The sequence below is a fragment of the Pinus tabuliformis genome, chromosome 2_2, assembly GCF_031772625.1.
Source record: "Pinus tabuliformis cultivar Carrire ecotype Pingquan chromosome 2_2, CPIR1, whole genome shotgun sequence".
In the NCBI taxonomy this organism is placed as follows: domain Eukaryota; kingdom Viridiplantae; phylum Streptophyta; class Pinopsida; order Pinales; family Pinaceae; genus Pinus; species Pinus tabuliformis.
Genome location: NC_142300.1, coordinates 1316354905 through 1316426993, shown reverse-complemented (window position 1 = coordinate 1316426993; position 72089 = coordinate 1316354905). Strand labels below are relative to the sequence as shown.

General features: G+C 36.1%; 1 protein-coding gene and 1 pseudogene across 2 annotated transcripts in view; both read right to left on the bottom strand.

The window, feature by feature from the left end:
* Nucleotides 1-28047: 28047 nt before the first annotated feature.
* LOC149198381 (UDP-glycosyltransferase 86A2-like) lies at nt 28048-30672 on the bottom strand (annotated as a pseudogene). The gene is made up of 2 exons (XR_016254266.1): nt 30123-30672; nt 28048-29138 (listed from the first exon to the last, which is right to left on the bottom strand). The product of XR_016254266.1 is annotated as a UDP-glycosyltransferase 86A2-like (transcript).
* Nucleotides 30673-70297: 39625 nt separating this feature from the next.
* Nucleotides 70298-72089, bottom strand: part of LOC149198380 (UDP-glycosyltransferase 86A2-like) — a 2653-nt gene continuing 861 nt past the window's right edge. Inside the window, exon 2 of the mRNA XM_089404137.1 lies at nt 70298-71429. Coding sequence (XP_089260263.1) covers nt 70420-71429 — 1010 coding nt within the window. The 3' untranslated portion in view covers nt 70298-70419. The remainder of the gene's footprint in view (nt 71430-72089) is intronic.

Sequence of the window (72089 nt, the reverse complement as noted above, 5' to 3'; positions counted from 1 at the left end):
TGAATCAAGTACTGAACCAATTATAGATCATTGAACCATACCCAATCACACTTTTGTAGCGTTATAAATGATTAGTATATCAATCCTCAAATAAATCGACCCAATCAACACTGCCAGATAGAAATCATCATGATCAAGACATCATTGACAGACAACAAAAAATAGAACATTCATCATCAACCGTGATCATTAAGCATCAATTCAAACCCTAGTATATATACACGACCTTCATAAAATAGATCTGCATATATACACAATTACCATGCATAACACCCTCGTATATATATATATATATATATACTAAATAAATTATCACAAAATTTATACGCAACAGTGCTGAACCAACTTTGTGTATGTACATAACTAACCAGAAGCAAACCTGCATACAGATATTGAATTACTAAATTAAACCTTCGCTACAAACACAACTCACATTCCACATGCTTCACTTTCAAAACTATATATTTATGAAAACACATTCAGATCACAACATCATTATAACCACAAATATATCATTGTTAACTACTTAAACATTTGCAACAAGCAAATCAATCAAGCATATATTTCAACATATATTCAGATCTTTCAAATCTGAATCTCCTCCTTGCTTCCTGGTGCACACATGTTCCAAATCAAATCACACATGAATAAGCCATACATTGCACACCCATCACCTTGATCTCCATATCCTTGCATACATTTTGCTTTAGCCAATATCTTAGGTAAATTCCTTGGTATTGTTGTTAGCATTTGTTGATGGGATCAAATAAACGTTGTCGCCTCAATTACTATGGGAAAATACCATGGTAATGACCCATAATATCTAGATTTCCATGGTTCATATTATGTCCGTGACTTTTTCCCCCAAGACCTGCATATGTACGTGACTCTTCTTCACAAGAACTACGTATACTTTCTCAAACCTTAGTTTTGTCATCCATCTGTAATTAAATTGTCATTTCTCTGCCCATATATTCTATAGCATCTGTGTTGAAATGTGGCAACAAGAATATTCCAATTTAATTTGTCCTTGAATTAAATTGTGAATTAAAATCGAATTGTCTTAACAACTACTTGGAAATAATTAATTAATTCATTTTGAATTAATTTGTTGGAGAAATTCAAGTTAGAAGTTTTTCTGAAGTCATGCAAGAGTTATCCCTTAAATTAAGGAGATAAGATTGAGCTATATTTTAGTTGTAATTAGTTAAGTCCAGTTAAATTAGTTCCAAACTATTTGAGGAACTAAAAGTGAGTTAACAGTTAGTTGATGCATGCATGCACTCAACTAATGCTACTCTAGTTAACTGAAGATTCCCTCATCAGGAACTCATGCATGTCTATTCTGAAAAAGACCCAACTGAGTTAAATGTCAAGGATAGTGTACTATCAGTTGCATTTGTTTTCTTATAAAGAAAACTCATGCATGCAGTCAAGGCATCATTCCTTCAGGATTGCACAGTTCTGACAGTGTGTGAGAGAGTGTTCCACTTGGTAACAAGAGAATCATCCCAGAGGAACAACACAAGGAAATAGGAGCTTGGAGGGTAGAGAGGAAGGCTTGAGAGAAGCCAAGATTGCCTGTGAGCATCTGTGAGGATTGTACTAAGAGCTAGCTAGCTGTGAGAGCTAAGGATTTGTATAATTCCTATGTATTTCCACCTTGTATGATAATATAGATAGTGTGGGGTTTTTAGCTGAGGCTTTCCCCAAAGTATTTTCATGTGTATTGTGCATCGATTCTTCTTCTTCTGGTTATATTATTCAGCTCGATCTTTAAGATTCCGCAAATTGATAGTAGAAGTAGGTTATAGTATTCTTCTTTGATTTATATTGCATTATCGGGTTAACCTACCATCAGATTTTCTACATGGTATCAGAGCTGGATTTGTAGAAATTATTCTACATGGTATCGGAGCTATGAACAATATACTGCGAAGAGAATTCGAACTTTGAAGCTCAGGGTTGCACATGTAAATCGAATTCATATCATACTTCAACGTTGGCCAATGGCGTTCTATGGCTTGAGACTCGAGTATGCCTTGGAACGTAGCTCGAATTACATAGCATGGAAAGATATAATGGAGGCTGTATTAGAAGACAATGGCTTGAAGGAATTCATTGATTAAGAAACCCCAAAGCCAACTTCAACTAATGCACAAGAGTTGGCTGAGTGGAAGAAGTGTGTGGCGAAGGCGAGACGGATCATCCTTGAGGGAGTTCCAAACCATATTGTCTTGAGTCTCCATGGGAAGGATACTCCATTTTCAATGTGGAAGACATTGAAGGACCTCTACCAGAACAGTAGAGACCAGAGGAAATTGGCGCTCAAGGATAAGCTTCAAAGAATTAAGATGGAGAAGGGCGATACTATTTCCACATATCTGAATAAGCTCACCACATGCAGAGATGAGCTTGGTGGTGTGGGAATAACTACTGCCGATGATGATATGGTGAGCCTCGCTCTCCTTGGCCTTCCAAAGAGTTGGAATAACTACCAGGACTCTATGAATGGAAGGGAGAAACTGCCGGATTGGGAATGACTGTGGTCAGATCTTATGCAGGAGGAGCACACAAGATGGTTCTTCATCCAAGGATGATGATGAAGAAAATCTGGCCTTAGCAAGTAAGGCAAGGAAAGGGAAGGGGAAGGCTTCCCATTTCAAATCGAATTATTCTCATGGAGGGAAGAAGGGTGACATGTCTAAAGTGAGATGCTTTAATTGTCACAATATGGGACATTATGCGACTAATTTCCCATCGAAGAAGTCCAAGAAGGGATCCTCAAAAGGATCAGAAGGTGAGGCATTAGCCTCTCAGTTCAAAATGGACTTTACCCTCATCGCATGCATGGTGTCATCGATGATGGGTTGTGTCTGGTATCTTGACAGTGAAGCCTCATTCCACATGATCGGTGATAAAAATTTATTCAATGCCTTAGAGGAGAAATACCTCAAGATGCGCATAGAGATGGGTGATGACGGAAGGTATAGTGTTTTAGGAGTGGGCATGGTTGCTTTTCAGAGGGAGCATGGAGCTCCTCTCACCTTGACAGATGTGAAGTATGTGCCTGGACTGAAGAAGAACTTGGTATCGGTCACGATGTTAGAGGGAAAAGGCTACGATGTTGTCTTCAGTAAAGGAAAGGCGTTCCTAAGACACATAGCCACGGATCAGACCAAGAGGATAGGGATTCGAGTGAAGAATCTCTATAAACTAGAGGTAGATGATTGTGTAGCATTGAGTACGAAAGCAAAATTGGTACAAATCCAAGACATTTGCAAGTTGTGGCACAGGCAGTTGGGCCATTTGCATCATGGGGCTTTGAAGATAATGCAACAGATATCTATAGGACTTCCCAAAGGTAAACTTGAGCAAGTTGACACATGCAAAGGTTCAACCTTGGGAAAGTACACCAAGTCTTCCTTTCATGATCGAGACAGTCGAGCAGAGGCTATCTTAGAGTGATTTCATACTGATGTGTGTGGACCATTCTCGACAGCATCCACAACGAAACAAAGGTATTATGTGATTTTCATTGATGACTATTCTCGTAAATGCTGGATTTATTTCATGTAGAAGAAGGACCAAACTTTCACAAAGTTTTGTGAGTTCAAAGCTTTGGTTGAGAAAGATTCAGGGAAGAAGATCAAGGCCTTGAGAAGCGACAACGGTGTAGAATATGTCTCTCAAGGGTTTAATGAATTCTGTGTAGCGGAAGGAATTAAATGAGAGTTAATGGCACCTCATAACCCATAGCAGAATGGGGTGGCCGAGAGGAAGAACAAAACTATTATAGGGGCAACATGGGCAATGCTGCATGACCAAGGCCTACCACTTCACTTGTGGGCTGAGGCATGCAACACAGTGGTCTATTTGCATAATAGAAGCCCACATCGCATACTTGGGATGAAGACACCAGAGGAAGCTTTCTCTGGTAAGAGACTAGATGTGGGTCACTTCAGGATCTTTGGCTCATTGGTATATTGCCATGTGACAAAGGATGCACGAAAGAAGCTTGAGCCGACAGCAGAGTTGGGGATATTTGTGGGGTACAATGATACACCTCACAACTATCAAGTGTACTTGCCTACTAGTCAGAGGACAGTGGTTCGCAGAGATCTCAAGTTTGATGAGCAGAAGATCATGCGAGTTTCCCTTGAGAGGGAGCTCCAACTACAGGCTATGGAGGAACTATTGGTTCCTAAGGAGGAGGAGCCTCAGACTGATGCGGAGCAGCCACATGTAGAGGTTTTAGGAATGGAGACATCCAGTCAAGCAGAGTCTTCTAGAGATGGACGGAAGTGCACAAGAGAAGCTGACAGATTGTTGGAGGATGCGGAAGAGAATGTGGGAGCACCATCATATCAGCACAAATAGAGGAGGTCACCTGAGAGGTACACCAGATACATGGCCCTTACGGGGGAATGTGTTGAGACCGAGCCATCTTCCTTTGAGGAAGTAGTGCAGCAGTCGATTTGGGTTGATGCTATGGTGGAGGAGTATGAATCCATAGTTCGTAACAGTGTTTGGGACGTGGTTCCGAGACCAGAGAACAAGTTAGTTGTGAGTTTCCGTTGGCTTTACAAGGTAAAGCAAGCTGCTGATGTAGCAAGGAGGATCATGTTGTTGTTGTTGTAGTATATTTCGACGAAGGCATTGTCAAAGTGCACATTCGAGTTCCATAGAAACAGGATCGGGGTGATAGATAATCCCTTTCTTGTTGAGAGGGAGTGTTGAAATGTGGCAACAAGAATATTCCAATTTAATTTGTCCTTGAATTAAATTGTGAATTAAAATTGAGTTTAGCCTTAACAACTACTTGGAAATAATTAATTAATTCATTTTGAATTAATTAGTTGGAGAAATTCAAGTTAGAAGTCTTTCTGAAATCATGCAAGAGTTATTCCTTAAATTAAGGAGATAAGATTGAGTTATATTTGAGTTGTAATTAGTTAACTCAGTTTACTGAGTTAAGTCCAGTTAAATTAGTTCCAAACCGTTTGAGGAACTAAAAGTGAGTTAACAGTCAGTTGATGCATGCATGCACTCAACTAATGCTACTCCAGTTAACTGAAGATTCCCTCGTCAGAAACTCATGCATGTCTATTCTGAGAAAGACCCAGTTGAGTTAAATGTAAAGGACAATGTACTATCAGTTGCGTGTGTTTTCTTATAAAGAAAACTCATGCATGCAGTCAAGGCATCATTCCTTGAGGATTGTGCAGTTCTGACAGTGTGAGAGAGTGTTCCACTTGGTAACAGGAGAATCATTCCAGAGGAACAACGCAAGGAAATAGGATCTTGGAGGGCAGAGAGGAAGGCTTGAGAGAAGCCAAGATTTCCTGTGTGCATCTGTGAGGATTGTACTGAGACTTGGCTAGTTGTGAGAGCTAAGGCTTTGTATAATTCCTATGTATTTCCACCTTGTATGATAATACAGATAGTGTGGGGTTTTTAGTTGAGGCTTTCCCCAAAGTATTTTCATGTGTATTGTGCATTGATTCTTCTTCTTCTGGTTATATTTTTCAGCTCGATCTTTAAGCTTCCGTAAATTGATAGTAGAAGTAGGTTATAGTATTCTTCTTTGATTTATATTGCATTATCGGGTTAACCTACCATCAGATTTTCTACAATCTGTACCAATCTGCATGAGTTATACAATCATCATATTATCACAATGTTGACATCAAATGCATCTTTATCAAGTAGGTTTCCATTAAGGACAACTTATTAGCCATAATGGCAACATGATCCCTGACGACCTTGTCAGACAATGACATACACACACACACACACACACACACACACACACATATACACACACATATAAACACTAGCATAAAACCATCATGATCCCTGATGACCTTGTCAGGTAATGACATTATCCATCAACACACTCAATGCAAACCCTGATCATATTTTATTCAGAATGTATACATGACTGTTTTGAAGAGTTCCTACGTATATACACGCTTCCTCTAATACAACCTACATACAGATCTCAAATTATTGTCCACTAAATCATTTAGCTAATTGAATCAAGCACTGAACCAATTACAGATCATTGAACCATACCCATTCACACTTACGTAGCATTATAACTGATCAATATATCAATCATCAACTAAATCAACCCAATCAACACTGCTAGATAGAAATCATCATGATCAAGACATCATTGACAGACAACAACAAATAGAACATTCATCATCAGCTATGATCATTAAGAAGCAATTCAAACCCTAGTATATATACACGACCTTCATAAAATAGATCTGCGTATATACACAATTACCATGCATAACACCCATGTGTGTGTGTATATATATTAGCATACTGAATAAATTATCACAAAATTTATACGCAACAGTGCTAAAAAAAATCTGTGTATGTACATGACTAACCTGAAGCAAACCTGCGTAAAGATCTTGAATTACTGAATTAAACCTTCACTACAAACACAAGTCACATTCCGCATGCTTCACTATCAAAACTATATATTTATGAAAACACATCTAGATCACAACATCACTATAACCACAAATATATCATTGTTAACTACTTAAACTTTCGCAATAAGAAAATCAATCAAGCATATATTTCATCATATCTTCAGATCTTTCAGATCTGAATCTCCTCCTTGCTTCCTGGCATGCACATGTTGCAGATCAAATCACACATGAATAAGCCATACATTGCACACCCATCACCTCGATCTCCATATCCTTGTATATATTTTTCCTTAGTCAATACCTTGGTAGTATTGTTAGTATTTGTTGATGGGATCAAATAAACATTGTTGCCCCAATTACTATGGGAAAATACCATGGTAATGACCCCTAGTATCTAGATTTCCATGGTTCAGATTATGTACGTGAATTTTTCTCCCAGGACCTGCATATGTACGCGACTCTTATTCACAGTAACTGCTTATACCTTATCAAACCTCACCTTTGTCATCCATCTATAATTAAATTGTCATTTCTCTGCCCATATCTTCTGTAGCATTTGTATCAATCTGCATGAGTTATACAATCATCATATTATCACAATGTTGATATCAAGTGCATCTTTATCAAGTGGGTTTCCATCAAGGACAACACATTAGCCATAATGGCAACATGATCCCCAACGACCCTATCAGGCAATGACATACATACATACATACATATATATACATATAAATAGTAGCATAAAACCATCATGATCCATGATGACCTTGTCAGGAAATGACATATATATATATATATATATATATATATATATATATATATATATATATATATATATATATATATATATAATCATTAGCATATTCATCATCACAACAAAATTACCAATGTTCATAAGGTCAGGTTAAGAGAACTCCCTTTATTCATGCACAACATTGTGAATGAAAGTTCTCAACATGGCTAGGGCATCTGATGCCTCAAATCCATTTACTTTACCTTTCATGTTACCCTTCCCATGGCTATTCTATTTCCGTCCATTTATCCCAATGAACCTAACAATTTCAACCAACTGTCATACTTGATCCCGATCTCTTCATCTTCCAAAATTATCCAAGATCTTTTACTTCTATGCTGTTAGCAGAATTTCATGTGAAAGAGCATAAAACAACCACATTTTCATACTTTAAAGTGGATGAAACATAACGAAAACCATCAAATCACAGGACACAAACAAATTGATAACAGAGTTCACCCAGTGTGGGTTACGTCTTTGGGCCTTGGTGTCAAGAGTGGGGATGCCGCTTCATTAATGCTACAAGATGATGATGATGTACATGGTATATTATTTTTTGTTATAAGTATAAATATCCTCAACCAGAGTGGCATGTCTCTCCACGATACGTTCTCAGGAACTCTCACTCATATGGGAAAATTCCTTCAATAAAAATGGCATGTCTCTCTATGAGATGTTCTCCCTATACGAACTCTCACTCAAATGGGTCCTCCTTCAACATGACAAGATAATTAAATCTCATATGATGTGGCATACAAGTATCCCTCAACATAATGGTAATCAGGGATCTCAACAATAAAAACATCAATCTTAGCAAATTAGAAGAAAAGAATGACATAACTACATCATATACCTCCACTTTCGGGGATGGCTAAAAAATGAGAAGTTCAAGTGTCGAAACGGACACCACCGCTGAATTTGTGGCGTGAAACCATGTCAAACGACTATAAAATTTCCCCCTTTTTGACACCATCAAATTATGGATCCTTGGAAATATCAAATATTCCCCCAAAGATTTTTTCGTGAAGATAGTTGAAAAATCCGCTGCTCGAATGAGAATTCTAAGCACACCACTATGCTTTTTGCAAAATTCTATGAAAAATGACTATAAAGTTGGCATCATTCTGCCTCGGTAAAAAATCAGCCTCCAAGGAATCTTTTAGATTCCTCAAGATTCTCGAAAGATTCCTTGCTATTGGAAACCTGGATTTCTACTGCTCAAATGGAGATTATGATTGCATGGGTAGACTCCTGACGAGAAAACGTGGAAAAATGACTATAAGATTGACAAATTTTGACACTGTCATCACTGCCCCCTTAAGGGAATATTTTTGGCATCTTGGCATATTCTCTGCTCATGGTTCCACACCTCTACCCGCTCATGGTTTCGCTCGAGTCCTCCGCTATGGCAGCTTCTAGTCGAATGGCAATTTTGGGTTTAAATATTAAATCTCGGCCGGAAATATCAAAGAGGTTGTTGGGCGCATTGGTTAAAGGTCTAAGTTTGGTGGGGAAATAGGTTGGGTTCAAAACCCACCCACTCCAATTTTAAACAAAGGACAAGGCCTGGCGATAAAATTGGCTGGCAGTTTAAACAAATTTTGGTGTTTGGTTAATAAAGTTCGCTAGCAAAAAATGATTGGAAAACAATATATGTGGCGGTTCCATTTAATATGGCAATGGTTATGGTGGTTCAAATAACATGCAGTAATGTTTTAAATTTTTTTGTTGGGGCAACTGGGAAGAAAGCCGGTTGGACTGGTCGGCCGAGTTCGAGCCTCGCCACCATCGAAATATGACACATGGCGCATTTTTGTGGTGAATGGGGGCGGTTATGCTGGTGGGCGACCCACCTGTCATTATATATGATATATGCATTACAATTGGCTGGTGGTGGCGTGGTTTGACTACTTTCCACCCCATATAATATATTCTATAAGACAACCAGTTGAGGTGGGCAGGTTTGGTAGGCCCGACCCACCCTTTTTTAAATATATTTTTTGGTTTTTTAATAACCAATTGTCCGTTTTCATTTTTTTCGAAAGTAAGGGTTATTGGTAAAATTAACAATTCGACAAATTCGCCCTTTTCAATGGTTGGATTCGGTGCATCGGGACCCTATGAAATTGTTGTCTCATTAAGACTACTACTTGTCCAAGTTTGACCGAAACTTTGACCGTGAATATTGTGGCATACGAACTTAGATTTGAGTGTCGTTTGCACTGTTGGAATTAGGGTGATGAGCACTATGATCTGGTCCTAGTTTCACTTAAAATCTTAGCACTTTTATTTTTGAGCTTTTCCATAGCCACTACTAAATTTTGAGCATGTATGGATCCACTTGGATCAATACTCTTGCCTCCAACTTCCATTTAATCATGCACCATGCTTCATCTGGGTCTTACATTACCTGTTGGGTTTCATTCTACTCTCCCCGAGCTCCATTAACGTCCCTCTTTCCCAAACCAATTCCCAAGACCCTTAAAAAATAAAAGGGAAGAACAAGAAACAAACAAGAAGAAAACCACGCAAACTAATAAAAATATGACACCACAAAAAAGTGGCATGGCCATGCACCAATCACAGTCAAAATCATAAATAAAGCACAAATAAATCATGATTTCCTAGTGCTTCTAAGGATTCATAAATAAAATCTCAACTTGAGCCTTCTTCAAGATTTCATTTCAGTCTATTTTTCCATGCAATCCCTTGCATCCTACTGCCATAAACAGACAACTGTCAGTGTATAAATAAATATAACAATACACTGATTTCCTTACCTTCTTGTACCCAACATGTTGACTTGTAACTGAACATGTACATATATCATCTCTCAAGGGAATCCCAATTCCTTAAATAATTCAGCATAATTGAAAACCAATGGTTATGGTCGTCACATACATGTTCATGAATCTAATACATATCCATATGATGTCAAAAAAAATCAAGGTTAAGAAGACTTCTTGCATGCAAGGAATTTATTCGTTTGGAATTGTGGTTTCCAAACATAGCCAAATGAATTCTCACACAATTATTTTCTTTTACCTTTTTCCTTGCTACAATTGAGTCTTATTAGGTGTTATCACATCACCTAGTTGTTATATATATAAAAAAATAAACTGTTACCTTTTCACACTAATACGAAGCATGTTTCCTTGCAACTGTTCACATATGTCAGTCACATGTTCCAAATATCAAGACATCATGTCTATTAATTGAAATCAACCTTTGCCAAGACTTATAGCCATGTCATAATCTGCAATCAACTCACATTCATTAGTCATAATGCTACAACTATCACCCACTTGCACTCAAGTACATATCAATTGTCTCAGCGCATATTGTGTTAGTACAATTGTCTTAAAACAAGATCATTCCTTCATGCAATCTTGTAGAGACATACTCATGTCATGTAACTAATCAAACATTCAAACAACCTATAATCATAACCATTTACTATCCATGGTCCACACTAAGGTAGAAGGAGGAAACTACTATAATAGTCCGATCTCCAAACTCTACTAAACTTAACCACACTTTCCAAAACTTCATTTTAATTCTTATACATTTTGTACTTGAAAACATGCCACATTTCCACTATGTAGACTTCATGCTAGACCTGTAAGGGGAGTTATGTGAACCGTAGTCCCCTACTCTACTCTCCATCCCTAATCTTCTGTTTCCTACAAACATACCATGTTAGCTAAACCATATAGATGACATAATCAAACTCCTACCTCAATGTATCTTAGAGGAAGCTATCACATATGCACAAGTCAGTCCATATTAGTACGACACAATATAACAAATATATTGACTCATGCATGAATATCATATCCATAACCATCTGCACAAGCCAATCCAGATTAGAACAATACATAGAATATCAATATCTTATCCGCAATGACCATAATCATCATGTGTGTGACCATAATGCATACAACAAGTTACTACCATTCATGACTAACCGACACATGTTGTTGGCTTGTTGGGGCTTGACCCATGTCTGGAGTTAATTAGCCAAAAAAATCTGTGTACTACTGGCCCTTTTGGCAATAGTCTGTGGAACGTGGACTAAGGTCTCACCCGAAGTAGTATGGGGGGGTGCTGGAACCAGGTTTCCGCACCCTTGAGATGTATGAGGGGTTGACTTGGTCCAATTGTTAGTCCCTTCGCACAGGTTACTTCACGCACTTCCCTGGCCTTCACGTAGCCCTAACCAGGGCCGTGGGGCTTCCGCGCTGCTGGAGTAGCACTCTGTACTATTTCCCTAAGTCACACCCAAGATCTTACTTATCTTCTTATACCAGTTAGTTATCTTCGCATAAATGGATGCCTTATCTTATATTTATTTATATAGCACATTCATATGAGTTCACGCAGAAAATAAACAATAAACTTGCAATTCATACCCAATAATACATAAAACAAGAAAATATACACAGGAATATGGTAAAACTTCTCTTTATTAATACTTTCAATGGTTATAGACTCGACCTGTCCTGCGCACTCAGCTGCAGGGGTTCGCGCACTCAACTGTGGACTACTATGTCTCTGTGCACTCAACTGTAGAGCCTTCTCCTACTCTACAACCCAAAGACATGACTTACACTTCGACTCAACACTTCATCAATCTCTTAGACTCATCATGCTTAGATAGATAGATTTCTTTCCTACACTTAGAGCCTCGCTCTATTTATATAATCCCATGGTCCGCGGACCATGGGTAGATCTTTCAAACTAACATTACGTTACAAAACCAAGGGTGGACAACCCTGTGACTCTATTATGACTTCACACTCTGTGCCCCCAAATCACAGAGTCTTTACAATGGACTTGGTCAAAACTTGCGCTTTAAGCCCCAAAACATGCCTTGGAGGGGATTCCACACCCAACAGCCCCCCTACACAAAAATCGTGACTCGCCCTTGAGTCACTCTGTTGGTGCGGAGACCTTTGCGCAGAGACCCTGCAACTCTGCTCGAACAACTGCAAGGTCGGTAGTGCACTGAGTGGCTGCCTGCTGAATCTCCTATACATGTTGTTCCGAGACCGCGATGTCAAAAATGCTTCCCCTGCATCTGTTCCTGCGTCCCCTGCATTTGTGCGAGCTAGCCTTCAATTGTTGTTGTAATGACGAAGGCCTTGTCGATCCAAGGCTGAACACGCACCTTCAAGATTGCTTCTTTATGCCGTGCTACGTCCACTTTCTCTTTCAGCACTTTGGCCTGTTGCATTTACGCGAGCCTCTCAGTGAGGGCCACCATCTACATGGTCCCTTTGACGCTGTCGTACTGCTGCTAGAGCTCACACGCCTTTGTCTCTAAGAGCTAGATGTTAGGGTCCTTTTGCAGATTGGTGAGGACCTCGAAGGACTCTTCCAACATGATGGTGCAGTCCCTTACTACATTGCTGATTTCTTCCATCCCTAATGTAATAGCATTGGCGTGTTATTCTCTGACTTCTAGAGGGGTTGACGGTTGCTACACGATCTCTAGTATCAACAACAAAGCAGTCAGGGTGGCGACTCAGATACTGGCAGGAAAGGTCATGTGGAAGTGCTGCGCGGACGAGGTACCCGCGCCAGTGGTGGCACTTGCTGAAGAAGGTGCAGAGGGGGGCTAGTTTAACTGGTCTGAGTTCTTATGCAAGGAGTTCCTGGAAAATTGCCACGAGGAACATGAATAAGGAAAAACGTTCCACTATGCATGGCTTCTTTTGTCCATAGTGCTGGTGGCAGGGGAATTGTCGGAGGACAGCCAGTTCCCCATCATTGATAGGGATTTGCCGGAGGCTAGAAAGTACGCTCACTGTGGGCCACGAAAGACGCAAATCGAATCCACGATAGCAAGATATTCTGGGTGTTCATGGATATGAACATCAGAATGGGGATTAACCGCAAACCACAATTATCACCCACTGTCTACAACAACTTGCAAATTTTTGCAAAATTCAAAGCGGACTTCCACATCATATATATCAGAGCAGGCAAGGACCCAGCCAAGCAATGGAGCGAGCTACCCTTCATTTATCCAAAATGGATCTTGGATAGACTTCTAAGTCTAAAGTGTTCCTCACAGAGGAAAATTAAAGTCTAAGGATGCTCTTGGAAATAGCCCCATTACATAGATATTTTCATTATGAATCTATTGCAACTTGAGTGGGCTAAAATGGACTTTAGATGAAGAAGTTATCGCAAAAAGAAGTTTGCCTTTGTCCTTTGAAAAGGAGGAAAATTCTTATATAAATGGGACTTAAGGGAAAATGTGTTTTAAACATAAAAACCCTTAGAACCCATCGCATCGCATTATTTTATCGCATCTTAATAAACCAAGGCTGAAGGACTTAAAACAAGCGCAAAGGCCTTCAATGGACCTAACGGATTTATAAATCAAACAGGCAAACCTTTTGAGTTTTGAAAGGAAAGGGTAGTGAGCGGTATTTCGGGCAGGCCTCAAGCGGTGAGCGGTATTGGATGGGCTTTGCCCAAATCATTACATTGGCCGACGCGTGGCATGGCAGAGGAGAGAGGAAACCGCTTTTTCAGGTAGTTAATCCCGTGCAAGTTACGTGCCCGAAACAGACTGTCAGCCGTTGGATTAGCGGTCGTGGATCAACGGTCAGGATCTGATCGGTGGATCGGCGATCGACATGACCAAAGGGAAGACCCCAGGGTCGTTGCGATAGTGATATGCAATATGTCGATGTTTTGATGGGCCGATCGGTGATATCAGCGATCGACGATCGGCGAACCCCCGATACCAGGGCCAATGCACATTGCGATTGCGACTTGTGATATGCCGATAAAAAGGCGGACCCGATACGAATTATGGACGCGATTTCATAAGTTTTGAAATCCAGATTTTTGGATTTTCTGTGTATTATCCGTGTATTGGGTTTTTTGGCCATTACGCCATGCGATAGCGATAAGCGATATTTGGATGGACCCGATAGGTTTATAGGGCTGATTCCATAATATTTGAAGTCTGGGCTAAAGGCCCATGATGTGTTTTGTGTGCGTTTCCTGTGTATTTCGTTATTTGGCTATTTTGGCCAGAGGAAGGAAAAACGACTGGGTTTTCCTGCCCGCCTGTTCTTTTCCATTTGTAAACAGATTCTTGTGAGGAAACAGTCGGGTTCTTTAATGATGGAGGACTGTAACCGATGCATGATAAAAACACAGAGAGCACAAGTGCTAAAGGTAGCTGAAGGTTGTCGAGGGAGCTGGAGGACTGAAAAAGGTCGCTGGAAGGTTGCCAAGAGTCGCTTGGAGGTTAAGCGAACTACAGAGGCATGCAGAGGTCAAGAGAGAGAGCTCAAAGAAGCCAGAGCGAGAGTCGAGAGCAAGAGCCAGAGCCAGAGCCAGAGCTAGAGCCAGAGTGAGAACCAGAGCCACGAGCCAGAGCCAAGAGCCAGAGCCAAGAGCTAGAGCCAGAGCCAGAGCCAGAGCCAAGAGCCAGAGCTAGAGCTAGAGCCAGAAAGATAGAGAGCTTCAGAGCCAGGGATAAGATGGTGTTCTAAGCCCATTGTGTTCAGTGTAAACCAGTGGAGTTGAGTGTGGAGCTTGTAAAAGGACTTTGCCATAATCCCAGAGAGCCTAGTCGAGTTGACTAGAGCTCAAGGAGACGTAGCCCAAGAGTTTTGGGTGAACTCCATATTATATTATTGTTCTATGTGTTTGTTTTATTGCTACATTATTTACTGTCACATGTATCTACATAACAACATAAACAATTGAATTTAAAGTGCTGAACAGTTAAAAATAAACACAAGCATACACCTATCTTCAAGCACATTATTAATTCCGCAATTTGTTAATCATAATATCTTGGGAATATTTAAGATTTGGAAGTGGGAGAGGTACTTGTAAGCTTGAAGCGTGGGCCCATATTCCAGATGAAAAGCATAAAGCTTTAGAACCTAAGAGTGAAAAATGTACTTTTGTTGGATATTCTGAAGATGTCAAAGGCTATAGACTTATTCCATTTAAGTCCAAAAATGTTATCATTAGAAGAGATGTAAAATTTGATGAAAATATATCGGCTTGCGAGCCTAGTCCGGCGGATGTGCGACCTCTCCCTATCTCTTCTACCTTTGAAAACATTTCTTCTTCAGATGATGAAAGTGAGGATGACAATCCTCCCCCACCATCTCAGGATCCTCCTTCAGCTCCTGAGCTTCCAAAATGGGTTCGTGCTACTCGAGATGCAGCAGGTGATCTTGCCGGTGATCCTACAGATCAGCGACACACACGTTCTCAGTTCGAGAGAGCCTCTTCTTTACTGGCTCAAGCTCCAGTAAATTATGATCCTGACACCTTTGCAGAAGCTTCAGGCCATCCAGATTGGGAAGCAGCTATGAATGAAGAATATCATTCATTATTAGCAAATGATACATGGGATCTTGTTCCTCTACCAAAGGGACGAAAACTTGTTAGATGCAAATGGGTTTACAGAACCAAGTATGGACCAGATGGGAAAATTGATCAACATAAAGCTCGTCTTGTTGCTAAAGGTTTTTCACAGGTTGAAGGCATTGACTACACTGAAACCTTCTCCCCTGTTGCAAAAATGAACTCTATCCGCCTTGTTCTTTGCCTTGCTGCCTCTTTCAAATGGGAAGTCCATCAGATGGATGTTAAATCTGCCTTCTTGCATGGGGACTTGCATGAAGAAATCGATATGGAACAACCCATTGGCTTCATACAAACAGACTCCAGCCTTGTATGTCGACTTAAGAAATCCCTTTATGGTCTCAAGCAAGCTCCTCGGGCTTGGTATGCCAAAATGGATAGCTTTCTTTTAGAATCTGGCTTTTCTAGGTGTCATTCTGACAATACTGTCTACACCAAGAAAGTGGGCAACTCTCTTATCATCCTTGTTCTTTATGTTGATGATCTTATCCTTACTGGTAGTGATCCCAACCTTATAAACCATGTGAAGTCTAGCCTTAAAAGGAAATTTGAAATGACAGACTTAGGATGCTTACACTATTTTCTCGGTCTTCAAGTCTTGCAATCCAAGGAGGGTATTTCTCTTTCCCAGTCCAAGTATGCCTGTGATATTCTATGCCATTTTCACATGGAAGACTGTAAGCCAACCCCTTCTCCCTTTCAGTCTAGAGTCAAACTTTCAGTCACTTGTACTTCTCCTGAAGTTGATGCTACCTTATACCGTCAACTTGTAGGAAAACTTTTGTATCTAACCCATACTCGTCCTGACCTTTCCTTTGCTGTTGGCCTTGTTGCTCGGTTCATGCAAAACCCCTGTGAAAGTCATTGGAAAGCAGCTAAAAGAATACTTCGTTATGTTCGAGGTACAGTTCAGTTTGGGATTCATTACAGTGCCGAAGCATCTCCTCTATTGGTTGGTTTCACTGATTCTGATTGGGCTGGTGACCCTGATGATCGGAAGTCTACTGCCGGTTATGTGTTCACTCTTGGTTCAGGACCTATTACATGGGCTTGCAAGAAATAAGGTGCCATTTCTCTTTCATCAGCAGAAGCAGAGTATCATGGTGTCGTAGAAGCTAGTAAGGAAGCCTTGTGGCTTCGTCAGATCCTGTCAGAGTTTGGCTTTGAGCAGCAGCATCCGACTACACTTTGGTGTGATAATCAAAGTTCCATTCAGCTATGCAAAGATCTAGTCCAACATAAGCGCAACAAACACATTGAACTGCACATGCACTTCATCAGAAAGCTCATTCATGACCATGTTCTTGAAGTGCAATATTGTTCAACAGATGATCAAGTTGCAGACATCTTCACAAAGGCTCTCACAGAGGCGAAGTTCACTAAACTTCGATTTATGGTTGGAGTTCAGGAAGTTGTCACTAAGGGGGGATAGGCTCTAGTGCCTCCTTCCTTCTCCTATTGTGTCATATTTGTAAATCCTTCAATCCTATCCCAAGTTGTTCTTAAGGGGGGATGTTAGGATATTCCGACACATAGGAAATAGTTAAGTACAACTTGGTCTAGTATAGAGTTAGGTATAGAGTTAGGTAAAGTGTGTTTCTTTACCGTTGTACATTTTGTAACTTACAATCCGACGGTCACGATATGTAGTGATCCGACGGTTCATTCTCTCCTCGGTATTACCGACAATTGATCCGTGGCTTGACACCCGATTGGTCCATGATTTCTATTTAAAGCGCATGGAGGGTCATTTGTAGGGTAATCCGTGCATGAGAGAAACATATGTAAATTTTCATTCTTTTATTAATAAATTGCCTGAAGTGGCCGCGTTGGCTCAGGCCGTGGACTGTTTCCCTCTTTGAGGGTTTTAACCACGTCAAAAATACTGGTGTATTGATCTGCGATCTGGTTGTGAGCGGTGTCCTTTGGTGTTCTGTCTGAGGAACTTACCTTGTAAATTCCTACATGGTATCAGAGCTATTTGAGGGCTGCGTCCGTTGGTGATCCAAATCTGAAGCCGGTAGAACTGCATCCGACTGCTATTTCCTAGATCTGCTGTTTCTAACTGCTTTCGGGCCGAGAGGACTACTCTGTTGTGTTGGGAGCATCTGTTCCAGTGAGGAAGCCCTTTCGTTTCACGCGAAAAGGTTTCCGGTAGCCCTAGCTGCGTCATTTTTAAGATCTGGAGGTATACAGTGTTTATTTGCAGTTTACTGTTATTTTCTCTCTGTTTATTTCGGTTTCGGTTTATTTAGCTTTTTTATTACTGGATCTATACCTTTCATTTCTGTGTATGCTCTTTGCCCTGCAACTCTGTGCGATCTGGGCAAATCAGAAACAGAAAGGAAGGATTTTTCTCATGCGTATGCTCTTTTCCCTGCGCCTTAGGGTGATCTCGGAAAATCAGAAACATTGAGGAAAATATTTAGTTTCTGGCCAAAGCTAACTTTGAGCCGCAAGGTTCATTTTTGAAAATATTTAGTTTTTCAGCTAAAGCTAACTTCGAGCCGTAAGGTTCATTTTCTTTGCATGTCCGTGTTGGGTTTTGTGTTTTTTGTTTTGTAGGGAAAAAGAGCCTTCTCAAAGCAAGCACGCAACCCAAAGCATCAACCCCCCCCCCCCCTCTCTCTCTCTCAAATTTTTTGTATAGCTCAATTGGTTCAAAGCTATTCTAAGAGAGTAGAGGTCTTGGGTTCAAGTCTCCATTTTGTGGGGGCGGACTTTTTCATTTCCGCACATTCCCGCACCTCGTCGGCAACTTCAACAACTTTTTTTCAAAAAGCCATAACTTCTTCATCCGGAAGCCGTTTTCAGAGCCGTTTTTTTTAAAACAGCCTTATTTTTCGAGATCTATCCATTGGAACACTTATTTTCAGCATCTTTAGCTTCAGTTTCCGTTGAAATGGAAAGTCAATACCAAGTTACCCTTGACAGCACCAACTACTTCCAATGGTTGGCATACATTGAGGATTTACTTAGAAGTAAAGGTCTCTACAGAATAGCCTCAGGCCAAGAAAAGAAACCGAAGGATGAAGATAAGGCTGCTAAATGGGAAAATAGGCAAGATCAAGCACGTGGATTGATAGGGATGTCTATTTCTCTAGATCTTAGATTCCATATTGCAGAACTTGATACTCTCGATGAAGCAATGAAACAAATCAATAAAGTTTTTGGGATTAAAAATGAACTTAGAGCCCATCAACTTGAAAATGAGTTGCTTACATTGGACCCTAATAATTTTTCTTGTATTGAAGATTTCTTGTCCAAGTTCAAGACCCTTAGATATCTCTTGGAAGGTGTTAAAGTTAAGAAAGAAGATAGTAACCTTATCTATTCCATTCTTACAAAGTTGGGACCAGCCTACTCTGTGTTTGTTTCCACCTTCCATTCTACAAGAGAAGCCTTCATTTCTCAAGGAACAGACTACAAGTCCCCTTCCTTTGACTCTTTTTGTGATTCTTTAATAAGAGAACAAGAAAAACTCTTACACCTTGGTCTTCTTAATCTTGGAAACTCTTCCAAGAAAGCGTTAGCCGCCCAGCAGCAACCAAATTCAAAGAATCCTAAGAAGTCATATCCTAAAAAGAATGGTCCTAAAACAAACAAGGGTCCTAAGCAATTTCAGCCCCAAAATGAAAAATCATTTCAACAAAATGATAAGACAAATAAAAACAAAGGGAAGAAGACTGATAGACATTGCAATTTTTGTAATCGAGATGGCCACTTAGAATCAAAATGCTTTAAGAAGATGGAAGCCTTGGAAGCAGCAATGAAGAAGCATAACATCCATTTGGGGCAATCTTCAACTTCAACTTCATCTTCAGGAATGGCACTTTCTGCATGTGGTTGTCAAGCATCTCGGTCTGGCTATGCATTAAATGTATCTTCTTCTTCTCATTCTCATGAGTGGCTCATTGATTCTGGAGCTTCTTATCACATGGCCAAAAACAAAGCCATGTTTTCTTCTTTAAATGATTGTAACACCAAAAATATATATGTTGGTGATGATAGATCTCTTAATGTTGTAGGGACTGGAACTGTTCATCTAGACAATGGTCAGTTTAATGATGTATTATGTGTTCCAATCTTATCCTGCAACCTTCTATCTGTATATCAGATAACTCATTCAGGTGAAGGTAAAATCGTTGAATTTTCACCTCACGATGTTGTAATTAAGGACCTAAGAGATCCTAGACAGATTTTAGCTACTGGCATTGTTGATGATTCTACAAGGTTGTATAAGTTTCACAACTTTGGGTCATCAAATCTTCCCTCAGTATTTGTTGCTCATAACGATGAAGTGAGCAAACTTTGGCATGAGCGATTTGGTCACTTAAACTATCGCTCCCTTCAGCATCTATGTAAAGAAAATATGGTGACAGGTCTTCCTATGGTATCTTGCAGAGATGGTGTTTGTTCCGGATGTGTACTCGGAAAACATCATCGGGACAGTTTTGAAAAACGTGCCTCTTGGCACGCCTCAGCCCCTTTACAGCTTGTGCATAGTGATTTATGTGGTCCACTTCCAGTTGTGTCATTCTCTGGCTGCAAGTATTTCTTAACTTTCATTGATGATTTCTCCAGACGCACTTGGGTATACTTCTTAAAACTCAAGAGTGAAGTATTTAACACTTTTTTGGCCTTCAAGGCCTTTGTTGAAAAACAATCTGGACATCAAATTCTTAAGTTAAGATCTGATAATGGCGGAGAATATGTTAAAAACACATTCATCAACTATTGCACTGAGAATGGAATTCAAATGCAACATACTGTTCCATATACTCCACAACAAAATGGTGTAGCTGAAAGGAAGAATCGCACCTTAAAGGAAATGGCTAATTGTATGCTACAATCTAAAGGACTTGGTCTTAGTTTTTGGGCAGAAGCAATTAACTGTGCAAATTACATAATAAATCGCACTCGTACTAAGGCTTTAAAGAATATCACTCCAGAAGAAGCATGGAGCTCAATCAAACCAGATGTAAGTCACTTTCGTGTTTTTGGAAGTGAAGCGTGGGCCCATATTCCAGATGAAAAGCATAAAGCTTTAGAACCTAAGAGTGAAAAATGTACTTTTGTTGGATATTCTGAAGATGTCAAAGGCTATAGACTTATTCCATTTAAGTCCAAAAATGTTATCATTAGAAGAGATGTAAAATTTGATGAAAATATATCGGCCTGCGAGCCTAGTCCGGCGGATGTGCCACCTCTCCCTATCTCTTCTACCTTTGGAAACATTTCTTCTTCAGATGATGAAAGTGAGGATGACAATCCTCCCCCACCATCTCAGGATCCTCCTTCAGCTCTTGAGCTTCCAAAATGGGTTCGTGCTACTCGAGATGCAGCAGGTGATCTTGCCGGTGATCCTACAGATCAGCGACGCACACGTTCTCAGTTCGAGAGAGCCTCTTCTTTACTGGCTCAAGCTCCAGTAAATTATGATCCTGACACCTTTGCAGAAGCTTCAGGCCATCCAGATTGGGAAGCAGCTATGAATGAAGAATATCATTCATTATTGGCAAATGATACATGGGATCTTGTTCCTCTACCAAAGGGACGAAAACTTGTTAGATGCAAATGGGTTTACAGAACCAAGTATGGACCAGATGGGAAAATTGATAAACATAAAGCTCGTCTTGTTGCTAAAGGTTTTTCACTTTGAAGGCATTGACTACACTGAAACCTTCTCCCCTGTTGCCAAAATGAACTCTATCCGCCTTGTTCTTTCCCTTGCTGCCTCTTTCAAATGGGAAGTCCATCAGATGGATGTTAAATCTGCCTTCTTGCATGGGGACTTGCATGAAGAAATCTATATGGAACAACCCATTGGCTTCATACAAACAGACTCCAGCCTTGTATGTCGACTTAAGAAATCCCTTTATGGTCTCAAGCAAGCTCCTCAGGCTTGGTATGCCAAAATGGATAGCTTTCTTTTAGAATCTGGCTTTTCTAGGTGTCATTCTGACAATACTGTCTACACCAAGAAAGTGGGCAACTCTCTTATCATCCTTGTTCTTTATGTTGATGATCTTATCCTTACTGGTAGTGATCCCAACCTTATAAACCATGTGAAGTCTAGCCTTAAAAGGAAATTTGAAATGACAGACTTAGGACACTTACACTATTTTCTCGGTCTTCAAGTCTTGCAATCCAAGGAGGGTATTTCTCTTTCCCAGTCCAAGTATGCCTGTGATATTCTATGCCATTTTCACATGGAAGACTGTAAGCCAGCCCCTTCTCCCTTTCATTCTGGAGTCAAACTTTCAGTCACTTGTACTTCTCCTGAAGTTGATGCTACCTTATACCGTCAACTTGTAGGAAAACTTTTGTATCTAACCCATACTCGTCCTGACCTTTCCTTTGTTGTTGGCCTTGTTGCTCGGTTCATGCAAAACCCCTATGAAAGTCATTGGAAAGCAGCTAAAAGAATACTTCGTTATGTTCGAGGTACAGTTCAGTTTGGGATTCATTACAGTGCCGAAGCATCTCCTCTATTGGTTGGTTTCACTGGTTCCGATTGGGCTGGTGACCCTGATGATCGGAAGTCTACTGCCGGTTATGTGTTCACTCTTGGTTCAGGACCTATTACATGGGCTTGCAAGAAACAAGGTGCCATTTCTCTTTCATCAGCAGAAGCAGAGTATCGTGGTGCCGTAGAAGCTAGTAAGGAAGCCTTGTGGCTTCGTCAGATCCTGTCAGAGTTTGGCTTTGAGCAGCAGCATCCGACTACACTTTGGTGTGATAATCAAAGTGCCATTCAGCTATGCAAAGATCTAGTCCAACATCAGCGCAACAAACACATTGAACTACACATGCACTTCATCAGAAAGCTCATTCACGACCATGTTCTTGAAGTGCAATATTGTTCAACAGATGATCAAGTTGCAGACATCTTCACAAAGGCTCTCACAGAGGCGAAGTTCACTAAACTTCGATTTATGGTTGGAGTTCAGGAAGTTGTCACTAAGGGGGGATAGGCTCTAGTGCCTCCTTCCTTCTCCTATTGTGTCATATTTGTAAATCCTTCAATCCTATCCCAAGTTGTTCTTAAGGGGGGATGTTAGGATATTCCAACACATAGGAAATAGTTAAGTACAACTTGGTCTAGTATAGAGTTAGGTAAAGTGTGTTTCTTTACCGTTGTACATTTTGTAACTTACAATCCGACGGTCACGATATGTAGTGATCCGACGGTTCATTCTCTCCCCGGTATTACTGACACTTGATCCGTGGCTTGACACCCGATTGGTCCATGATTTCTATTTAAAGCGCATGGAGGGTCATTTGTAGGGTAATCCATGCATGAGAGAAACATATGTAAATTTTCATTCTTTTATTAATAAATTGCCTGAAGTGGCCGTGTTGGCTCAGACCGTGGACTGTTTCCCTCTTTGAGGGTTTTAACCACGTCAAAAATACTGGTGTATTGATCTGCCATCTGGTTGTGAGCGGTGTCCTTTGGTGTTCTGTCTGAGGAACTTACCTTGTAAATTCCTACAATAAAGTAATAAAAAAATTAAAATTACTACTACTATAATGTAATTGTTGACATGAATGGTAACTCCTTTTAGTTAGTTTTTTATTTTTTATTTTTAAACATAACCCATTTTTATATAGTAGTTGTTGACATAAATGGTAACTCCTTTTAGTTCCTTTTTTATTTTTTATTTTTAAACATAACCCATTTTTATTAAGTTTTTATTCTATAACGCTAGCTTGAGAATTCATAACGATAGTTGTTTAACTTTGGTTTTTTACTCCTCTCAATGGAAAGCAATATAAAAATATAAAATTATATCACATATAAAGTAATATAAAAAAGTAAAATTACTATTACTATAATGTAGTTGTTGACATGAATGGTAACTCTTTTTAGTCGCTCTTTTATTTTTTATTTTTAAAAATAACCCATTTTTATTCAGTTTTTATTCTATAACCCTAGCTTGAGACTTCATAACAATAATTGTTTAACTTTGGTTTATTCAAGGCTTTTCACTCCTCTCAATGAAAAGCAATATAAAATTATATCACATATAAAGTAATATAAAAAAGTATAATTACTACTACTATAATGTAGTTGTTGACATGAATGGTAACTCCTTTTTAGTCCCTCTTTTATTTTTTATTTTTAAACATAACCCATTTTTATTAAGTTTTTATTCTATAAGGCTAGCTTGAGACTTCATAACTATAGTTGTTTAACTTTGGTTTATTCAAGGCTTTTTACTTCTCTCAATGGAAAGCAATATAAAAATATAAAATTATATCATATATAAAGTAATATAAAAAAGTAAAATTATAAGATATATATTATAAAATAATGAAAAGCAATATAAAAATGTAAAATTATATCACATATAAAGTAATATAAAAAAAATTATTATATATATATATATATTTTGTCTATTTTCAAATATGATTTTTAAAATTTTAATTTAATTGTTAATTATATTTTTCTTTTAATTTAAAAAGCACTAAGATTTATCTAAAAAGTAGTTATACCCTTTCTATTCTTTTAATTAATTAAATAATTAAAAAAAAGGGCATGTGGACAAGAGCCATATGAACTGAGTTATGGTTTTTTTGGCATATGGTATTCGTAAAGTGAGAGATTAATGTCCATAGTCAAAGAATCTTGTTTCGTGTAATATATATATATATATATCATTTTAATCATAATAGTAATAAAATTTAGTTGATTTTTATGACTTTAAATTTTGATGATGTGAACTATATAATAAACTAAGTATTTTGATAATATATCTTGGGATCCATCAAATCAATATTTTTGTTGCAAATGTTTCCAACCTACCAAATAGATGAAGAAAATCTAATCAACTATAGGAAGTACAGAGAAAAAAACCTTAAGAAGGAAAGAGTAAGATCAAAAGCCAAAAGAAATAACCATTATGAGAAATAGAGAAAAACCCTAAGAACTAAGTAAGATCAAAAGTAAAAAAAACCATTATGAGAAATAGAGAAAAACCCTAAAAACTGAGTAAGATTAAAAGTAAAAAAATAACTATTAAAAAAAAACAATATAAAATCCAACCATTAATATAATAGAATAAAATATTTTAATAATAATAAATAATAATTAAAAAAATAAATTAAAAAAAATTATTAGAATTAAATTAAATATATGATAAGTGTAAAGAGAACACTGTTATAATTTTTTTTTTTAATTAATTAATTTATTTTTATTTTTATTTTATATAATAATATTATTATTTTTAATATTATTTTTATTAAATTTTATATTAGTAATTTTTTTTGAACTCTTATAATATTAATATAAATAATATTATTATATTAAGAAGATTTTTTTTAGAAATAGTTTAATAATGATTATTAAGATCAAATAATATTTCTATAACAACTAGTTTAAGAATAATAATATTATAGTTTATAATAATATTAATAATAATATTAATTAAGAAAGATCGAGAAACAAACAATCCAAGCAATCAAATACAAGGAACATAATCAAAATATATATATATATATATATAATAAAATAAAATAAATAAATAAATAAATAGGAGTCAAGACCTAATTAATGAGTCAAGATCCTATAACAAAAGTAATAATTAAAGGTGACTAAAATTAAAACTATGCAATCAAAAGTGAGGGTAAAATTATCATTATTATTAAAATAATTTTACCCTCCCTTTTGGTTGCTTTGTTTTAATTTTAGTCTCCTTTAATTATTATTTTTATTATAGAATTTTGACTCAATAATCAGGTTTTTTCCCCTACTTATTTATTTATTTACTATTATTATTATTAAACTAGCCATTATATTAGTTGTTATAGGAATATTTTTTTTTTCTAAATCTGTCTACTTCTATTATTATACAAAAAGAGCAAAAATTACAGCAAGGCCTTGGCCTTGAAGGTCTTGCCAAGAGGTTGGCAATTTGCACAAGTATTCACTTTTTTAGTTCTCAGAGGACCTCCATTTTTGATATGGCCTCTTATAAGACCCGACACATATACATAGCTGAACAAAGACAGTAAAGTACCCGAAACGAGGCTAAACAAAGACAACATTGCATCCTACATGTTGCAGAACAAGATTTAAGACAGAGACCCGATACTGGCATGAGTCAAGAAATAAAACAGAGTAGTATTCCTGCTGCTGAAGCTTCCTTTAGCGGAGAACTGGGATAGATCAATCATCATCAGTGGTGTATGGTTCCTCAACGACTCTGCAACCAAATTGTAAAGAGTCCTCCGAATATGAATGCAGAGCCACCGAGCCTGTTGGTTCTCTCTGCACTGGCTCGCTTGGACCTGCAGAGACAGCTTGATTCACCATCGAGGAGCTTCCTAAGACTGGATGCTGACTGTCCATTGGAGTCGCCCTTCTCTGGACGGCCAGCATTTCCGGAGGAGCGTCTACCTGGCCTCTGGGATCTTCACATTTCTCAATTGTGACTGAAACAATAAAGGTAGAATGAGCAAGAGTGCAGGGGATTCGATAGCGGACCGTGGGGTGTGCCTCATGCTCACAATTATTCCGTCTACCACGCCCTCGACCTCTGCCACTACCAGATCTTGTGACAGGGGGACTGCTTCGCCCAGAATCCTGCACCTCCGTGAAAGAGCGCGTCGGGGAGGTTGACCGCTGCGAGATGGCGCGACCCCTGGAGCCTCCTCGCCTACTTATCATCCTGAGCCGTTCTTGCGGCATTGCAAGGCCCCGAGGTGGAGCGAATGAACCTGGAAAGGAATTTAACGCTGCCACGCTGAGGGAGAAGCTCTGCTTTACACAGACCACCGTGACCCAAGAGACTGGGGCAGCAGAAATGAACGCTGGAGCAGCAGGAGAGCAACGGATATGGTGCGCCATGGCACAGTTAACCGGGAGTCTGGTTGAGGAATTAATGTCTCGCCTTAAAAGCTTTGTGCGAGACCAGCTCGCTTTCTTTGTACACCACCCCGTAGCAGGCGTGTTCGGACACTTGCCCATGTGACCGACCACGTGCCTGCCATCCTTTCCATCAGACACCCGCATCCGGGGTTGTTATAGGAATATTATTTGATCTTAATAATCATTATTAAAATATTAATTTTCATAAACTAGCTGTTATATGATCTTTTGGTCTCTACATGGCCCTCTATTTAAGCTTGTGCCATGATCTATATCTTCATATGGCCCTGATGATGAACCACACTAGCTGGTTCCATAGGTGTAAGAAAAATTTTCTCCTATGTAATTTCTATCGAAAATACTCTTCTTAATGTAATATGGATCACACATGCATGAATTCAGAAATATTATTATATATAAAAATTTTATATTACACTTATCATATATTTAATTTAATTCTAATATTTTTTTTTTTATATAATTTATATCTTTATAATTATTATTATTATTATATATTTAATTTAATTCTATTATTTTTTTTATAATTTATATCTTTTTAATTATTATTATTTATTTTTAAATATTCTATTTTATCAACGGTTAGATTTTTTATGGTTTTTGAGTTTATCTTTTAATTTTTAAGATTCCTCTCTATTTATTCTTTTTGTTGGATTAGAGTTTCTTCATCTATTCATCTTGAAGATGAACTACATTGATTGGTCCGAAGTGTCCACAACGAAGATATTGATGGGATGGATCCAAAAGATGATGATGAATGTCCGCTAAGACCAATAGAGTGTATGCGACTTTAAGGAAGCAAGAGATTAATTGAGTTTCTTTAGTAAGAGATTAATTGAGGTTTTTTAATATTTTATTTCTCTGCTCGAAAAGAAGGGAGAGAAGCCTTACTAGATCACCATAATTTTGCTGAAGGTAATCCAAGAGAAAGTGCTTTTCATCTTCAATCCATTGATTCTTTAGTCCCAAGGTGTTTTGGAAATTGACCAATCATGGATTTCACTTTGAAGCTCATGAAAATTAGTTCTTATCTTGACAATGTTTAACTTCTTCAAGATTGGCTGCTTAGCTTACTTTTTCCCTCCCACTGTTTATCATCCCACAACTTATTCTTAAATTTAGAAGTTATAATATTTTTAATATTATCCTTATTCTCCAAAATGATCTCCTTCTTTACTCTACCCACATAAACATCTATTTAAAAATATTTTAATAGTTATATATAACTATCAACATTTACAAACTATTTAATTTATATAACTACAACATTTATATTTAATTTATATAATTACACTAATTTTTATACAGCATTATAAATCTTTTAAAATAATATACTCAAATAAAAAATCAAATTCCAGTCATAATTATGACTGAAATAGGAACTCAAATCCTAATTAATGATCGAAGCATTTATGCTTAAAATTTAAACAAGTTTACCTAGATAAAGGATACATTTAAAAAGAAATCAAACATTTTGAAAATTCCGTTCTCCGTTGCTTTGTTGTTTCTACAAAACCGTAAATTTCACTATGGAAATAGAAATATAATTTTAAGAAATACAAATAAGCAAATTTACTAAAGTTTGTCAGCTTCTGTCGTGTTAGACACTGGTCCCATTTCTGATGCAGCTCGTTGGTTGCTAGCGATCGCAATATAATCCACAAAACGTTTCATGCTACGCCACGAGGACCCTCCTTCACTGCTGCTTGCCGTATTGTTTCTCTTATTTCTCGACTCTTTCTCCTCATCTCTTCCCCTTCTGTGCTTCCCAGCAGAAATTTGGCAGCTCTTGCAATCTCTCCTCGCTCAATCACTCCATCATCCCTACACGTCTCTAACTTTAATCCAACCTTCAGTTGGTTAACCACGAGCATTCTATTGGTGTATTGATCAATTCCCTGTGGCAAAACCAACATGGGAACCCCCAAACTCAAGCTCTCCATGGTTGAATTCCACCCCCCATGAGTGAAAAAACCGCCGACGGAAGGATGAGATAAAACTGATAATTGAGTAGACCAAGGAACCACCAGAGCTTGATTTTTCGTTTTCTCCTGAAAACCCTCTGGCAGAACGCTGACATGATCGTTTGTTTCCTTATCAGAATTTAACATACCAGGACGGACCACCCACAGGAAAGTCTGCCCACTTTCCAATAAACCCATCGCTATCTCTTCCACTTGAGTTTCGGACATGCGAACCACGCTTCCGAAGGAAACGTAGAGAACGGACGATGTGGCCTTTGAATCCAGCCACTGCAAACAATCCGTTTCAGCCCACAAACTTAATGATGTGGGGTTCACTGAAATCTCCTTATCCTTGCACTCGGCTTCAAGGTAAACTGATGGAAGTAACGGACCGAGTGAGTTGATGGGAGCTGCTGTTTCTCGAACTGCATCGCTCGCTTCTTTTTCGAGTTCGTAGACTGTGTTTCCAATAATCCACTCTGTCTCCTCTAGTAAAGGGAGCTGCTCCGCAACACGTTGATAGAGTACATTAGACGTGTCTCCCGCCTGGATATCTGATGGCAGATCTTCGGGCTGCAGTGGAGGAAGACCCGGAATGTAGTCAATCATGTCCTTGGGGTCTGTAAAAAGAAAGACATTATTCTTTCAGTTGAAGTAGGTAATGATCCGTTGGATGGGTCAAAGAACGCTGAAAACATGAATAATTAATGGTGGCTTAATATAGCTGTGGTGGACTGAAACAGTATGAAGAAAACATGGATGGAGCAAAACAAGAAGTAGTTGAATAAATAGAGTAAGAAACTGCATGAATGTTCTAAAGAAATAAAAAATTTAGTGATTGGAAAATATTGAACAACTATGTGGACCGATTACACTGTGGCTAAAAAAATATATGTATCAGAGAGTTTAATTTTATTTTTGCAGATTTCAGGAATATCTTAGAATTTCATTGGTCTTTTTCTCAATGTGAGATTCAGAAATATTTTTAGAATTTGCAATAGACATAAGGATGCTAGCTTGTGGCAATGGTGAGAAAACATATTTAAGGGCGGCTATTAAAGGAAAAGCAAGGTTGTTAGTTGCACAACTGAGGACGGATCATATCACCACCTTCGATGTGAGACTGGTAGGTGGAGGGCACCCAAAGAAGTTGGGAAGATAGAACTTGCATATTCTGCAATAAGGGTGTGAGGGAGACAAAATGACATTTTGTCATGGAATATGCAGCTTACTAGGATATTAACATTTAGTATGAAAACAATTTAAAAATTAACAACATGCACCATCTATTTCACTACAATAAGATCAAGCAAATTGCTAATTTCCTAATCAAAATTCCTTCCAAACAAAATTCATAATAGAAGATTCAACATCCAAAAAAGTATGAAAATAAGCCAGAACGATTATCCTCTTGGTCCTTTAGGTTGTTTAGCCTTGTAAAAGTCGATAAAATCAATCAATAATAATAATAAAAAATCCTTATTTTCATAGCAGATTTTAAAAATATTTTAGAATCTCTAAAATATATCAAATCTCATGATAGTACTCTACAATTCCATCTAATCCCAATTTTTAATTTAATTCAGCAGGGAAAAAAGGTGCACCTTTTTTGGGCGGAAAGTGACCCTTGGAAATGATTAGGGAGAGATGTCTATAGATGGTATACACACTCAGAGACTGCGGCCAGAATGCGACGAAAGGGAGCTCAAATTTCTTGGCTACACGAAACGTCCAAGTAAGAAAGCAGGTACCGATGATACACGAGAACAGGGGCTTGCCAGTTTCTGTATCGATGTGGCTTTGTATCAGTCTTTCCGCAGAGTCTCTCATTTCGTTCATTACACATCCGTCGAATTCCAAAGGATTGGCCCCAAGGTTAAAATCCAGCGGTAGACCGTCGGAAACCTGCGCGAAACGAATGTTTGAATTCGAACCAACTGAAATCCCATCGTGATAAGTGCGGGCTTTCATCATCTTAGAATGATTGGATTCCGTGTTCATAAAGGTCACCAGAATGCCTCTGGAAGAAAGCATCTCAGAGAGTCGTATCAGCGGATTTATGTGGCTCTGAATTGGATATGGTATAACCAAAACATGGGGAGCCATAGTGAGCAACAGCTAACAATTCTCTCCCCGTCTAAATATTAAGGAGGGTGCTTGAGTAAGGGTTAGGGGAGAAGTCTGTGTCAAAATCTTAAACATCATTTGGATGGAATGCTTAACCCAACGCTAACCGGAGGAATCTCGTACAGTAATGCAAGGTTCTCGACGTTAATGATGTCATGGCTTACGCAAATGGAGAGCAAACCACAATTTGGAATCTCGTCCTCTAGTGCACGGTTCTTGTCGAGATGTCATAAGCAAATGAAGAGCAGAAGCACGATTTGGCACGGCTTTGTTTTACTCCATGCATTTGCTCTTCTACAGAGCATCTCCATTATTAATTTTTAGTGTGTCTTTTTCTTTCTCATGATTGACTAGATGATAACTAGATTGTGTTGAGGTCAGAGATGTCTAAAATGTAATTGGCTTTACAATTTATTTCGGTAGATATAAGGAAGTCAGGGTTCGTTACATAATATTTCATTTTCACACAATTTTTGCCAATTGAGTTGCCACTAAAAACTTAAACATATTTTATATATTATTGTGATTAAAATTAGTCTGTCATTAAAATTATGTGCTATATAAAATTTGGTTTAACTTCAATTTATTTTGGATAATCTAATCTCTCTTCATGGATCTATTTTTAATTTCTCTTTTTCATTTTAAAATTTTAATTACAACATATAAAAATTTAATTTTATATAAAATTAAATAATTATTATTTTAATATAAAAAATTTATAATTCACTTTAAAAACTATAATTAACTTCCATTTTAAGTTTTTTAATAAAATTTAAAACTAAGATATATAAAAACTAAAAATTATACAGATTAACGAATTATTATTAAAAAAAAACCATGATTAACTTCCATTTTCAACTTTTTCCTTTTCTGTAGGAAGCTAAAATATAAAAAAACTAAACCTTATACAAGTTAACTAATTATTCCATCTTCAACTTTTTCCTTTTTCGGTAAAATTTGAAACTAAAATATATAAAAACTAAACCTTATACAAGTTAACTAATTATTATTTTAATTAAAACAATGGGTAATTCATTTAAAAACCATATCAATATACTTTTAACAAAATGCAAATTAAAATTTAATATAATTTCACCCAGACTGCCATGTCATCTGATGTAGTAGATCATGTCATCTGATATATCTACTAAAAGTTTACATAATTTAAGCCCTCAAAAGGTACAAATTTATACAGTAGTAAAATATGCCTTCCAACGCAACAATCATATCATTCCATCGCATTTACTATTTATTTTTTCATTAATTCAATGTGTAAGTATTTTTTTTTTACGATTCCATCATCATGACTCCTTGTATTTTATCGATTCGATTTTACGTATTGTAATTTTACAGTTCTATCACATTAACTATTTGTACAAATTTATATGCTTTATTTTAATAATGTGTTTTTCTTTTTTTCTGCATACTACAAAAATATCTGAGGGGACGTAACTATATTACAACAAGGTGTTTTTTTTGCGGTTTAGTTAGATTATTAAATTTTGAAATGAGTAAATTAAATATTTTTTTAATGTATATAACTTTGTCTGGATTAGTTTGATTATTGAATTTTGAAATTAGTAAATTAAATGGTTTTTTAATGTAGATATTTTTTTGTATCATTATTCGATGTATTCTTGCAGATTATAGTGTTAGAACTTAAGATTCCTACTTCTACAACTCTGAATACAAATAACACTAGATTTTATCTTTTTTCTACATAATTAAGTAAAATAATATTAACTAAATAGACAAACCATCAACATGGGTAATTTTAGTAAGGAAAGCCTCAAAAAAAAGTTTCTCCGACAACTTTGTTTATACGGGATGGAATGATACACCACAGAAAATAATAAAAAGATAGGTGGCACCAATCACAATACACAATGTCATGAAGTATGGTTGATGTGAATTTATTGGCTTTTCATTGATCTAAAAGGTTTATACTAGGAGGTTGTATTTTATTTTATACGGGATGGAATGATACACCACAGAAAATAATAAAAAGATAGGTGGCACCAATCACAATACACAATGTCATGAAGTATGGTTGATGTGAATTTATTGGCTTTTCATTGATCTAAAAGGTTTATACTAGGAGCTTGTATTCCACAATAAAATACAGACTATTAAAGTTGTACGCTCCCTATGCCCGACACTAGAGAACACATAGGGACTATGTCACGTGCAATGGAACAATGACTCCAAAGTGGCATCAAAGCTAGGGTATGTCTTATCATTTTTTTAAATGATGCTAAATTGTTTATCTCTGCACATCAATTTGACTGCTAAGTCTACGAAGGCATACATACACTCTACCCCCCTCTGGTTTTGAACCTATGACCTCTTAGGAAAAAACACATGCTCTTAACCATTAGGCCCACTCACACTATATATGGATTACAATACTACCTCTTCATAGTTTTGATTTGATAAATTTTAAACAAAAACATTTTACATATTTTCACATGTTTTCCATATCACATCAAAAAAAGAAAAACTCCACTATATTTAAACCATTTTAATATTTACATTATTTAATATTCAATAATAATATTTACATTATTATTTAATAATTATACTACTTAATATATAGTGTGATAGCCTGCTCCCTTACGGACCACCAGCGGGTTATTTCAGGTGGCGTGGTTTTCCTTGATAACAGTGGTGTGTCAACTGACATTTGCGGATAGCAGCCAGAGATGGCTGTCCTCACTGTTGGTTTGACAAACTGAGTTTGATAGGTTTTTCCACCTTTGAAAAAAAAAAATAAAAAAATAAAAATATAGTGTTAAACAGAAAGCCACGTTTGTCATTTATGTGACTTTGTGACTTGAATCTGAATATACTATCCTATTAATGGAGAGTTTCACAACGATTTCTTTGAAAACATTACTAATTTTAGAGTGAGGTTTACATGCTGAATTTAGGTTCTAAGTACTATTTTTCATTGATGCCTAAATCAATGCGACTCCGTAAATTCTTTAGTTTGCTGTGATATTTTTGAAAAGCGTGAAATGTTGAGCAGGTCCGACACTGTTCGTAGGTATTGTACACTTTTGGGTAGGGTTTTTTCAAATTTGGTTCGTTGGAGGGAGGAACTACGGACTCACTTTGGCACTGCGTCAGTAGTTGGTAGCAAATTTATCTACGATTCCAAACCAATATGGGCATAGGAAATCTTGCATTAGATTCATGTCCACTACTCCTTGAGGTCCGTTGGATAAAGTCTAGGATTACCGTACACTCCCTCATAAACACGCTTAGCTCATATGTTGCCTTTTCCATTTGCTTCCGTACATGTGTTGTTCCGTTCTCAGCGGGTTGTTCTCCAAATGTGAAATCAGACAGTCATTCCCCACCTCCCTCCCTGCGCTGCAGAAAGAAAGAAAGAAGTCTGAAAACATTTCTGAATACAAGTCACATCGCAATGAACCCAGAGACAGTTGCCTTTCAGTTATGATTCCTATATGACGGCGCAAATCGTCACTGTCATGCATGGTATACAGGGTTGGAATTTCGATTTTTTTTTACCGGTCGAATAATTTTTTTCTGGAAGTTTTGGGTTTTTATGTTTCTTTTCAAGGAAAGTTATTTTTTTTTTTTTTCCGAAGGTGGCAAAACCTATCAAAATCAGGTGTCAAACCAACAGTGAGGACAGCCATCTCTGGCTGCTATCCGCGAATGTCGGTTTGACTCATCACTGTTATCAAGGAAAACCACGCCACCTGTAATAACCCGCTGGTGGTCCGTAAGGGAGGAGGCTTTCACTCCTGCCAGATGCCTCTGGGTCTTGGGCCGTTAACCTGTTTCCTTACGTCCGAGGAAGACGAGCTCTTAGCCAAGCAGAAGCAGTTTTACGGCATACTCCAGGCCGAGTTCAAGGAAAGTTATGTTAAAAATTTGGTCCTTTAATTTCAATGTTTTGATAAATTAACTTCTCACCAATAAAAGTTTAATTAAAAAATTACCCTTCATATTAAATTTTTTCACATATATATCATAAGAACTACGGAAACAAACTAATGACTTGTTAAACTTTAAAGTTTGTTTTACTCACTTTTCGATAGGATAGAAGTTCTTCTCTAAAACACTAGATATTACAATTATGTGCAAATATGGAAATCTATTCCACACACATCAAACCTGTGATTATTATAATCAATGTGCTCATATTTCAGTATTTTCAATTTTCCATTTGGGTTTTGATTAGAACATTTAAATGTTGCAATTTCAATGAAAATAAATGGATTTTTTTCACCAAAGAGAACAAAAAAGTTTCCCGAAAAGAAATTTCCATCTCAAGGACTGTAGATTTTACATGAGGCTATATAGATTTTACGTGAGGCTATCTTCTAGGCTCCCGGTCCTCTCCCCCATCATAATCACATGAAATCAAGTGGGGTATGTGTTTGTAGTAAAATCAACATATTGTATTAAAAGTGTTTTAATATTTCATAAAGTTTTCGTAGATGAGTGTTGGCCCGTAACCTATCCATAACACATTAAAAACAATTACTACACCTATCCTCAACACATTAAAAACAATTACTCCGGTTCCACCTATCCTCAACACATTAAAAACAATTACTCCATCAGACCTGCATAACCAGCTCAACTATAATCCACCCTATTTATTTTACTTATTATTAGTGAGAAACAACAACACAATATATGGCTCGTGTATATCTTTCACATGACAATTTTTATTTTTTGGGATCTTATAGGTGGTCAGTGGTAAATAATCAAATACCATTTTTAAGCATGTTTTTATGCGATTGGATTCAAAACCAACCTCAAAATTTTAAAATATACTTGATAGATAGACATCAACCATCCTTAAAATTATAAAATATGCTTGATAGATGTCATGTGACTCTTAGATATGTTTACTTCATTGATGGTGGTAAGTTCTTAGGAATTTTGCACGCATTTTCAATTGTAGGAATTTTGGCGTTGTTTCCAAGTAAACAAGTACCGAGGTGTACTCTTGTATTCACGCATTAAGATAGCGGAGTAGAAGTTCCTGGTGCAAAAGTCATAATTGCAAAAGCCACATGCTATAGTCCAGATTCTGTGAAAAATGTAAATATAATGTTGATTTTGTAGAATTGGAAAAATAAATGAAAATTTAACAATTGTTAATATTTCACTTGCAAAATTCTTACTTTTCAACCTAGAATATTAAACTAATCGCAGCTCTCTTTCTCCTTTGCATTGATTTTAGAATTGTCTCACAAAACTTTAGGTTTAATAACCCTCTAAAGTGAAGCTTAATAACCCCCTAAACTTAAAACTTATTAATAGTGAGATTAGATGAATTTTATCTAGATCATTGTTCCTATTATTTCTCAAATTATAAATTATTATAAATGTTAATTAAAATAACTGTCCTTGAAATTACATTGGTTAACACTCATGAGAAATTTGTAGGGAAAAGGCTTCTTGAGAAAAACAAAACTCAAAATGAACTTATAAAATGGTTTGGATAAGAGGAAAATGGTTTTCCAGAACTCACTACTTAAAATAGATCCTTGCAATACTAAATTACTAATAACAAATAACAAACACATTTTTATAGTGATAACATATTCTTAAAAATAAGATATTTAAATATATTTAAAACATTTACAATAATAAAGCTATTTTTTAAACCTTAAAATACTTAAATATATTAAAAACTTACATGGATTAAAGTTACCAAATACTGCACTCCAACCAAATTCGCAAGCGCCGGGCAACATCCCATTGTTAATGTAATAATTGTTGAAAGCTTAGAAGACATGGACCTACACATTATCAAGGTAGAAACACACTCCACCCTATTATATTGCATTGCAATATATGCCCTAAAAACTTGCCAAAACCTATTAAACTAATATAAAAATCTCACTAGAATCTCAAATAAACAAAACAACAACATAAAAATGCATATTATTAAACTATGAAAACTGACAAAAAGATGTAGATAAACAAAATAGCAATATAAAAATGTATATTATTAAAATATGAAAATTGTCAAACAAAAGTAGATAAACAAAACAACAACATATAAATGTATATTATTAAACTATGAAAACTGTCTAAACATGTAGATAAGCTGTTTAGATAAACATGTAAATAATTTGTATAGATAAATACATAATAAGATAATTATATACCAATTTTTTTCTTTTCCAACCAGAAAACAAAGTGAAAAATATACATATATGAACAAGTAGACAAGCCACAAAGTAGTCGAAAGGCAAGGCCACTGAGAACAACCACCATTACTCTCTTTGCCATGCTTAAGTGACTACTTGGCACTCAACGCTCCTTTGCAACAAGAGAGGTCATCCTTTCCAATTTAATGTATTACATATTTAAAATATATAAAATAGAAAACTGTGTAATAAAATTTGCGGGACGGTGTGACACCCTTAGACAAATGAAACATGAGAAATTGTGAGTCACCCATATGAAACCACGAACCTTACATAAATTGTGATTCACCCATATGAAAAGGACCCCAGCCTTTAGCTCGTTGGGAACTACCTGCAATAGCTCCCTCAGAAGTGTATAGTGATCTTTCTGCTTTTCATTTGATAGTCGCTACTAGAATAAGCATTAAAGAGTCTGTAAGCCAGATTCAGGAGAATTCAGATAATATACAGACTATATCTCTGTTGAAACCTAAAGAATTACAGGCAGAGGCAAAGAAACTAAAAACAAACTATTTGCACTTAGGGTGCATTCGAGTAGGGATCAATGCCTTGACCCATAAAGGCCTAAATACTTTTGTGCTTGCTACTGTCAGAGATATGACGCACAACAAGTATACAGATTCCCTAATAGGCGGGATTGTTGCTCCCCTATCAGATGGCCCAGTCTACTTTGACTGTTACCCCAATTTCTCTGTGTATACCTTTGACGAAACCATAGATCAGATCTTACAACTCCAGATCCAAACCACTGGTTTCGACATGAAGAAAAAGAGAAATAATATTGCCATCCAGACCAAAGGCTGTTTCCGACACACCAATACCCTTTGGCCAGCCATCCGCCATACACCCAGCAGAGATTCAAAGTCAAGCATAGTTGTCCTTACAGATGCCAGAAACCAGAAGATTGAGCATCAGACTATTTGTTGGGAGGACTTGACATTTCCAGAACACTGGGTTATTAATAATCCTAAGCCTCTCATTCCAAAAAATATTACCTCCGCTGATATCACAGAAAATCCATCTTCTGCAGTTATTTCATTTCCCAGAAGATCTACCATTGACTGGAGAAGTATAGAGTTAGCCTGTAAACAATCCAAGTATTACAGAGATCCTTCTACTGTAGATACAGCTTGTTCTACTTCATCTTCTTGTAGACATAATTCTTTGTATGAATTAGCCCAGCTTGTAAATTACTGTTCTTTAGAAGTCAAATGTCCAGATTGTCAAGAACATGTAAATCTGCTTACCCTGGTAGAATCTGAAATCCATACAAACCATAATCCCAGAACTGGTACAGCTCCTCCAACTACATCTGTCAATTCATGCCCAAATCCCAAATGCTCAGACATCCCTTTCCCACATGAACCAGATGCTGATCATGTGCTCATGATGCATGAAATTGTTACCATAGAAGGAGAAGATCCAAGGATGACAGAAATGATGTGTTCAATGAGACCAGCCAAGCCCAGATATGGTTTGGGATACCTTGAGCAGGCACATGGCCTGATTCCAGATTGCAGATTTCGCCCTGTTCCTTCTGACTGCAAAAAGCCTGCAGTAATGGAAATCCATAAATTCTTCTCTCTTATGGATGGATGCTTGAAATCCGAGATTAGTGCCCAATGGATGAAAGCCATGTTAAATTGGGATCTGTACACTAATCCTCAAGCAGATGAATTTGACCAGAATTATACACCCATAGAGAAGAAACAGTTTGCTGAAGATTGGAAGCATTATATGGAGATGAATAACACTTGGATATCTTTCTATTCATGGAAAGAAAAAATTGCTCCCCTGAATGTCTTCACTAGTTCAACCAGCACTTCAGCAAGCAAGCATGCTTGGACTGCACTAGATGGATCCAAAGTTGAAACCCCTACGACCTTTCCTCCTTACAAAGGAATTGTCATAGGAGAAAATCAAAATGCAGCCAAAGCTATCCCTTTGGTCCAGAAAGATGACAATGCTTTAGGCATTGATGGTTGGATACAGAAAGCTAGTGAACAACTGAACTGGACAAATACTGCAGTAAAAGGCTTAGAAATGAATGTGGCTAAATCAGTAGAAGTCAAGGAACAAATTGATACTGTCCAAGTATCACTTAATGATGTAAATAGATGTTTGAACAATGTACAGTTTGAATCCAGTATGATTCGTTCTTATGCAAGAGATTCTTTGAATAAAATAGAAGGAGTCGAAGAAAAGTTAGTTGATCACTTAGATACAACTAAACAAATTCTAACTGGTTTAACAGACAAAATGGAAAAGATAAGTCTGTCTAAAATTGAGAAACCAGTTCCAAACTCCTTTCTTGTAAAAAGAAGCATAAGAATTCAAGATCCAGTGAAATCTGTAGATAAATTTCCAGCATTATTTCCTAAAGAGGTAGCCACATCTTCAGAATCTGAGGCTACAAATAAAATCACCATTGCATCCTTATTTAAGGATGAAGAGTCAGATAAAGGGAGAGAACAACAAAGGCAAGATACACAGATCTTTCCCATATATGAACCTCTTGAGCATAGGTTCACCAAATATCCTGCACCTGACATAGAAGGAAAAGGAAAGCTTCCTGAAGCACACACCTTTTTCCCTGATTCCCACAGAGAATGGAATATAGATAACATGAGTGTTGGCTAAGTTCGGAAAATGATTGATATCATGTATACAGAATACAAACTCATGTGTCTTAGAGGAAAATCTGAAATTGATGCTTGCAGGACAATTATTCAGTGTTTTACAGGAACACTCCTCAGGTGGTGGGAAACGGAATCCTCTCCGAAGCTCATAGAAACAATGGAAGCAAAAGTACTTAAAGATGAGAAAGGAGATGTGATCCACAATCCCGATGGCACAGTTATCATCAACATGATAGGAGCACTTACATCAATGGTATTGGAGCATTGGTGTGGAAGTGAAACATAAATTTCTGATAAAAATGAAGTAATTTGGATGAATTTAAAGTGCCATAAAATGTCCCAGTATGATGACTTCCACAGAGATTGGATGCAGAGGATATATGAAGTCAAGGACTCAAAGAACCTGTTATGGAAACATGTATATCTTGCAGCTCTGCCATCTAAATTTGTTGATTATATAAGAATGCAGGAAGTCTTTCAATTACCTTTTGAGTCATACACATGGGGAGAGATTTATGCTCTCATTACAAAGACACTGGTCAGTCTTTGTACTAGCTCAAAGGTAAATAAGTCTCTGGAAAAAATTTCCAAACTGCCTGACAGAAAATCCATATGCAGCAAGTATGGATTAACATTGGATGATCCTTTGGTAAAGAGAAGGAAGGCTAAGAAAAGAGCCAGAAGAGAGTTTAAAGAAACTTTCTACAAAAATCGAAGAAATTATCCAAAGACCAAAAAAAGATATTCAAAGCCGAGGCAAGGCAAAGCCTCCAGATAGAAGAGAGGGTATTATAAATATATCCCCATAACACATTATTATAATCCCTCAGATATTCACCTGCATACCAGTAAGCAGGAAAAATGGAGTAAAGTTACTTGTTGGCTATGTGGCAAAAAATGGACACGCCTCCTCTAGATGCCCAGAGGGTGAAGAGTCAAAGTTAAATAAGGGGAAGAAATCCCAAGCTTTTGCCCAGAGAAATAAACAAGTAAAGCAAGAAGGAAGAAGACCAATAGTGTGCATGAAATGTGGTTCTCATACCCACAACACAGAACGTTGTCTGAATGTCACCATCAGAGATATAGCTCAGCAGCATCAAATAGAAGAGTCTTCTTATGATTCTTTCAGTTCTTCTTCTACAGAAGAACTTCATGCTTATATGGAAAAATATTCAGATTCTGGTTCTTCAGATTGTTTATGTTCTGACTCTGAAGAATGTGCTTGTCAAGTTCAATATAATTCTGATTCTGAATATTTCAGTGAATCAAGTGCAGAAGAAGGGGAAAAACCTAAGCCCCAGAAAGAAAAAGTCCTTATGGCTGCAACAGAAGAAGAAGAATTGAAGATTCTGTCCCAAATCCGTGCCATGGAGGATGGAGAGATGAAAAACCGCCTGACTGAAGCTTTTATGGATCAGCTAAAAGCAAAAGCTTCGAACAACTCAGGTAAGAAACCTCTATTTGTTGATGCATCATATGAAAGAAATACAAAATCATTCCAGAGGCATCAACAAAAGCCTGATAGAGTAAGATCACTTACTCTAGGAGAAGTCAATCGAGAGATTCATAATCTCAAGATAGAAATTTCTGCAATGAAAGCTCAAATTGCAGAAATACAGAAAGGAAAACAGATGGCAAAAGACAATGATGATCAACCATGGAATACTACTTCATATATCAGTAATCAAGAAGTTCAAATTACTGAAGGTATGAAGGATCCAAATTTTGGGTTCAGGGATATGAGGTTATTAATTGTCTCATACCAACAGCATCATGTTTTGGTAAATATCTGCATAAAAGGGAAAATATTTGAAATGGTTGCTCTTATTGACTCAGGAGCAGATATTAACATCGTGAATATAAAAAATATTCCAGCAAAATATTGGGTAGCTGCAGAAAGAGAAGTGGTTGGCCTGGGTAACAAAAAGCTCAAATATGAAGTGCCCAAAGCATCTATTTGTTTTGATAGCCACTGTATTTATTTAAAATTTGCAGTAGCTGACATACCAGTAGATTGCATACTTGGTAATGTTTTTCTTGCAGTAGTAGAACCTCATGGGTCACTTAGACTCAAAGGAGGCTAAGCTGGATATTTTATTTCTGTCCCCACTTCAAAAGGGACAAGAAAGAAAATTGAACTTCCATACATCTCCAATCCTAGAATTTCTACAATGGTACACACTATACAAGATCTGGATAAAGCCGAAGCCAGATTGTCAGATCTAAAAGATCTGAAATCTACTTTGAGAATCGAAGAACAACTCAAATTACCCCAGATCAAAACCAGAATTGGAGAACTAAAGAAGCAAATAGAAGACGAATGCTGCTCAGAGGAACCTAATGCATAATGGCATAGAAAGCAACACATAGTCAAGCTACCTTACAAGGAAGGATATACTGGTAAGCCTTGTAAAAGCAGAACTATTCCAATGAGCAAAGAATATAGGGATCTTTGCCAAGAAGAAATTCAGCAGCTCCTCCGTAGAAGATTGATCAGAGACTCTGACAGTCCTTGGAACCGTTATGGGTTCTATGTAAACAAACGAGCTGAATAAATCAGAGGCATTCCGCGATTAGTCATCAATTATAAGCCTCTAATTTCCGTCCTAGCCGATGACACCTATCTAATCCCACATAAAGGAGATTTAATCAGAAGGATCGTAGGTGCCAAGATCTTTTCCAAGTTTGACCTGAAGGCAGGATTCTGGCAAGTGGCTATTAATGAAGAAGATAAATTCAAAACTGCTTTCAGCGTTCCAGCAAGACATTATGAATGGAACGTCATGCCTTTTGGACTCAAGAATGCTCCATCAAAATTTCAAAAGGTAATGGATGGTATTTTTAAGCCATACTTTGATTGGCTGATTGTATATATTGATGATGTATTAATATTTTCCAAGAACATCCAGGAACATTTTAAACATGTAAATATTTTTAAGAATTTGGTTAAGCACAATGGTTTGGTGCTTAGCAAAAAGAAGATAGAGGTATTTCAAACCACTATCAAATTTTTGGGTCATACGATCTGCAATGGGCAGATTTCTCTGCAAAAACATGCTTTAGAGTTTGCAGATAAGTTTCCAGATGTCATCACAGACAAGAACCAACTACAGAGGTTCTTAGGTTGCCTAAACTATGTCAGCAATTTTTATCAAGACTGCGCCAGTGACAGAAGGATATTGAACAGAAGACTAAAGACAAATCCTCCAGAATGGACAGAGGTCCATACAAGAGCAGTCCAGAACATAAAGGCTAAGGTAAAATCTTTGCCCATTTTGTATGTTGCTGATGAACTTGCATATAAAATTGTTGAATCTGATGCAAGTAATATTGGATGGGGTGGAGTCTTAAAACAAAAAGTTGGAAAACAAGAGCAAGTTGTACAATTTGCATCAGGAGTATGGAATCCAGCTGAGTTAAACTACTCCACAATAGAGAAAGAGGTCAAGGCAGCATGGAATTGCATCAGTAAGTTCGAAGTATATCTTATCAATAAACCTTTTCTTTTGAGAACTGATGCATCTGCTCTGCAAAAGGTGATAACGAAGGACATAAAAAAGGCTGGAGAAGCTAAGTTTGCCAGATGGCAAGCTCTTTTCGCAAACTTTGATTTTCAGGTAGAACATATCAAAGGCAAGGACAATAATCTTCCCGATTTTTTAAGCAGAGAATACATTAAACCAAAAGATCATGTCATGATGATCATCACTGAGTGGGACCAACACCAGAAACAAGAAGTCTTGAGGACTATCCCAGATGACCAAGACTGGGAGACCTATAAAAGGAACTGGAAACCCACATGGCAGCTCCGAAATACAAAGGTGTTAGGTGCCAACTTGCAGCCACATACAGACCTCCAACATTTTGTTCCAGAAAGAAAAGTATACCCTAAAGGAGGAAAGTGGATTCATGATATGATATATGATAAAGAAAAACGAGATGCTGATCTCGCAAGACTGGCCTTGGAGCAGAATTTCCACGACATTGCCACTATTTGGTACCATGGAGGGAGAAGCACAGGAATGTACGAAAGATATGTCTGCATCTATAGAACAAGAGATCTCTGGAATGAACCTGGACATGTTAGAACTCAACCCACAACCAGATGGCCTAGGAATGATCCCAAGATCATATTTCCAGACACAGTGTACAATTTCGCAGACTACAAGCAGCTCTGGTGGGAATTTCTCAACATTGACGACAAGGTCGAAACTCACTACACCAGACTCAAATTCAGTGTCATCGGTCATTATCAAGGATATCAGCAATGTAAGTGGTTCAGAGACTGGTGGACTGACTACGGAATAAACAGAACAACAATGGATCCTGTGGAGCATGAGAAGTATTGCAAAAATCTTTGCAAACCATGTATTGAACAATGTGCTACGGACTGTAATCACCCTGTATATAGCACTATTAAACAAATGGCTGGAGGTGAATGGTCAACATACAAGTCATCTCCCTATAATAATTCCCTTGAAGAATATATGAGAGAGCACATGGAATGACTTGTATTAACCAAAGTCCAGTACCAAATTGTATTGGGGAAGCCGATGATTGTCCGCAGGATCTACACAAAAGCTTGGGACATAATGCAGTACAAAAGAGACAGATTCCCCAGACTCACAATCTTTTGACATGGATTTTCAAATCCATCATGTAACCAAAAGTACCAGTCACAAGGGCTTAATTGTGACCAGATTTCTCGTGAGCTTTGTTGTACCAAAAGCATTCACGGTGTAAATTAAATATATATATTTTTCTGGTGGGCTTTTACGTAAAGCATCCACTTTGTTTTATCTACTCTACTTTCTCGCGGGCTTTTACGTAAAGCATCCACTTTGTTTTGTCTGCTCTACTTTTTCGGACAAGAATCAATGATAAAGATTTTGCTTTGGCGTTACCCGAAAGCAACTATTCCATCCTCCGGATTGGAATCTTTGTGCGAACATCACCCTGGCACTATCTAGACATAATGATTCCATCCACTTTTAGGACAGATCACGGGTGTCCTACAGTGTTGGTTGTTCACCCTCACTTCCTATAAAAAGTGGGTAAGGCTCATTACCAAGGCATTCGCATTTGGAGTGAATCCGAGTCTTTGTGTGTTTAGCGCCTTTTCGCTGTTTAAAATAAAGTAGTAATAACGTTTTCCCAAAAATTAACCCGTCAAAAAAACGTTTTGTACATTTCAAAACCCATAAAAAAAAAACGTTCATTTAAAAATCTGAAACGGAAAATACATTCAAAATGACCTCTGACGGAAAAATGCCCGTCAAATTCCAACCCTGAATTGGCATAGATAGTTTGACAACCATCTCAGTTTTCCGGCAATTGTATAGTCCTCGCTGATTTCTGACTTATACATTGAATGCTTCGCCAACTTATTTTTGTAGCCAACATTAATACAAGATGCTACTCCCAATCACATTTGAATTTAACGAAGTTGCCTCCCGCATCAATTTGAATTCAAATTTTACTACATCTCGGTGCAGTTGAATTGTGTTGTGAATGTCTCGGCCAAAGCGAGTGGAGCTATCATGGAAGTTTGTTAGGGTCTTTTTTTCTAGACGTCAGACCGATCACAACAAGAGGCAAATGGGCATCTACACGCTCTTGCGCTAGTGTCATTATTGACTACTCGGTTTTTGGGTACTAAGAGTTACAAGAGCTGCAAACTATGGAAAATTTGGTATTTTTGGAGGGAGTCGTCTGTGGAGTTGGAGGAATTGTTTGTACCGTCAAAAGAGACCAGAATCTGGTTAATTTTTTTTTTTTTTTCAGAAAATATTGTAGAGGCAGTGTTTGAATCATGTTTTTGATGGTGGAAATAGATTCAACACCATCAAAAATGTCTAGGACACCTAAAATTTTAAAGTTTAACAATTATATCTTGGATTTACAAAAATCAATTTACAAAAATCCTTACCGAATTTTCTCAAAATATGGCCGAAATTTCCATAACTTTCAGGGAAAAAAACAATGTTATTAGTTTACAACTTTTTGGAGAGGTTGTGGGCATTCAGTTAGTGAAGATGAAGAATATACGGGCGTTGGCAATTGTTTGTAGGTGCCTTGAGTTAGAAGAGTTGGTGAGTATGAAAACATTGGTATCTTTGGAGGAGTTGCGACGGATGTGTGAAGCTGAAGAACATAGGAGGGTTGGCGCAGGGGACAAATCTTAGGACGCTGAATCCTCGTTCTTGATTTATGTTAAAAAATGTGGAAGGCGTTGAACATTGTAAGCAGTTGGAGATGCTTAATACCTTTGGTTGTTGTAACTTACAATATCCGAGTGTTCGGTGCGATATGAGTAAACCTGTAAGCTGAGGATGGGGCAAGAATCTTACACGTCGAACAACCTTCATTAAACTTTTGAAATGTTCAGAATTATTATTTAAAATAAATTATATTACCGTGCTCATGACTCTGGTTCAAAGACATCACTAATATTTTAAAATTTTAGCCCTATTTATGTCTCTCAAAGTTCCTATTTCATAAGTGCTCATGGCTCTTGTACAATGTCATCTTTAATATTTTAAAGTCCTCTCTGCGCCTCTTTTAATTAGATCGAATAATATCCATCGCTGAAATTAGAGACTAATTGTTCCTTTTACAGTACAAAACAGAACAATCTTATAGGAAATTATTCCTATAACCAATATGCATTGAAGTTTTTGTTTTTGTTTTTGATTTTTTTGTTTTTTTGTAAATTTAAGAGTAAATATTTTAATTTTAAAATAAGCTATAAATAAATAAATTGTTTTTATTAATAAAAATGTTTTAATATAAAATAAACATTTATCCCACTTTTAAATAATAATATTTTTTAATTAAATTTGTAAACAAAAAAAATATAAAAATAAATTAACTTATTTTTTATTACTAAAATATTCATAACTATTCTATTGGTAAAATCAATAAATTAAACAATAAGATAACATAACCTTATGAAGTAAGAGAACATAAGTATGAATATAGTCTTTTGCTATTAAAAAAAAATAAGAAGAAAGAAAATTATAATTTTTTCAAAGTAAATGATTAGATATAAATATATTTAAGGTTGCTTTATTATTATCACGTAAGGCATTCCCCTCTGAAAAGAACTCTCCTAGCTTCTTTCGTGTCATAATTTGTGCCATTCGATCTTTTGTTAGACGATTGGGTTATGATTTGAATTAAATGACAGTTACTACTCTTCAAAATATGAATTCACTGTGCATCCATTTAACAATTGCAAAAACGACTTGGAAGATGCATACCATGGTTTTCCTGTGTCTTGCAACACTGACCTCATTTTCAGGTCAATTGCAGATGAAGTTTTTGTTTCGTGCAAGGTCTCCTAGTGGGTCTTTTGTTAGACGATTGGGTTATGATTATTTGTTGATTTGAATTAAATGACAGTTACTGCTCTTCAAAATATGAAATTCACTGTCCATCCATTTAGCAACCGCAAAAACGACTTGGCAGATGCATACCATGGTTTGCGTGTGTCCTGCAACATTGGCCTCATTTCCAAGTCAATTGCAGAAGAAGATTTTGTTTGGCGCAATGTCTCCTAGTGGGTGAAACTTGATTTTTGTACGAGATGAAGTATTTTGTAACTTCGGTTATTTATTTCAGATATTGATGTCAATGTATGCAGACTTTTGCATGTTTTATTCACCTCGATCTACGAGGGTTTTATCTGGCTTTCTATCGTAACCCTCTTTTTTTTTTCTTGCAGGAACTACTTCTGTAAATTTCAACTGGGTGGAAACCACACCGCTGCTAGAATTTTCAAATGTTAGGTTAGGAATTTTGAATGGTTGTGGTGCTCTTTACAATGCCCATTTAGCTAATTGTAAAATTTTTACCTGGAGAACTATCTTTGGAATCGACATAAGGGTTTCCTTTTAGTTCTCTGTTAAAAATTTGCCTCTGGTATGTATTTTTTTTAATTATGTTGCCTTCACGGATATTACACTAGGGCTTATGTGGGCTTTTAAAAGTATTTTCTTTACTTCTTCTACTATTGTCTATTCGGTGGTTCGTGTTTCCTTTAGTTCTTTGATTCTTATGAAGCGACACCCAACCACAAGAGGAGTCTTGTCTTTTTTCCTTGTGAAAAAACTACTCAAGAAGGAAATTGAAGAAAACCTGAGTTCTTTAGGGGATGACATATTTTGTAACTTAGGCTATTTATTTCAGATATTGATGTTACTGTATGCAAACTTATGCATGTCTTATTCACCTCGGGCTATGAAGGTTTTTATCTGTCGTAACCCTCTTTTTTTTTCTTGCGAGCACTACTTCTGTAAATTTCAACTGGGTGGAAACCACATCGCTGCTAGAATTTTCAACTGTTAGGTTAGGAATTTTGAACTATTGTGGCGTTCTTTACAATGCCCATCAAGCTAATTGTAATTTTTTTACCCGGAGAACTATCTTTTGAATTGAAATAAGGGTTTCCTTTCAGTTCTCTGTTAGAAATTTGCATCTGGTATGTATTTTTTTTATCATTTTGCTTTCACAGATATTACAGTCGGGCTTATGTGGGCTTTAAAAAGTATTTTCTTTAATTCTTTTACTAATGTCTGTCGACTGGTTCATGTTTCCTTTGGTTCTTCGGTTCTTACGAAATGACACCCAGCCACAAGAGGAGTCTCGTCTTTTTTCCTTGGGAAATTGATGAAAACTTGAATTGGACTTTGCTGAGGAAGACTAGCAAATCTAGAAAGCACGTTAGCAGTTTACAAAAATGGATAAGTTCAAGGTGTTGGTGTTGCATTTGTCATATTCAAGGATGTTATTACCGCAAACAGGGCCCTTGAGGATATAAGAACCGAGCAAAGGAGGCCAGTTGCAATGTTTTCTCTATTATGGAGCTTAAAATTGAAAAAGGTCATTGGAAGGTTGAGATAACATCATGAGCTGCTGAAATATATTGGCACCATTTGGTTACCAGCAAATTTTCAATGAAAATGCGTCACGTGGCTACGAATTTCAGCCTTCTCATACTTCTTTTATGTTTTAGAATTTCGTAGGTTTTCTATGTTATTTGAAAAATTATGTGTCTTGTATTACACTCTAGGTACATAAGCAAGGTAGTTCTCTTGGGAGAGTTGTGGATCTTACAAAATTTGAAGGCTATACAGAGCTTATTTGTGAACTAGATTTGATGTTCAATTTTGAAGGACAATTGTAGGATGCAAACAAAGGTTGGCAGGTTGTCTACAAATATGATGAAGGAGACATGATGCTTGTAAGAGATGATCCATGGCAATAAGTATCAATGCATAGTATTATTCTCAAGCTCTTCCAGCATGTTTTTAGGTAAGTTATTCCAATTCTCTGGTGCATTTTCTGATTTATTTATTCAGTTTGTTTTGTTTGAAAGAAAAGAGTTTTGCATCATAGTGCGCAAAATTTTCATATATACACGCAAGGAAGTTGAAAAAATGATTCCCAGGGCACCCCCAAACATGAAGCTTCCAGGGCATGCTGTGTTGGAACTACTACACACCTACATGTGTTGGAACTACTACACACCTACATGCGGACTCTTAGTTAGAGCATGGGACTACATGCAAGATTCCTTCTGCATGATTTACTCCTTGATTTGCTCCTTCTTTAACTCCACAACTGGTTAGTTCTTCTGCATGATTTACTCCCTGATTTGCTCCTTCTTTCACTTTGCAACTGGCTAGTTCTCTCCGGAACTTGTTGTAGGTGTTGAGTCTTCTCATTGATCACCACTATGGTGTATTACCTTGGGATCTTCACCCAATAATGCTATATCATGAGCATTGTAACCTATTTTCTAACAAATCATTCTTTTGTTCTTTCGATTTTCTTTTAGTGTTTTTGCTCTGCAAAGCTGTGTGTTCAACCTTTACTAGCTAGATTCATCTGTGCAAGTTTTCTAACACATTTACATGCTGAAGAGGAAAAATTTGCGAGAGAAACCCCTACTCTGTAGCCAGTGCATAAAGAAATTTTGATGCCCAACACTTTAGTATTTGATTTATAAGTCTATCCTACTTAATTGTAGTCACTAGATTGTGAATTGGCACATAAAGTGCTCAGTATGCGTTGTCTATATTTTTGCTTGTTTTGGTCTAGTTTTAATTTCAACTTGAAGGTTGAAGGAATTGTTGCTCCAACAAATTTGGTTTCTATATGGACACAAACATTGAAGGTCTTTTTGTTGAGTTGATGATGAGGCTTATATGAGCTGTATTATTTTTATTGAAGAACTGGAATGAGGATGTGATCCAATCCCAATTTAAGAGGTTTTTTTTTAGTGACAGACTATCGACTAGCTACAGAGACACGATCAGGAAACAACTACATGGCCTGTGATAAATAGTTTTGATAGTTGATCTCCTTATGGAAATTAACAAAAATTTTAGTATATATATATATAGATATTTGTCTAAAGTATATTAGTTTCGATGGCACAAGCTAGATATGCATTTAAAGGCACAGATCATTAAGTTCATTTTGGCCTCAGAAATTAAAAATACTTGAATACAGCTCGGTGTTGGTCAAAGTAGTGCCATTAATTTTCTTCTAGACAACTACCAGCTTTTTTCGTTGAGAAATTTTGCCTCCAACGGCAGGTTTTGGCAAAGTAAAATTTTTCTGGAAATACTAATTGTTAATGTTGAAATGGTCTTAAAAATTAGCTTGTTATGGCCATTGTATTATTCTCTCAATATGTAAAGAAATGACACTTGAGTTTTCATATTTCGCTCTTCTGAAATGTATGATGATGCATCAACTTGGTGGAGAGAAAATGGGCCTTTTCTTGATATGCTTATTACATTTATTTTTAACATTTCTTTGTGATCCATTTACAGGTATAACTGGTTTTAAAATTGATACAAGAGGAGATGTTATTATGGTTTCAGATGGATGGAAAACATTATCCAACTCAAGTTTGGCAAGTTAAAGCTTATTTATTTTTTGCTACTAGTAGACAAAATCCAGAAGACATTGCAACATGGTATGCTTAGCGCTTGAACTGAGATCACGATCAGTTCAAATTGCATCGCACTGTAGTAAGATCTTTAAAGAGTTTTTGCTTTCTCTTTATTTTGAGTGGGTGAAGTTTAGCTCTGGAATGCAACTCCATGCTTAGCAGACACTAATGTTCTCATTGTAGCTTGAGAGCTTTGAGCCAACTTACAGTTTGAAGGCCTTAGTTAAGAGGGAAGAGATGCAATTGAACAAGGACAGAATTTAATAAAGATTGCTAGAGTGTGATTTACTATGTGCACAACCACCACTACTCAACATTAAATAAGATTAAATTCGAAATATCCATGAGAATCTTTGCAACAAGCTATAATGGAAAGGCTCTTGGGATCTGAGTGTAGTGATTGCATTACAATTACAGAAAGAGAATTATAATCTTTTACTATTTATGCCTTGAACGTTAAGAATTATAATTGTAAAGGGATTGTGCTGCACGAACATAAGTACATTGCATTATTTTTTTATATGTTATTTCATTTGAAAAAATGATTAATATTTGACTTATGGCCTTTGGATGACGAGTATTGATTCTTTGAGAGATTCATATGAATGAGAGTTAACCACTAATACTCTTGCAGTATGAAATGCATTAGCATGAAGTTAAACTTTGGTTTGATAAATAATTAAGACTCGACATTTGACCAAAGCATAAAAGGTAGGTGGAAGCAAGATTTATATAATCAATTTACAAGAAATGTTTTAAAGAAAGTGAGTATTATATTGGCCAAATGGGGATCCATTGAATAATATATTGTGCATTGAAGGTCTAAGAAGGGACCTTGGAAACATGTTAGAGTTGTCCCAAGGTAAGCATTGCATGTGCTAGGATGTAGGTGGCCTATTGAAGTGGATTAGTGGGATATTTGACTATATTGATGATGAGCATAAGAAAATGGAGTGATATAAGTCATAAGATGCAATGACACATGTGAGTGAGTTATAGGACAAATCAAGAAGCCACATGTCAAGTAACTTGAGCACAACTTTCTATGTTCACTCCACCAAAGAGGGGAGATAATTTGAATCAGCTATCCTTGCATGCCAATTTTTCATCATTGACAAACCTTTCAGATTCTTTGAGAGAAAGGATAGTAGGGACAACCAAGGAAGAAAAAGGTGTTCATTTGATTGTTGTTGGAGACACCTTGAGATTTTATTTTCTTATAGAGATTGATAAATTCATTTGATTAGTGTTGTAGAGGGAGAAGTACTTATGAGAATGAACAATTAGAGGGCCATTCTGTCAAGAGTGTGTAATATAGTGTATTTCTCATTTCAGATTAAAACTTACTTTGTAATAATTCTCATTATATCTCCAACATGGAAAGAATATCTTAGTCTCCTAGTGAAAAAGTGCTTTTTTTTCTTTTCTTTTCTTCCTTCATGTGTTAGATTTGATAAAGTTGAGAAGGAGCAACTTCATATCCTGATTTTATGCCAAAATCACAGAGAATGTAATTTTGTAACTAATTGCTATTGTTTGCTGAGAAAAAACAAAAGAAAAAGACTACTACCATTTGCAAAATATATCTTTTAGTGTAGGCAATCTCAGAAATAAGAACGAAGATGGGACCATAGAAATACAAACGACTTCATAGTTGCATGACAAAAGCATGGTGACCATCCATACAAGATGCAAATGATTTCTCATCATCCTCTCTCTTTGAGATGTATGTATCAATGATGTTGACAATCAAAAACAAAGTTTCCTTAATGAGTTCAAATTTCATCTCACTTATAGAAGGAAGATGGGACAAATACTATTAGGCTACTAGTATCATTTAAGGGAAATTCATTTATACTTTTTTTTAGGTTTCGAAAAATTCACACTTTTGGAGGTTGATGTTGTTGATGAGGCATATCAGTATTCAGGTTTACATTTTGCAGGTTTTTATCATTCTCATAAATGTGTTGATCTTCTTTTGTGGAAGGGGGCAAATCCTTTCCTCTTGGAATTCAAGGATGCCTCTGGAGGAAGCTTTATGGAGTCCAAGCCTTGATGTTGACTAAGACTTCTCCACTAATGCATCTAAAATTGTCAAAAGAATTGGGGGAAATGATCTAAAAGTCTTAAAACAAATTGGGATCAAGTGCAATTGCAAGAATACTCTTGTCGCTCTTGCACTCAAACTTGCCAAAGGTTTAGCATTAGTTCCATTAGTTTCCCTTAACCATGTTAGAACTTAGGAGGTCTATCATAAATGTTGTGATTAGAGGGTTAGAATCTGATATACAGTCTAAAGAAACAATAGTTGATTATATGTTAGGAAGAGTACTAGCCTCTTCATGTCCTATGAGCTTGGATGAAAAATCTCAAAAGTTTATGAAATGTAAAAACAATTAATTTAGAGGAAAATGACATGTCAGAAATAATGAAGTCTAGAAACATTTGGGGTGCCAGGGATAATGATAATCCTGAAATAAAATCTAGGAAAGATATTGCTGAGTGGGAAGAAATAAATTCAAAATATTGTACAAATTCAAGTCAAACATAAACAACTTGAAAGAATGGTAGTCTAGCAAGGGACTATGATAAGGTATCTGGTAAAAGCAAGGACAATTATGATCCACAGAGTAACTATAGACTTACAAGAAAAATCATAGAATGTATTCTCTAGTTTTTCCAGAGCTGGAATGCTCATTCAAATAATTATTTGCCTCCTTTGATTTGAGTTGTCTAGGAAAATGATGATGCACTTCTAGATGTTTGTTAGCATTTATTTCTCCAGTCAATGACACATATCAAGATGGAAATAAAGCTCTACATTGGGCTTTTAAACATGACACTCCTCTCAATGGATGTAGTGTAAATTGTTCGGTTGTGGAAAAACTTTTAGATGCTGGTGCAATCGTAAGATTGGGAAACAATACAGGACCAACTCTTGTTCACACAGTTGTAGGTAATGGCCACCTTGAAGTACTCTTATTAATAATAAATAAGAATGCTGGAAGTATTATCATGCTCACAAGAACAAGAGAAACCCCTCTACATTATGATGTGAAGAATAAGCATCTTGCATGCCTTTCTCTCTTGCTCAGACATGGAGCTAATAGAAATGTAAAAGGTTTGAGAAATCAAAAGCCTATTCAACTTGCACATTCATCTGAGTGTGTTGTTGAGTCTACATGATAAATAATTCCTTGATGAATCATGTGATAATATTATAACTTCTCAAAGTTGCATTTTGTCTTCCATTGAGAAATATTTAACAAGGTTCAAGTTTTCACATTCCCAAAAATAATGCAGGACTCATTCGATTCTTCCAGGTAGTTTGTCTACTTCCAAACATGTATCTTCTTTGCAACCTGTTGCTCATCCTAGAAATCCTCCAATGGCTAAATATTTCTCACAAATTGTTGCAGAGGCTCCACAAAAGTTCCAGGTAGAGTCTTCCTCACAATTCCCTTCTTCCAATGGATAGGAATTTGAGCAGGCCACAAATTTGACTTGGGAAATGGTCTAGAAAAAGTCCCACAAGCATATAAATAGTTCATATTCAACTTTGAATGTGAAGGAGATACCTGTTACTAAGATAGTTACACTGCTTCCTTACAACTTTATTTCTGTTCATTTGTATCTTTATTCATGTGTTAATAACTTAATACAACTTTAATTGTTAGTATTTTGTAACATAAATGGTTCAATGGAGACTGATGATTTTTTGAAGTTAGAAAAAGGAGTTTTACAATATGCTTGTGTGCTTCATTCTAATGAGATGTTGCGGCCTTTTGTTAGGTTTTGAAAAATTCACACTTGTGGATGTTGATGTTGTTGATGAGGCAGATCAATGTTTAGGTTTACATTTTGCAAGTTTTTATCATTCTCATAAATGTGTTGATCTTCTTCTGAAGAAGGGGGAAAATCCTTCTCTCTTGGCATTCAAGGATGCCTATAGAGGAACCTTTATGGAGTCCAAGCCTTGATGTTGACTTGGACTTATCCACTGAAACATCTGACATTGTTAAAATAACTGGGGAAAACTATATAATAGTCTTGAAACACATTGGTTTTGTTGTATTTGAAAAGAAGAAAGAAGAAAGATACAAATGAAGTCGTACGAAGGCACTACATTGCATTCATGGGAAAAAGAGTGGAACTTAAGAAAATAATGACTCATACTGCATTGGATGTGAAAGATGAGGTGGGAAGGAAAAAATATTTATCTTTGGGGTTATCATCACTAGATACTACTCAAACTTCTCGGCCTTCTCTATCTTACAATTTTTGTATTCTTGATGGTGGATTACATTCACCAGGTTCAGATGCAGTAGGTTACCATTAGCATTTGACACAACCATCGTTATTTCTTCAGCTCCCCTAGTCATTGGTTGGGGATGGTCTTTAACTTTCTTGCCAACCTGTAGGTTATTTGCTAGAGAATAACAAGTTGATTCTAAAAAGTGAACAAATAAAATATTTTCAGATAATTCAGACATTTTCCTTGCCATTCATGAAAAATGTATTTTGGAAAATTGTATGAGCTCTATTAGTAATGAAAAATATCCATTTTCCTAGAAAATTGAACATTCATTGAAGGTAGATGATGCCATTTATAGTTCTTCACTTCATTCTTTTGATTTGTCCTCTTCACCAACTCCCAATACTATGCCTTCAAGATTGTTTACTCCATTTTCAAATAGTAGTAAATGCACGAGTCTCTCAAGCAATAAACCATTTACTTGCTTTAGCAATGGTGCATTTGATGGATTTTTCAGCATTACACTTGAACTCAGTGGTTCAAGTTGAATTAATGGTGCTAATGATGATAAGGATCTTGAATTGCTAGGGGTGATCCCTGTGCCATAGCCAACACAACCAAAATAGTTTGCATGTAAAACATTGGCTTTTAACTGTGGTGTCACTCTAGCTATACTCAGAATTTCTTTTCACAATGTTTGAGAAGGAGATACCTTAGCTGTCGCTAAAATCAGGATTCTCAGTTTTCGTCTGGTGAAAATTGGTATGGTTATGCTCGAAAAAAAGCAAAATATGATTCTCAAATTTCAGTTGGTTCAAGCTGTTATTATATGACTGAAAAGGTAGAACCCAACAATTTCTCAGGTGATTTTTGCTATAATGGTTTGTTACCCGAAGGTTTTGAATATGGTGAGGATTATCAAATTTTAGTTGGGTCACAAGGACCTCTAAAAGTTTCTCCACCGCTGAATGAATTGTCACTTCAGAGATATGCCACTGGGAATGGACACTTTCAAGGATTTAATAACTCACATGAAACTGTTGCTTATGATTTAGGACAGCTGAATAGCATTTTGTTTACTAATTTTTAACTTCAATGATTTTTTATATGTCACCATGCTTCTCAAATTTATGCTTTACAACATTTCCTTTACAACATCTGGTGCAATTGCTAGTTTTTTGAAATGATAAATGATATCTTTGGTATATTGCGTAGTCGATTTTTTTGGCAGTAGTGACAAGTACATGGTTATTCTAAGAAAAAAATATAATAAAAATAAAGTAAATAAGAAAATAAAAAATTAATTTCATAAAACAAGGAGCATATATGTATGGTTATTCCAAGAAAAAATTATAATAAAATAAAGTAAATAAGAAAATAAAAATTTAATTTTATAAAACAAGGAGCATATATGTGTGAATGTAATTATTTGTTTAAAAAAATATAGTAAAGGAAAATAAAGCTTTTATAAAATAAATGTTTAGATAGAAATACACTTAGTGTTGCTTTGTCATTTTTTGAAATGTTGTTTTTTTATTTTTAGAGTATATTGCGTTAGTTGATTTATTTTTTTGGTCGTTGTGACAATGGAATTTATTTACTATATATCTAATAATCATCATACTCTTATTCACTATATATATTTATTATCTCTAGTCGATTGTATGCTTTCCTGATAGTGTTATTCTTGATGACCCATCTATTATTAATTCTATCTCTACTCTTCATCTTTCTCATGTCTTGACAATGAACCCGGTCGGTGGCTCTAAAACATCGACAATAAATCTGACATATGTAGATCTTCTTTTATCAAGTAACAACTTCTCTAATATTATATGGAGTTCCTTATATACTGAATAAAGTTCCTCTTAATGCTCTAAGACGATTTAACCTACCTAAATTGCATAGATCTCCATCCTCACCTCTCTCCACTAGGTCCAACCACAAATGAGTCGAGCCATGTTAAAAGCAAACCAGATTATAAAGCTAGTCAATAAATTTGAGACTAATAAAAACATTTACATACTTGATCTATCAATTCCTTTGTCAATAAATCCCCCCAAAACATACTAAACATGTTCATCTTCACGCTTATTATCTTGTAAAGCCCCAAGGTCCCAAATGCTACCTACTAATCCCAATACCCATTGACATTAATTTACCTATAATTTATGGGAGTAACAACTATTACTACTACTATAATGTAGTTGTTGACATGAATATTAACTCCTTTTAGTCCCTCTTTTATTTTTTATTTTTAAACATAACCCATTTTTATTAAGTTTTATTAGCTTGAGACTTCATAACGATAATTGTTTAACTTTGGTTTATTCAAGGCTTTTTACTCCTCTCAAGGAAAAGCAATATAAAATTATATCACATATAAAGTAATATAAAAAAGTAAAATTACTACTACTACTATAATGTAGTTGTTGACATGAATGGTAACTCCTTTTAGTCTCTCTTTTATTTTTTATTTTTAAGCATAGCCCATTTTTATTAAGTTTTTATTCTATAACGCTAGCTTGAGACTTCATAATGATAATTGTTTAACTTTGGTTTATTCAAGGCAAAACCAACCCATGGTATGACAAAGATTGTAAAAGTGCGAGGAGAGCAATTAAGGAAGTTGTTGATGAATCTCTTAAAATTGACAAGATAAAAATATACAAAGCCCTAACTAAAAGGAAGAAAAGGCAGTATATTCGTAAAAGACAAGAGAATATCTTACACCTCTCTAAGGTAGCTCCTAAGAAATTCTGGAGGCAGATTCTAACTAGGAAAACTAAAGATAATAATAAAATTGCTTTACATGACTGGAATTCCTATCTTAAAAAGCTTTATGAATCTCCAAATGTCATGGATAACTTTGAAACCCTGCTCACTAAAAAAGAATTTTTCTCATTAGAAGACATTGATTTTGGGATTAATTATTTTGGAAATGGGAAAGCTAAGGACATTGAAGGTTACTAGGTGGAAATCCTAAAAATTGGAGGTCCTATCCTCATCCCCCACATCCACAAGCTTTTCAATCAAGCGGTCAAGCAAGGTTTCCCTAAACCATGGACTCAAGGCCTCATTATCCTTATTTTTAAAAGTGGGGATACAAATAAGCCCTCTAATTTTCGGACAATTATGATCAACCCTCTCCTAGCCAAGTTATATGGTATTATTTGGAAAAGAAGTTGAGCATATGGCTTGAAAGTGAAGGAAAGCGGGCTAAAGGACAAGCAGGTTTTAGAAGGAAGCACTCAACAATGGACCACCTCGTTACGCTTAGGATCATTGTGGAGAAATGCCGCAATGATAAATCCAATCTTTTTTGCTGCTTTGTGGACTTTAGAAAGGCTTTCGATACGGTTCCTAGAAACAACCTATGGAATAGATTAGAAGAGCTAAAGGTTCCTTTTGAGTTGATAGTTTCCGCTATAAGGTTATACGAGAATGTAATTGCCAATTTAAAGAGCAAGGAGGGATGATCGAAAGATATTAAGTGTAATATCGGAGTTAAACAAGGTTGTCCCCTCTCCCCTACCCTATTTGGCATTTACATCGACAAGCTAGAAGGTTGTTTAGAGGAAGTAGGATGTGCTGGCATGATCTTAGCTAGGATAGTCATCATCCTTCTTCTCTATGCTGACGATATCGTTCTTCCCGCAAGATGCCCATGTGATCTTGATAAGAAACTTAGACTTCTTAAGGATTTCTGCTCTACCATGGGTATGATTGTTAATACTGAAAAAACAAAAGCTATGATTATCAAATCCAAGAAGGACACTTGCGCTAATTTTATGTATGACAATAGTAACTTGGAGGAAGTGTTTTCCTACAAGTACCTAGGAATTGATATTCATCACAAGCTCAACTGGAACTATAGCATTGAAAAAAGGATTAATGGGGGGTGGAAAGCTTATTTTGGTCTTGAAAATAATTGTAAAACGACAAACCTCGTAATGTGGGATAGAAAGAAGTTCCTCTTTGAAACTTTAGTCACTCCGGTTATCTTAAAAGGATGTGAGGTTTGGGGTTGTAGCATCTCTAGAGAATCTTAGAGAAATATTGAGCAAATCCAGAAGTGTTTTATAACGTATAACCTCAAAATTAAAAGCAACACACCCTATCCTATTCTCCTTATAGAATTGTGTCTTTACCCTATTGAGAGCCTAGCTATGACTAGGCTTCTATTGTACAAGCACAAACTCAATAACGTAGGAGACCATAGACTTCCTAAAATAGCTTTAAATTCCAGCCAAAACCACCTAAGGCTTAAGCGAGGCTGGTATAAAGACACTAGGGCCTGGTTAAACCATTGGGAGATCGACGAGAATGTTGCATTGCAAAAAATTAATAACATAAAAAATATTGGTACTGCTAAGCTCAAAGAAAAAATGTGGTGTGAGAAAGATTTAGTAGCTAAAAGAAAATTAAGATATTATAAGGAGGTCATCAACCCTACCCTAGAAGATCAAAAGTATCTCTCTGTTTTAACTAGCTCAAAGAAGAAAATTAATATAGCCAAGATTAGAACGAACTCTCATGAGCTCCATAGTGAAACGGGCCGTTCGACAGTTCCTAAAACACCATGGATGGAAAGGCTCTTCCATCTCTGTGAGAATACGAACATCGAGGATGAAAATCACTTCCTCTTAGAGTGCCCCGCGTACAACCACATTAGATCTCAGTTTAAAAATCTCTGTTGCAATACTACCTTCCTAGCCTTTTACGTTGTCAAAATTATAGTGAGCTCGAAAGGCTTCTCTCCAAGCTTTTTGAGCATAGGAATACAATCTTAAATCAAACTAAATAATTCGTTTCTTTAGGTCCGATAGGCCAAAGTTTGGTCTCAATGGACGTTAACCATCATCATCATCATCAAAAATATAAAATTATATCACATATAAAGTAATATAAAAAAAAAGAAGTAAAATTGTAGTGTGTGTATATATATATATATATATATATATATATATATATATTATATTTTGTCTATTTTCAAATATGTTTTTTAAATTTTTTAATTTAATTGTTAATTATATTTTGCTTTTAATTTAAAAAACACTGAGATTTATCTAAAAAGTAGTTATACCCTTTCTATTCTCTTAATTAATTAATTAAAAAAAATGTGATGTGGACAAGAGCCATATGAACTGGGTTATGGTTTCTTTGGCATATGGTATTGATAAAGTGAGGGATGAATGTCCATAGGTAAAGAATCTTGTTCCGTGTAATAATTTAGGGTGATGTATTTACGATCTCTCTGCGATAATAATTTAGGGTGATGTATTTACCATCTCTCTGCGGTAATAATTTAGGGTGATGTATTTACAATCTCTCTGTGGTAATAATTTAGGGTGATGTATTTACGATCTCTCTGCGGTAATAATTTACGATCTCTTTGCGGTAATAATTTACGATCTCTGTGGTCATAATTTACGATCTCTCTACGGGAATAATTCGATCTCTACGGCCATAATTTACGATCTCTCTGTGGTAATAGAAAAAAAATCTAGGGCATGTGCGTCTGCGGTTCGAATTGCTGATATCAGGTGCACACATTCCTTATATTTTTCTAGTACATATCTACTCATATATTTTCAAGTATGAAAAATTCACCAAAATTACCAAAGATTACCAAAGGTACACCTAGCACAGTTACTTTACAGAGCCTCTATGTGTATATAGAGTCTTTAGAGAAATGTAGAGAAGAAAGAGAAGTCAAGCTACAAACAAAGTTAGTAGCCATGCTGGAAAATAAATTCACATCTCTTGAAGACAAGATCCAAAAAGAAATAGAAAATAAAATAGAACTATTGGAGAATAAAATGGAGGCAACGGAGACTAGGTTGCAGGTTATAGAAAAACAAAACCAAGATATGAACCAAACATCCTAGCAAGTAGATGCTGATACTTTAGAGAGTCTTAAAATGAAGGACATGATTAAATAGCTAGAAGAAAAAGTTAATAGCCACCTCACCCTAAATAGTGTGGCAGGTAAATTAGATATCAAACCAATTAAAGATGAAATGAAAAAATTGATAGAATTAGACCATGAGCGTAACAAAAGGGCCTTGAACCTTATAATCTTCGGTTTGAAAGAGGAGGTAGACGAGGATACTTTAGCCATAGCCCAAACATAATTACATAATAGATTACAAATTGAAACAACGTGTCTCACAGAAGAAACAAGGTTGGGGAAACTAACTGAGAATAAAGGAAGGCTGATCCAAATAAAGGTGAGCTCTACTGATCATTAGTATGACATACTTAGTAAAACCTCAAGTCTAAAAGGAACATGAATATTTATAAATGAAGATCTCATTCCAGAAGATCAAGTAGAATTGGGAAAGGAGGTTCAAAAGGTAAAGGAATCTAGGAAGGAAGGAAAATGGGCAATAATAAAAAATAGAAAAGTCGTTATTCGAGATAGAAACCAAAAAGATAATAATAAATAGCAATTCAACATGCTCCGGATTCTTTCTTGGAATTGTCGAGGCTTTGCATGGAACAAAGGCCCCAATCTAAGTTGGATCTTGAATGATGTTGATATTATTTTGGTTGTTGAAACTCGGGAGCACGAAGAACCTAAGGTCCCTAACATAGATGTATTTACATTATGGTCTACCGTGAATAAGCGATCCTCCCGTAGAGGCATTGGGGTATAGCTTGTTACATTAAGAAGAACATCTCTCCCCATGCTAGGATTTATAAAAACGACCCTTACAACCAATATAGTTGGATAGAAATTACTGACATTTATGATAAAAAGACCTACATAGCAATCTGTTATTCCCCCCCATCAATTCTAACTTCTATAAGAAAAAGAATCTAGATAAAAATAGTCCTTACAATGGTTTAGAGAATGATATTTCTAGCCTAAGGAATGAAGGCAATATCCTTTTAATGGGTGACTTTAATGCTCGAACTTCAAGCAACCAAGCTATTCTTCTAAGCAATCATTCCAACCCTAATCCTCTTTGGTTAGATGAAGACCTTCCTCTGGCTAGCCGGTACAAAAGGAGCTCTGAAGACCTCGGGGAGAATTTGTTTGGGTCAGAGCTAGTCAAGCTTTGTAGTGCTCAGGATCTCATAATTTGCAACGGTCTAAAGAAGTGGCCCAATTCTAGCTAGATGACCTGCATCCATGGGCTTGGTAGCAACGTGGTAGACTATGTTATCTCCGATCTCCCTCTATACAACAAAATAACAAATTTTGACATCTTAAACAACCACAAGCTTGACTTTGATCATAGGCCTTTACTTATAACTCTCAATTTTGTCATGCATAGAGATCCCATAGAAGATAATCCTTATAGCCAAAAGAAGTTAATCTTTGATAGAAATAAAAAAGATCTCTTTCTAAATGAATTAAAAACTAATTTGCTTCCTTTATCTAGTATAGACAACATAGAAGATCTCTATCATAATTTTACTACAACCCTCTCATATTCTATTAACAAGTTCTCAATTGAAGTTTCAAGTAATAAAAGAAATAGCAAAACCAACCCATGGTATGACAAAGATTGTAAAAGTGCGAGGAGAGAAATTAAGGAAGTTGTTGATGAATCTCTTAAAATTAGCAAGATAAAAATATACAAAGCCCTAACTAAAAGGAAAAAAAGGCAGTATATTCGTAAAAGACAAGAGAATCTCTTACACCTCTCTAAGGTAGCTCCTAAGAAATTCTGGAGGCAAATTCTAACTAGGAAAACTAAATATAATAATAAAATTGCTTTACATGACTGGAATTCCTATCTTAAAAAGCTTTATGAATCTCCAAATGTCATGGATAAATTTGAAACCCTGCTCACAATGAAAGAAGTTTTCTCATTAGAAGACATTGATTTTGGGGTTAATCACTTGGTTAATGGGAAAGCTAAGGACATTGAAGGTTACCAGGCGAAAATGTTAAAAAATGGAGGTCTTGTCCTCATCCCCCACATTCACAAGCTTTTCAATCAAGCGGTCGAGCAAGGGTTCCCTAAACCATGGACTCAAAGCCTCATTATCCCTATTTTTAAAAGTGGGGATACAAATAACCCCTCTAATTATTAGACAATTATGATCAGCCCTCTCCTAGCCAAGTTATATGGTATTATTTTGGAAACGAAGTTGAGCATATGGCTTGAAAGTGAAGGTAAGATGGCTAAAGGCCAAGCGGATTTTAGAAAGCAGCACTCAACAACAGACCACCTCATTACGCTTAGGATCATTGTGGAGGAATGTCGCAATGATAAATCCAATCTCATGTGTTGCTTTGTGGACTTTAGAAAGGCTTTCGATACGGTTCCTAGAAACAACCTTTAGAACATATTAGAAGAGCTAAAGGTTCCTTTTGAGTTGAGAGCTGTCGCTATAAGGTTATACCAGAATGTAATTGCCAAGTTAGAGAGAAATGAGGGGTGGTCGAAAGATATTAAGTGTAATATCGGAGTTAAACAAGGTTGCCCCCTCTCCCCTACCCTATTTGGCATTTACATCGACAAGCTAGAAGTTTGTTTAGAGGAAGAAGGATGTGCTGGCACGATCTTAGCTGGGATAGTCATTGTCCTTCTTCTCTACACTGACGATATTGTTCTTCTCGCAAGGTGCCCATCTGATCTTGATAAGCAACTTATACTTCTTAAGGATTTATGCTCTACCATGGGTATGATTGTTAACACTGACAAAACAAAAGTTATGATTATCAAATCCAAGAAGGACACTTACGCTAATTTTATGTATGACAATAGTAACTTGGAGGAACTGTCTTCGTACAAGTACCTAGGAATTGATATTCATCACAAGCTCAGCTAGAACTATAGCATTGAGAAAATGATTAATGGGGGATGGAAAGCTTATTTTGGTCTTGAAAATAATTGTAAAACGGAAAACCTCGTAATCTGGGAAAGAAAGAAGTTCCTCTTTGAAACTTTAGTCACTCTGGTTATCTTATATGGATGTGAGGTTTGGGGTTGTAGCATCTCTAGAGAATCCTGGAGAAAGATTGAGAAAATCCAGAAGCATTTTATAACGTATAATCTCAAAATTCAAAGCAACACACCCTATCCTATTCTCCTTATAGAAGTGGGTCTTTTCCCTATCGAGTGCCTAGCCATTACTAGGCTTCTGTTGTACAAGCACAAACTCAATAACATAGGAGACCATAGACTTCCTAAGCTAGCTTGAAATTCCAGCCAAAACCACCTAAGGCTCAAACGAGGTTGGTATAAAGACACCAGGGCCTGGTTAAACCATTGGGAGATCGACGATAATGTTGCATTGCAAAACATTAATAACATTAAAAATATTGTTACTTCTAAGTTCAAAGAAAAAATGTGGTGTGAGAAAGATTTAGTAGCTAAAATAAAATTAAGATATTATAAGGAGGTCATCAACCCCACCCTAGAAGATCAAAATTATCTCTCTGTTTTAACTAGCTTAAAGAAGAAAATTAATATATCCAAGATTAAAAGGAACTCTCATGAGCTCCATAGTGAAACAGGTCGTTGGGTAGTTCCTAAAACACCATGGATGGAAAGGTTCTGCCATCTTTGTGAGAATACGAACATCGAGGATGAAAATCACTTCCTCTTAGAGTGCCCCGCGTACAACCACATTAGATATCAGTTTCAAAATCTTTGTTGCAATACTGACCTTCCTAGCCTTTTACGTTGTCAAAATTATAGTGAGCTCGGGAGGCTTCTCTCCAAGCTTTTTGAGCATATGAATAAAATCTTAAATCAAACTAAATAATTTGTTTCTTTAGGTCCGATAGACCAAATTTTGGTCTCAGTGGACGTTAACCATCATCATCATCATCATCATCATCATCATATTCATATCATTTTAATAATAATAATGAAAATAAAAATAAAATTTAGTTGATTTTTATGACCTTTTAAATTTTGATGATGTGAACTATATAATAAACTAAGTATTTGATAATATATCTTGGGATCCATCAAATCAATAATTTTGTTGCAAATGTTTCCAACCCACCAATGTGGTTATTTTCAAAATGAATAGATGAAGAAAATGTAATCAACTATAGGAACAATAGAGAGAGAAACCTTAAGAAAGAAAGAGTAAGATCAAAATCCAAAAGAAATAACCATTATGAGAAATAGAGAAAAACCCTAAGAACTTAGTAAGTTCAAAAGTAAAAAACACCATTATGAGAAATAGATAAAAACCCTAAAAACTGAGTAAGATCAAAAGTCAAAAAATAACTATTAATAAAAAAATAATATAAAATCCAACCATTAATAATGATGATGATGGTTAACGTCCACTAAGACCAAACTTTGGTCTATCAGACCTAAAGAAACAAATTATTTAGTTTGATTTAAGATTTTATTCCTATGCTCAAAAAGCTTGGAGAGAAGCCTCCCGAGCTCACTGTAATTTTGACAACGTAAAAGGATAGGAAGGTTAGTATTGCAACAAAAATTTTGAAACTGAGATCTAATTTTGTTGTACGCGGGGCACTCTAAGAGGAAGTGATTTTCATCCTCGATGTTCGTATTCTCACAGAAATGGCAGAACCTTTCCATCCATGGTGTTTTAGGAACTGCCCAACGACCCATTTCACTATGGAGTTCATGAGAGTTCGTTCTAATCTTGGCTATATTAATTTTCTTCTTTGAGCTAGTTAAAATAGAGAGATACTTTTGATCTTCTAGGGTGGGGTTGATGACCTCCTTATAATATCTTAATTTTCTTTTAGCTGCTAAATCTTTCTCACACCACATTTTTTCTTTGAACTTAGAAGTAACAATATTTTTAATGTTTTGCAATGCAACATTCTCGTTGATCTCCCAATGGTTTAACCAGGCCCTGGTGTCTTTACACCAACCTTGTTTGAGCCTTAGATGGTTTTGGCTGGAATTTAAAGCTAGCTTAGGAAGTCTATGGTCTCCTATTTTATTGAGTTTGTGCTTGTACAACAGAAGCCTAGTCATAGCTAGGCTCTCGATAGGGGAAAGACCCACTTCTATAAGGAGAATAGGATAGGGTGTGTTGCTTTTAATTTTGAGGCTATACGTTATAAAATGCTTTTGGATTTGCTCAATCTTTCTCCAAGGTTCTCTAGAGATGCTACAACCCCAAACCTCACATCCATATAAGATAACCGGAGTGACTAAAGTTTCAAAGAGGAACTTATTTCTATCCCACATTACGAGGTTTGTCGTTTTACAATTATTTTCAAGACCAAAATAAGCTTTCCATCCCCCGTTAATCCTTTTCTCAATGCTATAGTTCCAGTTGAGCTTGTGATGGATTTCAATTCCTAGGTACTTGTAGGAAGACACTTCCTCCAAGTTACTATTGTCATACATAAAATTAGCGTAAGTGTCCTTCTTGGATTTGATAATCATAAATTTTGTTTTGTTAGTGTTAACAATCATACCCATGGTAGAACAGAAATCCTTAAGAAGTATAAGTTGCTTATCAAGATCAGATGGGCACCTTGCGAGAAGAACAATATCGTCAGCGTAGAGAAGAAGGATGATGACTATCCTAGCTAAGATCGTGCCAGCACATCCTGCTTCCTCTAAATAACTTTCTAGCTTGTCGATGTAAATGCCAAATAGGGTAGGGGAGAGGGGTCAACCTTGTTTAACTTCGATATTACACTTAATATCTTTCGACCACCCCTAATTTCTCTTTAACTTGGCAATTACATTCTCGTATAACATTATAGCGACAACTCTCAACTAAAAAGGAACCTTTAGCTCTTCTAATATGTTCCAAAGGTTGTTTCTAGGAACCGTATTGAAAGCCTTTCTAAAGTCCACAAAGCAAAAAAAGAGATTGGATTTATTATTGTGGCATTCCTCCACAATGATCCTAAGCGTAACGAGGTGGTCTGTTGTTGAGTGTTGCTTTCTAAAACCCGCTTGGACTTTAGCCCGCTTACCTTCACTTTCAAGCCATATGCTCAACTTCGTTTCCAACATAATACCATATAACTTGGCTAGGAGAGGGCTGATCATAATTGTCCGAGATTTAGAGGGGTTATTTGTATCCCCACTTTTAAAAATAGGGATAATGAGGCTTTGAGTCCATGGTTTAGGGAACCCTTGCTTGACTGCTTGATTGAAAAGCTTGTGAATATGGGGGATGAGGACAGGACCTCCAATTTTTAAGATTTCCGCCTGGTAACCTTCAATGTCCTTAGCTTTCCCATTAGCCAAGCGATTAACCCCAAAATCAATGTCTTCTAATGAGAAAACTTCTTTCGTTGTGAGCAGGGTTTCAAAGTTATCTATGACATTTGTAGATTCATAAAGCTTTTTAAGATAGGAATTCCAGTCGTGTAAAGCAATTTTATTATTATCTTTAGTTTTCCTAGTTAGAATCTGCCTCCAGAATTTCTTAGGAGCTACCTTAGAGAGGTGTAAGAGATTCTCTTATCTTTTCCGGATATACTACCTTTTTTTCCTTTTAGTTAGGGCTTTGTATATTTTTATCTTACCAATTTTAAGAGATTCATCAACAACTTCCTTAATTGTTCTCCTCGCACTTTTACAATCTTTGTCATACCATGGGTTGGTTTTGATATTTCTTTTATTACTTGAAACTTCAATTGAGAATTTGTTAATAGAATATGAGAGGGTTATAGTAAAATTATGATAGAGATCTGTTGTCTATACTAGATAAAGGAAGCAAATTAGTTTTTAAGTCATTTAGAAAGAGATCTTTTTTATTTCTATCGAAGATTAACTTCTTTTGGCTATAAGGATTATCTTCTATGGGATCTCTACGCATGACAAAATTGAGAGTTATAAGTAAAGGCCAATGATGTAGTTTAAGATGTCAAAATTTGTTATTTTAATAATAATAAATAATAATTATAAAACATATATATTAGGATTAAATTAAATATATGATAAGTGTAAAGTGAATACTATTACTTGAAAAGCGTTTTATAACGTATAACATGAAAATTAAAAGTAATACACCCTATCCTATTCTCCTTATAGAAGCAGGTCTTTCCCCTATTGAGAGCCTAGCTATGAATAGGTTTCTGATGTACAAGCACAAACTCAATAACATAGGCGGTCATAGACTTCCTAAACTAGCATTAAATTCCAGCCAAAACCACCTAAGGCTCAAACGGGGGTGGCATAAAGACACAAGGGCCTGGTTAAACTATTGGGAGATCAACGAGAATGATGCATTGCAAAACATCAATAACATTAAAGATATTGTTACTTCTAAGTTCAAAGAAAAAATGTGGTGTGAGAAAGATTTAGCAGCTAAAAGAAAATTAAGTTATTATAAGGAGGTCATCAAACCCACCCTAGAAGATCAAAAGTATCTCTCTATTTTAACTAGCTCAAAGAGGAAAATTAATATAGCAAAGATTAGAACGAATTCTCATGAGCTCCATAGTGAAACAGGTCGTTGGGCAGTTCCTAAAACACCATGGATGGAAAGGATCTACCATCTATGTGAGAATGGGAACATCGAGGATGAAAACCACTTCCTCTTAGAGTGTCCCGCGTACAACCACATTAGATCTCAGTTTCACAATCTTTGTTACAATACTGACCTTCCTAGCCTTTTACAATGTCAAAATTATAGTGAACTCATCATCATCATCATATTTTTTTATATATAATAATATTATTATTTTTAATATTAATTTTATTAAATTTTATATTGGTAATTTTTTTCAAACTCTTATAATATTAATAATATTATTATATTAAGAAGAGTATTTTTTTAGAAATAGTTTAATAATGGTTATTAAGATCAAATAATATTCTTATAACAACTAGTTTAAGAATAATAATATTATAGTTTAATAATAATAATAATAATAATTAAGAAAGATCGAGAAACAAACAATCCAAGTCAATGAACATAGTAAAAAAATGAATAAAATAAATAAATAAATAGGAGTCAAGACCTAATTCAAGATCCTATAACAAAAGTAATAATTAAAGGAGACTAAAATTAAAACGAAGCAATCAAAAGAGAGGGTAAAATTATTATTATTAAAAAAATAATTTTATCCTCCCTTTTGGTTGCTTTGTTTTAATTTTAGTCTCCTTTAATTATTATTTTTATTATAGAATCTTGACTCAATAATCAGTTTTGACCCCTATTTATTTATTATTATTATTATTAAACTAACCATTATATTAGTAGTTATAGGAATATTATTTGATCTTAATAATCATTATTAAAATATTAATTTTCATAAACTCGCTGTTATATGATCTTTTGGTCTCTACATGGCCCTCTATTTAAGCCTGTGTCATGCCCTCTATTTAAGCCTTTGCCATGATCTACATCTTCATATGGCCCTCACTATGAACCACACTAATCTTTTGGTCTCTACATGGCCCTCTATTTAAGCCTGTGTCATGCCCTCTATTTAAGCCTTTGCCATGCCCTACATCTTCATATGGCCCTGATGATGAACCACACTAGCTGGTTCGGTAGGTGTAGGAAAATTTTTCTCCTATGTGATTTCTATCGAAAATACTATATATAAAATTTTTATATTACACTTATCATATATTTAATTTAATTCTAATATATATATATATTTTTATAATTTATAACTTTTTAATTATTATTATTATTTATTCTTATATATTTAATTTAATTCTAGTATTTTTTTATAATTTATATCTTTATAATTATTATTATTTATTATTAGAATATTCTATTTTATCAACGGTTAGATTCTTTTTATGGTTTTTGAGTTTATCTTTTAATTTTTAGGGTTCCTCTCTATTTATTCTTTATGTTGGATTAGATTTTCTTCATCTATTCATCTTGAAGATGAACTACATTGGTTGGTCTGAAATGTCCACAACGAAGATATTGATGGGATGGATCCAAAAGATGATGATGAATGTCAGCTAAGGCCAATAGAGTGTATGCAACTTTAAGGAAGTAAGAGATTAATGGAGTTTCTTTAGTAAGAGAATAATTGAGTTTCTTTAATAATTTATTTCTATGGTCGAAGAGAAGGGAGAGAAGCCTTACTAGATCACCATAATTTTGCTGAAGGTTATCCAAGAGAAAGTGCTTTTCATCTTCAACCCATAGATTCTTTAGTCCCAAGGTGTTTTGGAAATTGACCAATCTTGAATTTCACTTTGAAGCTCATGAAAATTAGTTCTTATTTTGACAATGTTTAACTTTTTCAAGATTGGTTGTTTAGCTTCCTTTTTCCCTCCAACTCCTTATCATCCCACAACTTATCCTTAAATTTGGAAGTTATAATATTTTTAATATTATCCTTATTCTCCAAAATGATCTGCTCCTTTACTCTACCCACATAAACATCTATTTAAAAATATTTTAATAGTTATGTATGACTATCAACATTTAAGAACTATTTAATTTATATAACATTAATTTTTATACAACATTATAAATCTTTTTAAAATAATATATCAAATAAAAAATCAAATCCTAATCATAATATACTGAAATAGGATTTATCAAATCCTGATCATAATATGCTGAAATAGGATTTATCAAATCCTAATCATAATATACCGAAATAGGAACTCAAATCCTAATTAATGATCGAAGCATTTATGCTTAAAATTTAAACAAGTTTACCTAGATAAAGGGTACATTTAAAAAGAAATCAAACATTTTGAAAATTCCGTTCTCCGTTGCTTTCTTGTTCCTACGAAACTGTAAATTTCACGATGGAAATAGAAATATAATTTTAAGAAATACAAATAAGCAAATTTACTAAAGTTTGTCAGCTTCTGTCGTGTTAGACACTGGTCCCATTTCTGATGCAGCTCGTTGGTTGCTAGCGATCGCAATATAATCCACAAAACGTTTCATGCTACGCCACGAGGACCCTCCTTCACTCGCTGCTTGCCGTATTGTTTCTCTTATTTCTCGACTCTTTCTCCTCATCTCTTCCCCTTCTGTGCTTCCCAGCAGAAATTTGGCAGCTCTTGCAATCTCTCCTCGCTCAATCACTCCATCATCCCTACACGTCTCTAACTTTAATCCAACCTTCAGTTGGTTAACCACGAGCATTCTATTGGTGTATTGATCAATTCCCTGTGGCAAAACCAACATGGGAACCCCCAAACTCAAGCTCTCCATGGTTGAATTCCACCCCCCATGAGTGAAAAAACCGCCGACGGAAGGATGAGATAAAACTGATAATTGAGTAGACCAAGGAACCACCAGAGCTTGATTTTTCGTTTTCTCCTGAAAACCCTCTGGCAGAACGCTGACATGATCGTTTGTTTCCTTATCAGAATTTAACATACCAGGACGGACCACCCACAGGAAAGTCTGCCCACTTTCCAATAAACCCATCGCTATCTCTTCCACTTGAGTTTCGGACATGCGAACCACGCTTCCGAAGGAAACGTAGAGAACGGACGATCTGGCCTTTGAATCCAGCCACTGCGAACAATCCGTTTCAGCCCACAAACTTAATGATGTGGGGTTCACTGAAATCTCCTTATCCTTGCACTCGGCTTCAAGGTAAACTGATGGAAGTAACGGACCGAGTGAGTTGATGGGAGCTGCTGTTTCTCGAACTGCATCGCTCGCTTCTTTTTCGAGTTCGTAGACTGTGTTTCCAATAATCCACTCTGTCTCCTCTAGTAAAGGGAGCTGCTCCGCAACACGTTGATAGAGTACATTAGACGTGTCTCCCGCCTGGATATCTGATGGCAGATCTTCGGGCTGCAGTGGAGGAAGACCCGGAATGTAGTCAATCATGTCCTTGGGGTCTGTAAAAAGAAAGACATTATTCTTTCAGTTGAAGTAGGTAATGATCCGTTGGATGGGTCAAAGAACGCTGAAAACATGAATAATTAATGGTGGCTTAATATAGCTGTGGTGGACTGAAACAGTATGAAGAAAACATGGATGGAGCAAAACAAGAAGTAGTTGAATAAATAGAGTAAGAAACTGCATGAATGTTCTAAAGAAATAAAAAATTTAGTGATTGGAAAATATTGAACAACTATGTGGACCGATTACACTGTGGCTAAAAAAATATATGTATCAGAGAGTTTAATTTTATTTTTGCAGATTTCAGGAATATCTTAGAATTTCATTGGTCTTTTTCTCAATGTGAGATTCAGAAATATTTTTAGAATTTGTAATAGACATAAGGATGCTAGCTTGTGGCAATGGTGAGAAAACATATTTAAGGGCGGCTATTAAAGGAAAAGCAAGGTTGTTAGTTGCACAACTGAGGACCTGATCATATCACTACCTTCGATGTGAGACTGGTAGGTGGAGGGCACTCAAAGAAGTTGGGAAGATAGAACTTGCATATTCTGCAATAAGGGTGTGAGAGACAAAATGACATTTTGTCATGAAATATGCAACTTACTAGAATATTAATATTTAGTATAAAAACAATTTAAAAATTAACAACATGC